Raw genomic sequence first — 72,089 nt, 5'->3', positions numbered from 1 at the left:
CTGAGTCCACCTGTACTATGTCCACATGGATGGATCCATCACTATTATTTGATTCCAACCAAATAACATTACAAAACTAATGTGACTGTTTTAATTGGGCCACAGAGCATTTGTTCCAACTTTATAAACCAAGCTCTAATTCAAGTATGGTATTGGATAGTGCTTTCATTGATTCCTCAAATGGATACCTTCCCTATGTTCATAAATGGATTTTACTTTATAAAAAGGTTTCCCACTGTGAATGCATCCGAAGTGGAATCTTAGAATTCTGAAGACAGAATTAAGCACCCTTAAGCTAAATTCCATAATTTAAAAAAAAGAAAAGCCAAAATTACCCATGCTCCTCTCCTGGGAATTCTTTTTAATACAGGGGGCCAGCTGCATTCAGAAACCTTCCCAGGCCATCACAAGTGTTAACTTTGTAGAATTTCATAGTCTATATTAGGAAGAAAATTATATAATTTCATTCTTTAAATCAGCATTTCTTTTATTACTTTAAATATTTTATTGAAACTTACTGGTTATTTGTAATTTTGTTTAATAAATTTTCTAATCATGTTTCCCCTGTGTTTCTATTGGCACTTGTTTTCTATTTTTTCTAGCTGTATAGTGCTTCAAAGTGTATGTCTATAAGTTGATCATAATTTATTTTGCCAGTCCACCACCGCTGATATTAAAATACTTCCCAATCATAATCAATGTTATGACAAGACTTATGTACATATTTGTTATTTCCTTAGATACATATTCTAAAATTTCACTTGGATCTAAGGATATCCAGATGCCTAAAATTGTATTTCAAACTACTTAAAGTTCCAACAGAAAGAATAGCTTCTTTTCTGCTCATCTTTTCTAGATTTTCATACTTGCAGAAAAAAGCATACTTAAAATGTCAGGTCTAGCATTTGTAAATTTCCTTTGTTAGTAGGTCTCCTCTGAGCCTTTTAATACTGTTAACAATAAAAAGGCAAATCAATATCATTCTTCATAGCTCTAGAAAATGCATTTGAAAAATATTTCCTATCTTTTCTTCTTTCTTTCTCCTGTCTCTGTCTCAATTTTCTTCTTTCTTTCTTTTATTTTTCTGTCTCTTTCCATTTCTTTTCCCTCCCACCTCTCTCCTTCCTTCTTTTCTTTTTTATGAGGAAGAGAAGAATTTCTGTATGTTTACACCTCCATGATAATCCAAGACTACAGTAGAATTAGAATCACCTTAAATTTTGTCACTTAAAGAATTCAAATTTAAGAGAAAATTGTATTATTACAAATAGTATCATTATGAACATCAGAACATGGGAAGTGACAGGCTTTGAGTTACTGAAGTTAGTTGATTTCTGAGAACTGACTTGTATAACATCCTTTAAGACTGAAGTTTCCTAAGTGAATAGAAGTATAAAGAAATACCTTATGCCTGGCACTGGTGGCTCACACCTGTAATCCTAGCTACTCAGGAGGCTGAAATCTGAGGATCACAGTTCAAAGGCAGCCCAGGCAGGAAAGTCTATGAGACTTTTATCTCCAATTAACTACCAGAAAACCAGAAGTGGTACTATGGCTCAAGTGGTAGAGCTCAGGAACAAGTACCCCAGGCTCAGAGTTCAGGCCCTATGACCAAAAGAACAAAAACAACAGCAAAACTACCTTGATTGTTAGAGTAAAATATACAAAATACCTAACCTTTTTTGACTCTCTCTCTAATTCTGGTCCTCATTCACCTTTTACATTCTTTAGCAGAGTTTCTATTCTGCTAGAATATATTCTCAGTTTTTATAATAGTGCATTGGCCCCAACTGCAAATTCAAAACAGCTCTTCATTGTTTCTACCTTTATTGCTTAACTCTTTTCTGAGCGTATTTTAATGTTTGTTAATCAATTGCCTTATTTCACATTTTAGCCACAATATACCTAAACCAACCAGTGTGTGGTCCAAATACATCATCTAAACAAGATGTGTAGAAAAGAGCCAAAGAAGGAGAATGTAAAATGTTTACTCACATCATATACATTGTTCCTAGAACATGCTCAGCAAATATTTCTATTCACAGTATTTCTAGTATGCAATGGAATCAAAGCATCACCTAAAAGCAAGTGCATCTCAGATCTCTTGTGTGAAAAACGTAGGATATGAATTTTCAGTCTCAGGTTCATATTTCTTTATAAATTCACCTTTCATAATATTATAACCATAGATAAAAATAGGTTTGGGGACCCAGAAAGAACATGAAATAAATTAAATATATTTGCTATTGTTTGGACTTTGACTGTCTTCCCAAAGTTTTGGTTCCCAGCTCATTGCACTAGAAGGCAGAAAACCCTAAGTAGTGGTTGGAGCCTAGTGGAAGGAAGGTCACTGAAGAAATGCTTTTGAAGTGGGTATTGGAACTCTGGCCTCTTCCTCTCTCTCTCTTTCCTTCTTGTTCACCATCAGAAGGTTAATAGGCCCATTTAAGTTCATATCCCTTCCCTTCCTTCTCTGCTGCCACTGCCCAAAGAAAAAGGTTCCAGTAACCATGGACTGACAATTTTGAAGTCATAAATCAAAGTAAATTTTCTCCTTATGAACTTATTTTTTTCAAATATTTATGAAGTATTACCTAACACCCAGGTACCTGGAAGTAAAATAAATAGATAAGGTTATTAGCTGTAACTTAACTCTCTGAAACTGATGAAGTCAACCTGATCTTTAAATACTAAACCTATGCTTACATTGTCAATCCTTACAATCTGCCATAGATTAAATAATCTAGCCTCCATCCAGCAAGGGCCACGGAACTAAATTCTACCCAGTTCCTGGTCAAGTCTTGATTGATAACACCAACATATTCGATCCTGTTTATCTCAGTCTCCAAACTGGCATTTACCAAAGCATTTTTTAATACATAAATTCCACAGTCCTCTTTCAGCCTCAAGTTATAAATTTTGCCATTCAGTTCAAGTGGCATTTATTAATGCCCGCTGGGTTACGTGTGTAATATCACAACTGGCTATGAAGGGGGAGGTCAGTGTATTTGATGAGAGGAGAGCACTTGTAGAAACCATAAGGCAAATATACCAAAAAGATACATAAGAAATAATAATAACAGCAATCACCTATTGAGGTCTGCTAGGTATCAGAAAACTCAAGTGGATTTACATGTCTATGTCAAATTTCCAGAAAAACCTAGCAAGGAAAATGATTCTATTTCCATTTGTAGTAACTGAATGAAGGGACAAAGAAGTTAAATGATGTCTTTAAGTTCAAGCATGTAGCAGATATCAGAGCCATGTAGTGATTTTTCAAGACTGAAGAGATCACATTTTGTTTCTGAAAAAAAATGACATGATAGCATACATTTAAAAATGCACTCACTTTTCATATTAAACATCTTTTTTGCCCTAAAAACAATAAAAGCTTTTTCAGGTTCGTTTTCAAAATTATTGACTAACAAACATTCTGCTCTTTTTATGATTGGCTGTGTTCTCTCAGAGATTGTTGAGCATACCTGAGAATTATTGCCCAGTTAAATTTCAAATAGCTTCTATGAATGTAAAACTTAGCTATTACCAACGTCGGCATAATTACAGTCTGTAGATACAGTATTGAATTTTTTATTATTTTGTGATTATAGTATGGGGTATATTTGTGAAGTTTTGAAGCTAATCTAAATAAAGGAATATATTATGATATATTGTTGGTTAAGTAATTCATCTGCAATACACTTTCATCTTGAATTACACAGATTTTAATTTGATATATCTTACCCTTCCACGAAGATCCTAAACAATAAGGAATCCATTCTACTTTGGCTGGCTCTTCTATAAATGTCAGTATGAGTTAGGCATATTACAAAAATTCACTCCATACAAAATGATAGATCTCTTAGTGAATCCAGAATTTTGAAGAAATATTGGCCAATAGCTGCATAAACACTAGTGAAATAAATGTACAAACAAAATTAATGTTCTCAGGGCATCAATCACACACACACACATTTTTATTATAAGATGGGTGAGTAGGTTACATTATAAAAGTAATTTCAAAATCAGCTTGAAAGATGCTAAATGAGTATGGCTTTCCTCTCAGGCATGGAGAAATCCTGGGCTCTTTCTCATGTCAACGTTTGCTTGCCTCTGTGCTAGCTTCTCTCTAGGAAGCTAGCTAATGTGCTAGTTCTCACTGTGGCAAACATGTTTCCATCTCAGAGCACTTACTCATCTGTTCGGCCTAAAATATTGTTCTCCCAGATAATTGCATGGGTGGCCCTTTAATTCATTCATGAGTACTCGAGTATTACTTCTTCCCAAAATAGGCAACTCAATAGCTAGCATATAAATATTAAAATAATGAAAAACCTGAGCAGGCTATCTAAACTAGCCCCATCTATCTCTGTTTTTTTTAACTTGGATTTTCTTTGCATATTATTTATAACACTTATAACTCAGACCTTTGTCTAAGATTAATTGAGTCAATATATGCAAAGTGCTTAAAGCAGCACCTGGTCTCTCATTTGTATCTAAGTGTCCATTGAATAAATAGTCCATCCACCTCACTTTGCTGCCACAAAATGGCATTTCAGGAAGTGAAGTGCCACATAAGAAGTTGGCTAACATCCACAGTTTTCTGTGACCCATAATTCCATATGAATTAGGGTAGTTGTTTTAGTCTGCTTTCTATTGCTATCATGAGATTCCTGATGCTGTGTGGAATGTAATGTAAAGAGGTTTGTTTGGCTCACAATATTTTAGAGGCTAATTTCCAACAGTCATGGTACTGGCTCAAGCAAAGTTGTGAATGTAAGACCAAGGGGGAGGGGGAGAGGAAAGAGAGAGGAGAGAATGAGAAAGGGAAAGGGAAGAGGAGAGAAGAAGGAAGAGGGGAGGGGAAAAATGACAAGGGGAGAGAGAGAGAGAGAGAAAAAGAGAGAGAGAGATCACTTTGTGAGAAAGGAAGCCAGATTAGGGAGAGGATGGTATGGCGTATTTTTTAAATTTTCATTGTAAAGGTTATGTACAGCGGGGTTACACTTATATAAGTAAAGTAATGAGTACAGTGTTTCCCCACCCCCATTTTTCTTGCATTTTCCCTCCCCCAGACTCCTCTTCCCCCAAGTTGTAAAGTTCATTTCCAACATAGTGTCATGTGGGTATCGCTGCTGCATTGGTTCGCTCTTTGTCCCTGGTCTCACCATTTTGTTGTTCCCCTTCCCTTCCCCAAATCAGATAAAATATACACAAGTCACAGGGTACCAAAATCAAAACACAGTGACAACAGGGGATAAACCAAAGTGGTGGGGGGGAATGAAAGGTAAAAGAAATAACTTCACAGAATGCATTTTAAACATCCTCTTGTGTTCATTTCTTGGAGTTCATTTCAATTAGCATCATTTTATATGGTCATACATACGTAGCTATTGAGCTCTTGTGAACCTCTGCTTGGACTATCCTAGATATGTACTAATTGCTACAAATGAGGGAAACCATAGAGCATATGTTTCTTGGGTCTTGTTATTTCACTTAATATGATTTTTTTCCCAAGTCTTTCCATTTGTTTATGAATGGGGCAATGTCATTCTTTCTAATGGAAGCATAGAATTCCATTGTATATACACTACAGTCTCCAGAGAACTAACTCCTCCAGACCAGCATTAATTCCATCCTTAAAGGGCAAGAACCCTAAGGACCTAATTATTTCCCCTTAGCCTCTGTCCTAGCTATTAAAAAAAAAAAAAAAGTTCCACATCTTCTCCCAACACTACACCCTGGCTTCCAGCTCGTGGAACTTTCAGGAAGAAGCTAGGTACAAACCACAGTAGTAGTTAACTAACTCAGTCCCTAACTTCCTCCTTCCCACTGGCCACTCTAATTTCCTACATTTTTAAGCACGCAAAGGATTAGACATATGTTAACAAAACACATTTCTGGCTTTCTGAAGTGTATCTAAGTAGTGAAGAAGAAAGTGCCAAATGTTGAGATATAATACTCCTAATTTACAAGAAAAAAATAAAAGCTGGCATGCTGAAACTTCTATAGCTACTAATAACAAAGCTTAGTAAGTATTTTATTTTATTTTTTTGCCAAAATACATCGCTAATGTGAAGGAATGTGAACTCACCCTGGGATACCTAGACTACAGCTTGAGGGAGGAACAGCAATTATAAAACTTATCTGAATGCTAATGTTTTATCTGAGGGACTTATGAAAACTCTTTGATTCAACACTATAATATCTAAGTGATGGTTTAGACATATAAATAATATTTTAACTGCTTAAAATGGATACATCGACACTGCAGGGCAAGTGCCATCTGTAGGGGATCCCTTGTCACATTTCCTTCCATCGAATGTACACTGAGGGGACCATGCTTTTCATTTGGAGCAGAGAGAGCCTGATTTTGTGGGTTTTTACAATGGAACTTCAGCTTTTTTTTTCTCCCACATCTTTCTTTTAGTTTCATGCTTGTCTTTTTTAAATATAATTTAAACCACCTTATCCATTTTCTTGGCAATGAATGTGTGTTCTTTTTTCTAAAAGGGAGAGAATGCCCATGGGCATTATCACAATAAATCAATCAATAAATAATAAATAAGATCACAAGAAATAAAGTAATATTTTTAACACACTTCTCATTGACTTTAATGGATGAGGATTTTCATCAATAAATTATTATTTGCACAGTTGACTCTTTTTTTTTAGGTCCTTTATTTCTCAGAATCACCTACTTGACTTGTTTTAAATAGAATTAAGAAGCTTCTTACTTGACTTTTTGAGAAGTGACCAGTTACCTGTTTTGATGGTGGCTGTGGCTAACTTTCTAAGAGACCCTTCTAAAGAACATGTTAATATTATTCTTTATACCAGTGATTCTGTTTTAATAAAATGAGGCTGTCTATATAGTTCTGATCTCAAGTGCCAAGACTGATGGTTATTTGAGCTCTGGCAATCGAATGAATGAGATAGCAATGGCCTTATGCCAAATGGGAGTTAAATACAAAAAGAAGCTGACTTTAGTTCTTCTACCTCCTAATGAAATTAATATGCTCTCCACTTGTGTTCCTTTCACAAAAGAAGGAAGTGACAAGGGGTTTCGGCTGGGAAGTCTGTTGTTAATTCTGTTCTCTCTGTGTGCTACACTGTTCTCATTTGGAAAATGAAAGGGATTATTTCCCTCACTGAGGACTTTCTTTTTTAATAAGAATGTAGGTGTATAGTATTGGGTAATAAAAATGAGATCTAGGTACAGCTCAACACTAATAATTTTTTTCTTACCTGACACCTCTACCTAACCCCATAAATCTTTGGGGGGATTTAGAAAACAAAAGACATCAAGGGAAGAAAGATTAATCAGCTATCTTGTATCTCCCTACCATCTTGAGAAATCTCTTCTCTCAAAAAAGCTCTGATTTAGTTATGATTATCTTGACTGTAAGAGGAGAGGAATGGGGAGAGAATATGAAGGAAGAAGGAAAAAGCAGAAGAGACAAAGTACTTTGCCAGTGAAGGCACTGGAGAAAGAGGAAGAGGAGTCATTCTTTACTCTGCTTGAGGTGTGTGACAGCATCTGACAAATGATTTTGTTTTAGTTATAATATATAATTATCCCAACCTAGCCTTCTGCTCATCTTAAAGGTGAAAATGTTTGGTTCTGCCTATCGTTCATTGCAGATACATTAATATGACTACACAATAAAATGTGAAGTTGCCATTGACATGGCAATTAGCAGATTGCCTGTAGTACCTTAAATCAGATAATGCAGTGCTCAGTCTTGGTGGTTTGGTTCAGTTTGTTAGTTCAGGATCCTCTTGTCAGCCTTAGTTTTTTATATATGAAATGGGAATCATGTGACCTCCCCTGGCTACTGTAAGAATTTAATGAGGTAATAGAAAGAATTTCTTTCAAAACATGATATCTTTTAATCCTCTATTATAAATTTTGATCCATCTGGGTAATGTTTAAGCTTTGATCTCTGCTGTCTCCTCAGACATTGAAGAGTTCTTTCCAAACACGGGAGTGAGATAGGCCTCATAAATGCTCATTAAAAGAAAGTAAACATGGGAGTTAAGTTGTCTTGGCTTAAATATTAGCTCAGCCTCACTTGGCTGTTTGGTTTCATGCAAAATTTTAAGCTAATTTCTAACCATTTCTTTTTTCTTAAATACAACTTTTTCTCAGAATATGTTCTCCCCAACACTGCTTACCTATTTCCTTTGCCATGGATATGAGCAAAAATAACTGGTTCAGGGCTGGGAAGGTGGCTCAGTGGTAGAGCGCTTGCCTTACATGCATGAGGCCCAGGGTTCGATTCCTCAGCACCACATAAGCAGAAAAAAACTGGAAGTGGCACTATGGCTCAAGTGGTAGAGCACTAGCCTTAAACTGAAGAGCTGAGGGACAGCACCCAGGCCCAGAGTTCAGGCCTCACGACCAACCAAAAAAACAAAAAAAAGAACTTGTTCAAATAAGATCATACAAATAAGTAATACTTTATATCTAGTCTTCATATCTAGTTCCTTCCGAACAGAACTCCTAAAATGTTTAGAGCTTCTTTAGCAACAAGGGCATCTTTTGTTATTTATAGCAAACCCTTTAGAGTATATATTTTTATACTCCTTAAGAGGACTTGTGTTGGCCATTACATAGCTTTAGAATGTGATCACGAGAAGGACCTATTGATAGAATAGGAGCTTTTGGCTCCACCACTGATATCCGTGAAAGGGGGACAAAACAAGATTTGAGATCATGTATGCCCCTGTGTTAGGGTATTTTACCTGCAGAGGGAATGAACCCCCACCTTTTCCAAAGCATCCATGTGAGGGTGAAATAAACATTATCTCTACACCACTAATATATAAATTACAGCAGGGATGTTTCAAAACTGATACGTGAGCTACCAGCCATTGACTAGCACCTAAAGAGCACTGGAGTCTCATGACTCTGAAGCCATTGTGAATATGCTGCATAGATAGGAGACTTTTCCCAACAGTCTTCATTCCCACTCTCTCTCACACATATTCACAGGCAGAGCCCAATTAAGAAAAACATAACTAAAAATGATACAAAGTAAAGTATTGTATAGGTATGCAATTATAGATTTAATATAAAGTAGAGTCTCCTCACTAAGATATTTTCACCCTTAAATTTGTCTACCATGCCACCAATCCCCCTAGAATAAGTATGTAGCACACTTGTATGAATGAATCGGTTATTTATTGTCAGTTTGGAAACACTTAACCAACTTCCCCAAGTAACCTGGAAATGTTAGATATTATTCAAGAACATATTGGCAAAAGGAAGATATAAAACATGATTCCTCCTTACTTCTGGCAAAAAGTTTCAAATGAAGAGGAGTTTAATACTAAATAAGCATGTATATACATATAAAATGTACACAAAGATGAATTATTATAAGAAGCATAAGGGAAAAAAGCAGGGTACAGCAATATATAATAGGGTATTTAGACAGGGGAGGGCTTTGGGGAAAATAGTAAGTCATAAGTAACAGAATCACAGATGACTCCCAACTGCCCTAACCCCATCTCTCCAGTGTGAAATCCAACCAAAAGAACTTTTTAGCTAAGCTATACCAACACCATGTACTTAAGTATAAGATATAATGTCTAGTGAGTTAAAAATGGACACCAAAGGAAAGTTTCTGATGAAATGAAAATATCCTAGTTTTTGACTAGCAGGGTGAATATTATTTGGACTTACAAATTTGCCTCAGCTAATTGAACTCTGTGCCTACCTATATGAGTTCTATTTTATATAATTTATCCTGAGACAAAGTTGATGTAAAAATACAACTAGATTTCATTTAGTGAGTCAATATACAAACAAACTAAAAATGAATTCTTTTTTTCTAGTAATTATCTGTGCCTATATGTTAGTGATTTCATATGTCTTGGAAACATATATTACTGGATCAAGACCTGCACACAGATTGCTTTCACATCTGTAACAATCACTCTTTCTGACTTGTCAAGTATAAAAGACATTTTCTTGAAACTAATGCTAATAAGAGACAAGAGTAAGAAGATAAAAGCTTTTTCAATGATATCCTGGGTTTATTTTTTAATATACTTTAGCTGCATTTGGGAGGCTTCATAGAACAACTGTGTAATATCAAGAGCATCACCATAATGTCTTTTGTTTGTAAAATTCTTAGCTCTGAAGAAACCAGATTGCTTGGCATCTGTGTCTTTATTAAACAGTTTCTACCTGAGAGAAGTTAAATGTGTATCATCTGCGTTTTACAGGGAGAAAAGGAGTATAGGAAGAGTTAGAAAGTGAATACATATATATGTGTGTGTGTGTGTGTGTGTGTGTGTGTGTGTGTATATGTCCACTAGGCCTGTGATTGTAAATACCACTATGAAGGGCTTTTTTTCCATTGTTGTTTGTTTGGCTCTCCATTATGTAACATTCAAAGCAACACTGATTCTAAAAGCAGGAGAGCAAAAAATTGTTCATAAATGCCAAAGCTAAAAATATCAGTATGGCATTTTTTTTATTCCCCACTTGATCAATTGATACATAAAGTGATTTAAGTAGATAATTATTAAATAATACAAGGCTTCAGGATAAACACCCATTATGTGTGGATGTGAATTAAAATTTTATAATGAAAGGCTCTTCCTTTGTTATTTGCCAAACAGTTCTAAACCTGCTTGTGCAGAAAGAAATAGTTTAATTTCACCATCCCCTGCTGGGATTTGAATAATGAGGATGCTATTTGCTCACTGTGTGTGGCAGTATTTCAGAGTGTAAGGCAGAAATTGTGGAAGCAGTGACCAGAGATAGAACACAGCTCACTTTGTTTACTATCCAGGCAAGTTGGGACATTGTGAAGAGTTGTCATGAGGAGAGAAAATGCATGCAAAACATGCATCTGATGTGGCAGACAGTACAGCCTGGAAAACCATTCGTAACTATTACTGGTATAATGGTTCTTCATTTATAAAAGCTGAGTTTGCTACCAATAAGGATATTATTTAGTGCATGACACATTTTTCCAGACCATAAAAAATTATTTCTCTATGTGAATTCGGGTATTAATTCAGGGAAATTTAGCCATAGTCCAAACACTGGCATCAAGTGCAGGGAAAGGAAATGATGTTGAATGGGGCATGATGTCAGGACTAGGTGAATATGTTATTTACTCTCAAGTCAGAAATGTATGCTATCTTCCTTATACAGTTTAGAATGAAAACTTTATCCCACTGTACCATAGAATGCTAGATATATGTGCACTGAAAATAATGTCCAAATTTTTTTGTCAAGATCTGTGTACACTACTTTGGTCATGTGGGAAGCTGAGATACTCTGCTTGCTGCCTTTCTAGAAGGTTGACTAGCCTTCCTACTGAGTGATGAGTACTGACAGGGGCTACTGTGGAGTCCCCCAGGAGGTCAGTAGAAAATTGGGGGTGCTGATGCTTAGAGTGTAGGTAACTCTGAATGGTGCCTCTGGGCATAGTTATCAAATCATCATGGAAATCATATTATCAAGCCTTTATAGAAGGCAAAGATCTATCCCAAGCAGGTCATGAGAATTAAGAATATCTAACAGGCAAAACTGATGTCTATCTAGAGTTTAGAAATCTCTGAAGACATAAAGAAGAAATATTTGGAGATTGAAAAAAATGAATATTGTCTTTATGATATGGTTCTTCTTAGATGTCAGTGAGAGGCATACATAAGTTCATAAACATAAAGAAAAGTTGTATTTTTTCAATTTCATATTTTTATCAGTGAAGTACATAACCACTTCAGATAAAATCCCCTTAGGCTGGTCTAAGATGAGAGTTTAAAGGACACATGCTCAGAAACCTGAGGCTACAAAGGGTCACATCTATGTTTATAAGATAAATTACAAATAAACTATCTACTCTTCAGGGAATAGCAAAAATAATTGCCTTCCTTGAACCTTGACATTGAGTGGATTAAAAAAAAAGTCCTCAAGAATTTTAGTAACCACAAAAAATAAGCAAGTGCTTATGTATGCTTTGCAGGCTTGAATTTATTCTACTTGAGGGATTCAAACAAAAGCCAAATGTTGCATCTTAGTAACTCTTCTAAATATACCATAGGACAAAGTGAATCGACTTTTTGCCCTGGCATCTTCAAATAATTCATGCAACTAACCTTCAAGAATGTAGAGTAAAAGAAAATCACAAAATACACAAGAAAATATTTGACCTAAGCATACCACAGAGGAGAAAATATGTTGATTAACCTATCTCATATACTAATTAAAATTAAAAGTGAAGTACAAAATGCACAATAATCAAAAATCTTATTATATCCATTTTTGGCAAAGATACAAGACAAACTTTAAAAAAATGGCTCAAACACAATTGGGAAACAAATGCACATGTCCTAGTGAAGTTGGACATAAACATTCCATATGGGTCAGCAATTCTGCTTCTAACTACACATATGTCTTGCTTATATGTTCTAGAACTCCTGAAGTGGGAGATACAGGTATAAGTGTGAACAGCAGCAGTGGTTATAGCAGTACAAAATGGAAACTTCCTAGCTGCAGCTCAATACAGTAAAGTATGGTATATTCACATACTGGGACACTATGCATCAATAAGAATGGAAAAACTGGTTGTATACATCAAGATGATTTTACCTAAAGGACACAGAGAAAAAGCAAGTCAAGTTACACAAACTTAAAAATATATATCAAGTAGGATATTCTATTTAGTTAGTAATTCACATTGAAAGCACAATAAAGAACAATGGAAGTGATAAAGCTCTAAATTTTTGTGTAGCTTTATGGGTATAGTAGCTGGTATCCATGATGTACTTGTGAGATCCTTAAGACTATGTATCTGCTCTAACTTTAAACAATAGTTTACAGTTACACACTGCTCATTATGTTATAATCCTTCAACCCTCACAATGTTTACATTCTTATGGTATAGTCTGTATTTAAGGTAAAAAAATGTAGGTACTCAGTAAACTCAAAACTTGCTTGATAGCCTTTTTGCCATATGATATATGTGTGTGTGTGTGTGTGTGTGTGTGTGCGCGCGTGTGTATATACATATATATATATATATATATATATCAACTACATCTTTCCCCTTATCTTTCTTAAAATCAAAGTAACTATTTTGTTAATGTTTACTTACATATTCACGCTCAGAAGTTATTTTAAGAAATTCCTACTTATCAAGATTTTATTTAGGATAGATTTTTTTAAGTTCTTAGACAAGTTCTTTCACTGTGGTCTGGCCTGGCTTTGACTCATTTTCCTCCTGCCTCAGTGTTCTGAGAGCTAGGATCACAAGAAAATACCACTATGCCTGCCAAGCATTCACTGTTTTAGAAGGCCCCAGGATAAAAAACAAACAACAGCAACTATAAAAAACCTGTGTGTGACCTGTGTCACAATATGGCTCTATTAATTGAGGTAAAAGGCCAAAATTGTTCTAAAGATTATTGAAATGTTTACTTTTCATTACTTGGAAGACAATTTTTAGATTTCTATATTCTTATTGGAATAATATAAAATGTCCTTCCTCCTTAGAGTATTTCATTGAATTGTATATTTCATGATGTTGTAAAGTATTTATTTTGAATAGCTATATAGGGACAAAGGATTTGAGCTGTTTCAGGGAAAGCTGAATCAAAGGAAAAAGGAGTAAACACAGGTAGGCACACAAAGGAACAGGTTCCTATCAGTTGGTATTTTAGTAACAAATGAAGGAACTTCCTAAAAACTAGCCTGTCAATGCACAAAATTTTCAAAGGCACAACCAAGTACATAAGGATTGATCCTTCCACAGCCCCTTTTCACTGCAAGAGCATCATGTGTCTTTTTTTCCTTTTAAAAGAAATACACTAAAATAAAATAAAATAAAGACAATATATACCCCATAAAAACATTTCTAATATGTGACCATCAGGCAGGCAGAAGGATGTAAGTCAATAATGTTGTGTTATAGGATGAGTATTCAATATTAAGGTCTAATTTAGTTGGTTAAAAACAGAAAGAAAATTGTTGATATTCCTTTCCAAAGCAATTATCTGCTAGCATCATGTCTGAGTTCCCAGAAGGCCAAGAACTATAGTATTTTATTAATTATGCTGTGTAACAAGAGATATATTGGATTATGTTATTTCATTAAAAGTAAAGTCCACACAGTTGCCAGGGATAGGCAGGTTCTCCTAATAAATACAAACTCTTGTTCCTTTTCTTCCTCTGTGAGTCCATTTTTTTCTTCTGTCTTCTCTGAATCACTGACTAAGCCTTGCTACAATTCTCGAAAAATGTATGGTAATGAAGCACATAGTCATATACTTGTATATGTTCATAGGCTGGAGGTTTTTGGGGGTTTTTTTGTTTGTTTTTTTAATAGAAACACAATTCATAGAGGATTTAGTACCTTTGAGACTTCCAGGGCAAGATTGTATTGTGAATAGATACCTTTTGTTCACCTCATTTCCTTTCGGTTCATAATTTCTCTGTTCTTCCCAGTCAGGAAGTTTAATTTTATTTGTCTAGAAGAGGAATGCAGTGCTATGAAGAAGAGCAGTATCTGTGCTCTCTGTATTTCTTAATTCAAAGTCAAGGTATGAAATTGCATACAGCAATCCCTTCTCCCTTCTGTGAGTTCTCCATAGGAATCCAACCTGCATTTGAATTCACCTTTAACATGCCTCTGAGAGAACTGAATCTAGGTAAGCCATGTAAACTTTAAATCACTTGAAATTAAAGTTAATTGCACAATAGAGGGAATTTGGATCTGGAATTAGGAAATCAGGTGAAGAGCAGGGTTAGGGAGTTTCAGTACTGACTCTTGAAGATTATGGAAAGAAGATAATGCCCTCCTTGAAGCCAGCCTTTGAAACCTATATCTGCATGTGCTAACTCTATTCCATTAGGGGGTACATCCAGGAATTTGGAGCTCTGCCTCTCTTAGGCACTTCTTTATTCTAGCACCTGATTACATCTTCGATGGCACTCATTTAGTTAACAATAATTTAATGAAAGAAGACTGAATAAGAGGAAAACAGGAATCAGACTAACATTAAATATTACTAAAATTAGATATTGAAACTCCAACCTTGTATTCAGAGAATCAATGGGGTCTTAATTTGGTGTATGAGAAAAATTTAGAACTTAAGTTTGAAACCTAGATAATGGTTATTTAATTGTGATGTTGGGACATTTCTTCTGTGGTACAAAGCCTCAGAAACTTTTCCAAAGATTCACACTAAGAGCAGGGGTAATATACAAAAAGTAATAAAATAATCTTAGGAGACATTGTAAGGAATGCATGGCATTTTTGGTAAAAAGTCTTGTTTTAATTTTTAAAGGAGAGGTTATTTCTTGTCAAAAAGTGTTGCTGATGCTATGTCGAGAAAGAAACTTTACAATTTAGGTGGGGGGAGGGAGGTGTAGCTGAGGAGGTGGGAGGGAAGGGATGGTAGGGGGAAAACAAAGGAGGGACTAACAATGCTGATAGGAGATGTACTCATCACCTTGCTCTTGTAACTGTACCCCCTTTGTACAGTATTTTCACAGTAAAAAATTTAATTAAGCTGGGCAAAAACGTGTTGTTTTAAAATATTCTATAATCAAGGAAAAGAGGGGAAAATACAGGTAAAAAAATCTATGTATATTCTAGAAAATTTGAGAAAAGTAAAAGAAGGGTGGGTTTGGAGGGTTAGATGAGAATACACATAAACTTCTTTGTCAAATAGCAAATGGATAAATAGATGATAGATAGATAGACAGACAGACAGACAGACCTATAGACAGACAGATAGCTAGCTAGCTAGCTAGTTAGATAGATAGATAGATAGATAGATAGATAGATAGATAGATAGATAGATAGATAGATAGATAGATAGATAGATAATTTTTTTTCCAGATCTTAGAACCAAACTTAGGGCCTTGCATTTGCCAGGCAGTATTCTTCACACTATATATTTAAAGTAAAAACAAAAAACAAAAAAACATACTGCCGGAGATCAGAAGCTCATGCCTATAATCCTAGCTACTGAGGAGGCTGAGTTCTGAGGAGAATCACAGTTTGAAGCCAGACTGGGCAGGAAAATCTGTGAGACTGTTATCTCCAATTAACTACTAAAAAGCCAGAAGTGCTCAAAGTAGTAGAACACTCGCCTTAAACACAAAAGCTCACGGATAGTGCCCAAGACCTGAGTTCAATTCCTAGGACTGGCACCAAGAAACAAACAAAAAACAAAAACAAAACAAAAACCCAAACAGACAAAAGCATATATCCATAGATACTTTCATATTGGAATGTTAAAGTTGCAAGAAAAATGTTCTATGTAAATAAAAGTAAAGAAAATGATAAATGTGCATTTGTTGTAGGAAGAGGTGAGCTGAGAGCAATTGTAGGCTTACTGTTGAAGAGAAGCACAATGTCAGTTTCCTAGGCTTTGTTTTGGATGGGTTTGTTTGTTACATTATTAAAAACACGATGTAAATACAATTTTAAAATAATTTAGGATAATGTAAATACTAAAATAGAAATCAATAATATAGAACTTTTCATCATTGATCTAATATTTGTAAATGTTTATAAGTATGCTTTATTTTAATAAAATATTAATGAACTGCCACCTTTTTGCTCATGGCAATAGAGCGTGTTTTTCATAGCTGAACTCCTGCCTTCAAGTCTTACAATTTGATTTTCTGCATTAGCATTCCATCAGTTTCTTTGTCCCCAATTTTTTTTAAACAGGAAAATTCCTGGCAAATCTAAACCCTGCAGGTGAAGTGGAAAAATAGTGTGTGTACCAAACAACTATATTTTCCAATACAGAGCTTCCTTATATTAAGTTTCTGTTTAATTAACTTCGCACAAAATTATCTGCTTGACTAACTCCCTTTGTCTGAGCACACCTGAGAATATGTGAAATATTTCACAGATGCTCCTAGAATTACGCAACCAACTGTCATTAGAAGTCAATATTCAGCATCAATTTAGTGGTTAAAACTTTAAGGTGGGAAATGCCTCTTTTGCACTCATCTCCAACTGTGTGTCTATATTATAATTTCATCTAGGAATATTGCTTTCTTCCCAACTGCGGTTGCATTGACCACTTTGAATTCTCATTCTCTGGAATCCACCAATAGGCCTCCCTCTATTGCCTCAATTTTTCTAGAAGGAACATGTTGAACTTTTGGAAGACTTTTTTACTTTCTTTTTAAAAAAAAATTGTATACAGCAATAGATTTTATTATGACAGTCTCATAAATGTATATATAATATTAAGCAAATGCATGGATTCCTTATAATCAATCTCCCTCCTCTTCCCAAGGTCTCTAATCGTCCTTCTGCTTTAGTACTGTTTTCTAGATTCCACAAATAAGAGAAGATGTGCATTTGTCTTGCTGAGTCTGGCTTATTTTGCCTGACATAATTATCTCCAGTCCATCCATTTTCTACCACATGACATGATTTCTTTTTTTTTATGGCCAAGTAATTCTGCATTGTATATTTATACCACATTCTCTTTATTGGTTCACTTCTTGAGGGGATGATTTCTTGCATTTTGTGGATAGTGCTGCAAAAACATATGACTGCCGAGGTTTCTCTGTCTCATGCCAACTCAGGTATGTACACAGAAGTGCAGGATCATCAGATAGTTTTATTTTTAGTCTTTTGAGGAACTTCCACACAGATTTCCATACTGGCCACACTAATTTCCATTCTTACCAACAGAGCATACAGCTTCCCCTTCCCATGAATCACTGCCAGCGTTTGTTGTGGTAGTTCCTTTTCTTGATGATAGCCAGTCTGTGGTAAGATGGAATCTCAAAGACCTTTTAACTCCTATATCTCTAGTGGCTGAAGAAGTCAAACATTTTCAATATATTTATTGGCTACTTGTACTTTACTTTCAGTGCATTTGCCCATTTATGGATTCGATTGCTGTCTCTTTTGATTTTTATAATTTTTGAGTTCTTTATGAGTTACTATATTCTTGGCATTAACGCTGTTAGATGAGGGCAGGGCCAATACATAAAGTCATGAAGCAGAGCCGAAATCTAGAATTTTATGTGCAAATAAATTATTGGAGAGCTGTCCTCTTTCATTTCTGGAAGTGAAAGCTGAATATTGACCACAAGGTAGTGAAGAGTCATCCATGAAGAGTCTTGAGAGTGATCCTTGTCCATGAGGTTGTAAGGGAAAAAAAATGAAGTTTAACTTGAGATCTTGTCTTTAGGTTGGGCTTAAGAAAGCTTAGGCCCATGGCAGAGTAGGTGACACCTCCACAACAACCATCTTTTTGCTCTAGGATTCCTGTTACTTTGTCCATTTTGGTTTTTGTTTTTGATGGTATCAAAGGCCCTATGCATACAAGAAAATGCTGTACTACAGAACTACATTCCCATTCCCTTATGGTCCCCATTATTATGGATTCATAGTTTGGCATACAACAAATTCTTTTTGCTTGAAGTGTGGGGAAAAATAATAACCATATCTCTTTAGTGATTCCCCTATACCTGCAGAATCTCATTAAATCCTCAAAATAGCCCACTAATATAGATTGTATGGGATACTATACTCATTCCATAGGTTAAGGAGACAAAGCAGGCTAGTAACTTGCCAAATATTATTGCACAGCAAGCTGAAGAATCATGTTAATTCTGCCTAAAAATAACCAACAAAGAAAACAGAGCCAGTGTCATTAACCACTATGCTTTAGAGCTTTTGGTTGAAATGTACCATGTGACCTGTAAAACCGAAATATAATATTCCTGTAAGTGGATTCCAGGTGTTAAAAGCTGCAGATTGCATGTGAATGAGTCCCCAGGAGACTCAAGGCCTTGCTCTAAGTATTGCTGATGTTCAACGTAGGAAACATAAAGTATGCTTAATTGGTGTTCAGCTAACTCTCCCAATGGATATTATTTCTGTCCTTAATATAAGTGAACACCTATTAATTGTCTATAATGTGTTGTAGATGGTTAGCTAAACTCATTTAATGCATAATTTATCAATGTGATTGTTTTGCAAAGACATAGTTAATGAGTTTTTTTCATGTGAATCATTCCATGTGAGAACATCTTTATTTAAATTCTAGGTGTTTAAGGCATTTTAATGATTTTTTCATCTTTATCAAATGTCACAGATGATAAATGCAACCTAACTCAGACAGCTTAATAATCAGACAGTATTAAATAAGAAAGTAGAGCTATGTATTTGTGTCTAATGTGCATTATTACATTAATTCTAAAACAAAACTTGAAGTAGGTAAAATCATCCCTGTTTGTTTCTTGTTGTTTTGTTTTGTTTTTGCCAGTCCCGGGGCTCGAACTCAGGGCCTGGGCACAGACCCTAAGCGTCTTTTTCTCAAAGCTAGTACTCTACCACTTGAGCCACAGCTCAACTTCTGGCCTTTTCCATTTCTTGAACCCAGAGCTTCAGGCATACTAGGCAAGCACTCTATCACTAAGCCACATTCTCAGCCCCTCATCCCTGTTTTATAGATATGAAACTGAGCCTAAGAATTTAAGAATCATGCTTTTTCATGTTTTGCCCTATCTACTATTCAATGATACTGCCCTTCATTTTCTGACTGCTCACTTTGACTTTTCTCTAGACCTAGAAGATCCCACCTCTCCATCTCTCCCCATTTAACAGTTTTCAAGACCTTTTGTTCCAGGGAACTCACTTTTTTTTTTCTTGCTGGTACTGGGTCATGAGCTCAGGACCTCATACTCTTTTAGCTAGTGTTTTATCACTTGAACCACACTTCTAGACTGTAAGCTTTCCCAAAGAATCTTATAGTTAGAAGAAACCTTTGAAATCATTTAGTTCAGTAATTATTTCATGATTTATTCCTCTTTTAATGGTCACCTAACATTCCCTCTCTGGTGTCAGGGACATTATTACTAAGTTTAAGGTAGTGACATGATCTTCTATGTTGCTAGTGTCAGTAATTTTTAGATACATTGTCAGTGCTTGAAATATGCTTGATAAATGACCAAACAAGTGAGTGAGTTGTTTACTAGCTATATCTCTTTATTTTGTTTGTTTTTTTCTGGTTTGTTTTGGGGGTTGTTTCTGTTTTAAGAATCAGGATCTTCCCATTAAACTCAAGTTAGCCTTAAACATGCTATACTCCTAAGTCTCCAAAGTGCTAAGATTATATATATGTATACTGTGGGTCCAGTTATCTGTTCTCCCTTATGGAAAATAATCTGATTGTAAATATATTTTATGGGCTATATCAATTCTATTTCAACAACTTAACTATGCTCATATAGATAGGCAATAGGTAAATAAAGAGAGTGATGTGGCTTTCGTTTTATAGTTTTCTAACCTTACATTCAGGAGTACAAGTTTATTAGATACTATTTGTCCCTCAGATCTCTTAAATCTCTTCAACTAAATTTCTATGACATGCATTCAGATATTCCAAGCCACCTTGCATATCTCCTATATATGTGTTCACTTATTTTTTATATTACTATGAGTTTCTTTACAAAGTTAGACTTTCACTGGAATTATGATCCATTTTTTATGGATCTCAAGAAATCTGGTATCCTAAACATGAAACTATTTCTTCTTGATGCAACAACTGAAAACACAGCAGGCTCATGTCCTACCTTTCTTAGCTGGAGCTATAATAATACTATAAGGTAGCATTAATGATTGTGTGAGGACCATTTCATTTCTTATTGGTAATAGGTCATGTTTTACCTCTACACTTTGTCTAAACCACTCCAACATAGGCAGTGTTATTTTGGGGATGAAACAGCAGAATGCTAGACACATAATTTGTAAATCAAATCAAGGGGAAAAACGTCACCAAGAAACAGATCATCAGAATAAACTTTGGCCTGTTGATAATTTAGTGAACTACATAACTTTTCTTCTCAAAAGTAGTATGAAAACCTGGTATAAAATGAGTTAATGGGCCAGCATTGGCTAGCTCTGTCGATCGAATTTTACCAAACAAACCTGCTCGCACATTCTGCAATTTGTGTAGAAATCCTCCTAAATGCCTATACCACTTCTCTGCATCAGAAGGATCCTATTGCCTTCAAAATTTGCCATGAAGCCAGCACCACTGGCTATCACCTGTAATCCTTGCTACTCAGGAGGCTGAGATCTGAGGATCACAGTTCAAAGCCAGCCCAGGCAGGAAAGTCTGTGAGACTGAGATCTCTAAAAACTATTCAGAAAAAGCTGGAAGTGGCACTGTGGCTCAAGTGATAGAGTGCTCATCTTAAGCAAAAAGAGGCTATGTGACAGTGCCTAGGCCCTAAATTTAAGCCCCAGTATGGATGGGGGAAGCCATGAAAAATATTATAATGTTGTTCCAACCACTCTCTGTTGTTTAACTGAAAATTAATTTTAATATTCTTTTAAAAGCATATCGAGCCAGATGCTGATGTATATCTATAACACTAGATATACAGGAGGCTGAGATCTGAGGATCTCAGTGCAAAATCAAACTGGGAAGGAAACTCCTTGAGATTCTTATGTCCAATTAACCACTAGAAAACCAGAAGTAGAATTGTGGCACAAAGTGGTAGAGTAATAGCCTTGAGCCTAAGAGTTTCGGGACAATGCTGAGGCTTTGAGTCAAGTCTCACAACCACCGCCAACAACAACATAAACCATATCAAAATGAAATATTCCAACACTTTATTTGCTGCAAAGTCTGTCCTGGAGAGACCTTTGTGTTACAAAATTAACCCTAATCTTTTATGTTGGTCTACTTTTTGTAATATAGCATTATAGTGTTAAATGTACAATCTGTACTGACAGCTGTTGCTGTCAGTTCTGGGTTTCTTGAGCATAAAATGTCTATCTTCCTTGAATCAGAATATTAACTCTGGGACCTGCAGCCCCATCTTTGTGAGGTCATACGTACTGGCTTAAATCTAAACGTGCTCCATTTGAGGAAGTCATGTACATCTTGGTATCTCCCGCAACCCCTGTTGCAGTGATGAATGAATTGATGTAAATCACCATTCCCATGCTTCTAAAATGTGTAGGTTTAATGGTTCATGACTCTGCTTGACAGTAATGAAGAATCCTAGAATAAATTTACAAAGTCCAATACGATACTATTCTACAGCCTTACTGGTCCTTCAGGAGACAGTGATCTAGTAAAAGTCCTTGGCTCACAGCTTACTGAGGAGTGAGGTGCAGTGCAAAACATGGTATTCTTTTCAGCAGAAGGTTCTCTACCAACAAGCTGCAGTAGAAGGGGATAGGTAGGACACTGAATGCACTGTCTAGGGAAAAGCTTCTCTGCTATTACCGTAGGTTGAAACCTCACAGGCCCCTCTGATAAATGAAAGTTTTTCTAACACACTCACTTATATTCTAATGGTGAAAAAGTCCTTTGTCCACTAATACAAGAGACAAAACTAAAGCTAATAGATACTTCCATAGAAGTAGCAACTATTTTCTTTTTTTTCTTTTTTTTTTTTTTTTGGTCAGTCGTGGGGCTTGAACTCTGGGCCTGGGCACTGTCCCTCAGCTCTTCAGCTCAAGGCTAGTGCTCTACCACTTGAGCCACAGCACCACCTCTTGTTTTCTGAGTGGTTTATTGGAGCTAACAGTCTCAAGAAATGCTGAAATAAGGATACAGGTTGACCCATTTTAACAATGAGATGTACAGGAAACTATGTTGAAAATGAACTTTACAACTAGGAGGGTGAGAGGGAAGGGATGGTAAGGGAAAAACAAAGGAGGAGGTAACACTGCTCGAAGGAAATGTGTTCATTACCTTACTCATGTAACTGTAACCCCTCGGTATAGTAGCTTTACAATAACAAACCTAATTCTTTTTTAAAGGGTCTCAAGGACTTTCCTACCCGGTCTGGCTTTGAACCCTGATCCTCAGATCTCAGCCTCCTGAGTAGCTAGGATTACAGGCATGAGCCACTGGCACCGGCCTATTTTCTCATTCTGTGCCAGTTAGATGTCATGACATTTTCCTGCCTTATTTTTTTTCTGAGAGATTTTTTTTGTTTAATGAATAAAATATATTTTTATATTGAAGCCCTGAATGCAGTATGGGGATAGGATAACACAAATAAAGAGAAAAGCATGAGGAAATCTAATCTAGAATTGAGAGTTGGTGACTGAAACAAAGAAATTGAGAATTGCTGGCAAAGCTTTGTTCACTGTTTAAAAATCCTAACCACCTCTTCTATAAATTGCATAGAATTAGGTAACTGCTTCATTGTGATTGTGAAGGCCACCTTGAATAATATTTTACTACAACATAATAGTTCTGACTACATTTCATACTTGGTAAGATTCTTACATTTATGGTAGAAAAATGTAAGCCTTTGTTGCATAACTAATCTTCAAAATTTTATGAAAAAAGGAACTCTTAAATTTTTCCCCTAGTAAATTACCAGAGTAACTTGAGTTATATGATAGATAGATAAATAGACATAGGGATATCAACAGAGATATGAAACATGTATATTATCTAAACATGTGATAGCTATATCACATGCATATTCATACATATATTTAAATAAACTATAAAATTAGTTTGTGTGTATATATATATATTTACTAATTTATCTCAGTAAATGTCTAGATATTAACTCTACTAGGTAAAAATCCAATAGTGGTATAAATGCTGATATTGCATAATACTGCATAATATCTTCGTATTGACAGGCTTAAGTATACCTTCATTGATTAAATCTACTGCATAGATTAAAATGTGCTGAAATTAATTAAAATTTTTCCTTTTTTCCCAGTCCTGGGGCTTGAACTCAGGGCCTGGATGCTGTTCCTGAGCTTCCTTTGCTCAAGGCTAACACTCTACCACTTGAGCCACAGCTCCACTTCTGGCTTTTTTTTCCCCTTCTGTTTATGTGGTACTAAGGAATGGAACCCAGGGCTTCATTCATGCTAGGCAAGCACTCTACCACTAAACGACATTCCCACCCCCTTAAAATTTTTCTTAATGTGAGGCAGGAAAATAAAATGGAAAGGGTATGGGCTTTCTAACATATCTATGTTTAACTACCACATCCCTGTCTTCTGAATTTTGTAATCTTGCTTTGGATAAATCTCAATTAAAACAAACTGTGAGAAAATGTATTCATGCAGGAAATTTACTGCAACATGTACTTGGGTCGGTATATGTATACATGTGGCAAATCAAAGAAATCAGACTTGGTGTTTGTTCCTTCATATGAATCAATGGTGAGGCGAGAGCTGCCTGTGGAATGGGCTTTTTCTGGTCACAGGAGGGTCATTCACAGAGGATTCAGCTGTGAATGACCAGCAGCCAATATTACCTCAGGAAGCTCAAGAAATGGGCCATGAATGCCTAATCACAGCAGCAGGGAGTAGAGTGATGACTTCAAGAATCTATATGGAGGAGGGAGAAGTGGGGGGAGGAAAGTAGGAGACAAATGAGGGAGGGGGTAAGAAGTTCGACAAGAAATGTACTTATTACCTTACTTATGTAACTGCATCCCCTCTGTACATCACCTTGACAAAAAAAATCTACTTGGTTCTTCTTGCGTCCTAAGTTTATCCCATCTGAGTTCTCAAAGTCCTGGGAGGGCCTTTCTTGAGGGAACCTTGAAGAGGAATGGTAGTGGCAAGCACAACCCCGCCTCTAATAGGGATCTCTGGCTGTCATTGTGGGATCCCCTCTTCCTTAGCCAGCAACTTTATTGACTTTGTGGCATGTTTCATGAGCAAACACAAGCCATTACTAAGCTGTCCAAAACCCTCCTCCCCATTCCCTACTTGCTGCTCTAACTTAACTACTTCCTATCAAAAGTGGGGAAATAGTAGTAAATGCTTACCCTTTCCTCAGCTTGAGAACTTCTGAAAGTTATTCTTTTTATCTCCTCTATTATATTTCTGATTCTCTTCAAGGAGTGTCACTGGCATATGCTCACATATGCATGTGCACATACATACATGCATGCACGGGCACACACACACACACACACACACACACTTTTTTCTCTAGCCTTTGAACAACCTCCTCTCCATTTCTTAGTCGCACCTGTCTGTTCCATGTTGGTCCCTCACATATGATTTCACTCACATGGAGAAGTACTATCCAGTTTGACAGCTACAGGCAACAGTGATAAGCCTCATTTTCAGCACTGTCCCTTTCAGAAACCAACTGGCCATGTTACTGATTATAACACTAAACTTGTTTTGCCTGAAGCGCAGTGATTCATTTTGACTGGACTCCAAACAAATTCCAAATCAAAGTTTGCCTTATGTATCTGAGAGGCCTTGTTCAATACTATGATCTGAGAAATTATTAAGGAATATATGCATATATAACATATATGTATATATAACTAAGAAATATATTATATATACATATTTTGTCATATTTAATACTTCATAAAATTAATATTTTGTAGTTAAAAGTTATGAGTTATTAGAATATATAAGGCCTGAAAACAATCTCCAAGGACACAGTAAAAGAAAAAAGAAAGAAAGAGGAAGGAAGGAAGGAGGGAGGGAAGGAGGAAGGGAAGGAAGGAGGGAGGGAAGGAGGGAGGGAAGGAGGGAAGGAGAAAGGAAGGAAGGAAGGAAGGAAGGAGAGCAGGAGAGAGGGAGGGAGGGAAAGGAAGGAGAGAAAGAGAAAGGGAAGGAAAATATAGGAAAAAGAAAAGGAGGGGAGGGGAGGCCAAAGTAGAGGAGGAGAAGGGAGAATGGAGACGAGAAGAGGGGAAGAGAGGGAAGGAAAGAAGATGGGAGGGAAGGAGAGAGAAGGTATCATATAGAAGGAAGGGGAAGAGAAAGGAGAAGAGGGGAAAGGAGGGGAGGGGAAGGGAGGGAAGAGGAGAGGAAGTATTTGAGGCACTGATTCTGGAGACTATCCTAAGGTTTACCTAATTAATATGTTTTAGTAGTTGGCCTTAGACTTTGTGTTTGATGTTTTCATTTTGAAATAGTACAATGTTTGTATTTCTTTTTACATGTTCTTTATACTTTCTATGTTTTAAGACTTATGAGGTTGTTGCACAAATTAAATGGGAACCCTAAGTAATAAACATATACCTCTATGAAACATTTGTGTATGTCATATACATGAAAGGCTGTTGGCATTCTGCCAGTCACATTGAATATAGCAGCTATTATTATCATTCTTTTTCTCAATACATACCAGAGGTTCCCTAAAGGATATTTTATTTCAATCTTCTCCTCTCACCTTCTCATTCCTCAAAGAGAACAATGACTGGAAAACATTGGTTGGGTAAATACTGCATTATCATAATTACAATTTCCCTGAGAAAAGTGGCTTGCAGTTTGAATATTCAGCATCATAATTACAATTTCCATAAGGAATGTCGAACAGTTATTGTAAACAGCACAATAATCACTTGGTCCATAAGGGAGACCAGATTATTAGGAGGTAAAAGGAGAGAAATGTAAAAGACTGCACCTCATCAGCATTCACAAAGAGAAACACAGAACCTGACACTAATGATAATACCTCTTAAAAATACTCTTGCCTGAAATTTATAGAAAAATCTTGTGACAGGCACCTTCCATGAGTTAACTAACTGCTGCCTGTATGCTATTTATTTCTTTTTCATAGCTTAATTTTATCATTTTTATTAAGTATTCATTCTGTTTTCCTACTCACTGTGCTTCCTAATTGCTGTGCCACAAAGAAGTTGCAAAAAGACAAACTATCAGAAAATATAATAATCACCAAATACTTTTAAACAAGTTTGTGGGGAAAAATTCAACAAGATGTTTATTGACAGTTGAATGTATTTATTCCCTTTATCCAAAACAAAATGATCAAATGTTTTTGTTTTGTTTTGCTTTTCACAGAGAGGAAAATACCCCCTATCACCACGTAGATTGCAGTAATTGGCTTTTACTTAAATTTCTTTTTTTCCCCTGTTTTTCTAGATGAAGTAAGAAAAACAGAATGCAGCTTTCAAGGTTGGTACTTCTTTATGATATCTTAATATGGTATATGTTAATATGAAACAGAATGTGAAAGTACCAGAGAGAAAAAAGAGAGAAAGAAATCATAACTTCGCTGAATGCCAGTGGCTCATGTTTGTAATTCTAACTACTCAGGAAGCTGAATTCCAAGGATTGTGTTTTAAAACCAACACCAGACAGGAAAAGTCCATAAGACTCTTACAAAGTAGAGCTGTGACTCAAAATGATACAGTGCTAGCCTTGCGCAGAAAAGCTCAGGAACAGAGCCCAGGCCTTGAGCTCAAGCCCCATGACCACCCCCCCCCAATAATAATAAATAAATAAAACAAAAATCTTAGCTTTCCCCAGATAGCTATTAGAGAACATTATATTTTATTTTCCTTACTCTTGCATAGAAAAATACAACACAGATTTTAAAGAATGAAATATAATAACCAACTATAACAGCTGATTCAATCCTTGGCAAAATTAAACAGTTGGAATAGTCAATATTTTTTCCTCATACCATCTGTATGTTCTTCATTCCAACTATCCACCATTTCCATATACTTTTTCAGCATATTTATTATGTACATTGTGTGTGCAAGATCTTGACATCTGATTTCCTTCTATTCATGATCTGTCTGAGCATCATTATATTGACAATCTCTCCCTCCAGTACTTCTTGGTAAAAATATATCTTCTGCTATTATTAAAATACTCATCATATCTGACTAATAGGCAGTTTCTCCAAAACTGCTTAGTTGGTTATGCTCAGATATATCTACTCCAAAGTAATTGAAAACCATCAGTGTGGTGCAAAGGTAATGGCTACATCTTTAGTCACGTAATAACAGACGATATGATATCTTCATTGCTGTGGTATGTGTATGTGTGTGTGTGTGTGTGTGTGTGTGTGTGTATGTACACACATGCATTGGGTACTATAATAATCTGTAATACCAGTTACCACTCAAAATTTTAATGTTTTTCCCTATACATTATAAGTAATTTCAAGATCTTTTTTGAACACAAAACAGGTGTGCTATTATTTGAAATTTTACAATAAGATAGACATTGTCCAGTCAGGTCATAAATGAAAACCTCTGTGCCCTACTTAAAGATATTTTTAAAAATAATTACATATATAACTACACATGTATGTAATATATTATATATAATAAAGTATATACATATATGTATATATGTACATATATATATATTACAGCAGTAGTAGACAGAGCAGCATTCACAGGAGGCAGACACTGAAAGTTTTCCACTATGCAAGCATTGCTAAATAGGAATTAATATGAGAGTATTCATTAAAGTAATTTATAATGGGTAAATAGATTGTTTTAATTTAGGGGATTAATTTTTTATTTAATGAACATTCATATACTTATAAAGGCTTTCTTAATTTCATTACTGACTTGATTCTATGCACATGTTTTTTAAATAAAGTCTTGAAATCCTCAACAGAAAATTTTACTATCAGAGGCATTTCCAGAAACATAACTGTCATAATTGAGAAGGGACTCCCATATCTGCCTGCCCTTCTAATGTGATCTGATCTAAAATAGTCTAAGTCACCTCAGCTATCAATATATTTAGTTGTAATATGAGAAGAGAGTAAGTAGTAGTCTAAGAGTTGTCTGGATTTGAATCCGATCTGCATGTCTTAGGCTAGCTTATTAGCTTTGAATGAATCTGATTTCCTCAGATGAAAAGTGAAAGAAATAAAAATACTTACCCTTTTATAAGATTGTTAGGAAATAAATGATGTGATATATTTACAAGTCTCTTTGTTCTGCTGTAAGAATGCAGTGAATATTGGTTTGTTATATTTTATTTACCATTAGCGTTTATTACTGAGGTCAAACAGTACTTTCCTTTTCCCAGAACCCTTGAAGCAATCATCTTGAATATTTCACCAACAGAAATGTATTCATTATACCTCAAAATTTAGTTCCATGTGAAATGTAAATCATCAGATAGTGCCCATCAAATTCTAAGTGCCTCATTTTGTTTTGCAATGCTGGGGAATCAATCCAAAGCCTCACACATTCTTGGCAACAACAACAAAAAAGCACTTGAACCATGCTTGTTGATTTGCATTTTCTTTTTTTCTCTTTCTTTTTTCTTTCTTTTGGTCTTTCTTTCTCTCTCTCTCTTTCTTTCTTTCTTTCTTACTCTCTCTCTTTCTTTCTTTCTTTCTTTTATTTTTATTGGTCATGGGACTTATACCTGGGGCTCTGCCACTTTGAGCCACAGTGCTACTTCTGTTTTTTTGGGTGGTTAATTGGAAATAAGAATCTCATGAACCTTCCAGCCTATGCTGGCCTTGAACCACTATTCTCAGTTCTCAGCTTCCTGAGTAGCTAGGATGACAGGCATGAGCCAGTGTCTGGCTGCATTTTCTTTTTGAAATCAGGTAGATCTAACTTTGCCAGGACTGGCTTCCACTCAAGTTCATCCTGCCTTCTACTCCTCTTACCTACCTAAGATTAGAAGTGTGCATCACCATGCCCAAACACCTCATCTTGTAAGATTTTGATCATTCTCACCAAAGTGAGAGAAATAAGTGGTCTACTTAGTAAAAGAAGAAGTAAGTTAGTAGCAAAGAGGGATGAACTAGAAGGAACAGAAGTTAGCACCTTCTATGCCCAGCTCTGTAAGGTGAACAGGTACCTAGAAGGGGGACGGAGCATGGTATGAGAAAGAAATACAAACACAAAGACAATCTTAGGGATCAAATCGGGAATCCATGGGGCATTTATCTCACAGGACAAAGGCCTGTAGTTCATCTCTCTGGAAGTTTTTATTATCCATCTAGAGTTGGTAGGAAAAACAGTAACATTTGTACATTACCAATGATGAAATAAAATTCTTTTCTAACACAAAGCAAACATCATTTTGGTGGAAAACTAACCCCTAAATGAATATTAACTCTTAAGCTAACATTCTTTTTTTTGGGGGGGGGTCCAGTCGTGGGGCCTGAACTCTGGGCCTGGGCACTGTCCCTCAGCTCTTCAGCTCAAGGCTAGTGCTCTACCACTTGAGCCACAGCGCCATTTCCGGCTTTTTTCATTTTGCTTCTGTGGTGCTGAGGAATCGAACCCAGGGCCTCAGGCTTGCAAGGCAAGCCCTCTACCACTGAGCCACCTTCCCAGCCCAAAACTAGCCATTTTCTTATCTTAGTTTGGGAGAAGGGTCAAGGATAAGGGCCAGGGCTACTGTTCTCCTGTACATGCCTCTAGACTCTACCTAAGTGAGCCTTGTCACTCAGGCATCCTTAGCATGGTGCCTTTGTACATAGCCAAAGGTGCTTTTGGCTTTGCTTAGTGAGATCTGGGCTCTCTGAAAAGTGCCATCTCTCAGATCGTACTTAGATAGAAACTGGCCTGACCTGTGATGGCTTTTGTGTACAGAATGTCCTTCATCTTTGGTGATGTGAAGACTGACAAATGAAAAGGAGGCTGAAGATTGATAGGAGAAAAGTGACCTGCAGTAGAGATTGGGAGTCATTCTTGCATTAAATGTAATAGGATATGAAATCAATGGATAGAGTAGGAGAGTGATAGATAAAAAATAACATTGAAGGTCAATTCCTCTTAGCTAGGTCTGTAGGGTTTTGTGTGCTGGTATTGGCCTTGTCTACCAATGAGGGTTAGGAAAGCAAGGATCTATGGGTGGAGAATGATTGAAGACCTCATATACTGAACTTCATATACAGATGTATAAAGGCCATGAGCCTCTGTGCTAGAGCTGGAGAGGAGCCTAAAAAGCAAGGTGCTTGGGTGAAAAGATCCCACACTATTCAGCTCACCTGAATGAGACAAAAGGTACTCAAGAGTCCATTGATGGAGAGCCTGGGGGAAGAGAGGCTTGCCAATGGGAAAGACATAAGATTTCGTTCCAGTGCTTATTATCATATATTCTATAAACACATCAAGCTGGAATTTCTATGGAGACAGAATTCTTCCTGATAATGGAGAAAAATGATACCTTTAACTTAAAACAGAACTTCCTAGGTATATGATAACTCAAATACAATGACATGGTACTAAAAGTTATTTAACTAGAAATTGAGATAGAAAAGTCAGAACTAAGTTTACATATAAACACACCTAGATAAAGTTGAGTTAGCTCTACAGTGACAAGGTGCTTGGGTCTGGATGTTTGTGCCTTCAAATTCATATAGTAAAGTCTTGATCTCCAAGCTAATAAGAGGAGATATAGACTTGGGGGAAGAGATTAATAATCATAAGGGTAGAAGCCCTGATGAATAGGATTTGAAAAAGAGCCCCAGAGAATCGCCTGTGTCTCCCACCAGTGAGGACACAGAAGATACCATTAACAAAACATAGGCCCTTACCATATATAGTCAGCCTGGACAAGGATATGGGGCTTCCCAGCCTCCATAACTCCAAAAACATCTGATTCCCACTTCCCTTCCTTTCCTTTCCCTTCCCTTTCCTTCCTCCTCCTTTCCTTTTTCTTCCCTTCCTTCCCTTCCTCCTTTCCTTTATCTTCCCTTCCCTTTCTTATCCATTCCTTTCCTTTCCTTCTTCCTTCTTTCCCCCCATTTTCCTTCTTTTCTTTTCCATTACCCTCTCCCCTCCCCTACTCTCCTCTCCTCTCCCCTCCCTTCCCTTCCCTTTCCCTCTCCTTCCCCCTTCTCTCCTCTCCCCTCTCCTCTTTTTCTTTTATTTTCCTTTCCTTCCATTCCTTCCTTTGCTTTGCTTTCTTTCAGATACTGTCTTACTTTGTAGCCCAGACTGACCTCAAATTCCCTATTCTTCTACCTTGGTTTCATAAGAGCTGTAATTACAAACATGAACTGCCATACCTGGCTCATATCCATTTTTATAAACTATCAAGTTGGTAATATTTCTTTTAGCAGCCCAATGGACTAAGACACAGTGGATTTTGTTGATAAAGATCTGAAACATCAGTGTGCTGAAATGGAACTGTGACCTACACACTGAACTTCATAGATAAATAGTAAAACTTCTCTCAGATGCTTGAAAGTGCAATGCCCTTATGGGGAATTTCAAAGGAGAAAAATATTTTAGATAACCCCTAACCCACCTTCAGGAAATAGTTTAATATTTGAAGAGGCCTCAAGTTTGAAGCTGCCAATGATACTCAGTCTATTTCTACAGTATTCCTTGGTCATTATCACATTTATCCACACATAAATCTCATTGATATCTTAATTATATCTGGGCTATATTCATGAAAGTTAAGCTCAGATTTTTAAATGCAAAAATACTTCAACTATTATTCAGTTTCATCTTTTTATTTATTTATGTGTTTTAATCAAATAACAAGATCCAGGCTTTCAGAAGCAAAGCAAATAATTCTAAGTCATGGAGTAAATATTGATCATGTAGACACCAGGATCACATTGCTCAGCTCCCTCCTTACTATGGAAGAGCCAGACGAGTTGAAATGGAAGTTGTTTCTGAAATACTCCATTCATTTCCATCCTGTGGCCTAGAATTGTCTCCTCTTATAAATATAAGCATTTTTCAAAATTATTTCCCCAACTCTTTTATGTCACCAGAAGCTAGACTTCTTCATATACAGTTTTACCATATTTATAAGGTTCTAGTAAATACTGATCATTTTGATTCTAAATTGTATCAAGAACATGCATATCTGCCTTTCAGTAAAGTCTATTGACATGCACTTAGAAGATGGGAGGGGTAGGTGATCAGGAAGCAAAAAGTGACTAGAATGGGTTGGGTTTGATCTTTTCCTGTGTGTATATTTTAGAACATGTGAGAAAAGGAGGTGGTCAAAAGGAATCTTTCACAAAAATGTCTTTTGCGATAAGTTTATAGCTCAGGGGTAGAGCACTTGCCTGGCATGATGATGCTGTGGGATTAATCCCCAGCAATATTCAAGAAATACATCGTTTGTCTGGGATTACATGGGTGTCACCATTGGTCATAGAACTACTAGATATCAAAACAGCATAGAGAATGCCTATTGAAAATGGAGTGTTTGTTTTGATAGAGGAAAAGTTTGAAAGAACAAACATTGTAAAATATTTAATCAATTTTTAAATATACAAGAAAAGCTAGTAAGAAAACTAATTTCCTTTTTATTGCACATTCTAAATCTAATTTCCTTGGTCCTTCCCATGCATTTGAAAAGAAGATGTGGTGACTTCATTTCTATGTCAGAGCTATTTAATATTTTTATACTGGCAGTGTAGTGCTTAGATTTGGGCATTGCGAATTTAGAAGGCCATGAATAATCCATTTTTACACTGAAAATATACAGAATGTCATTCAAGGAAGTATGTGTTATGCAATTATTAATTAAAGAGAAATCTCAGTATTTGCTTGACTGTTTCAAAGACAACTCAGAGCAACTCTTTCATAGATCTTTTTCTCTAACTTTTGAATTATCAACACTCAGAGATGCTTTAAATAACTGCCTACAAGCCTTAATTCTTGACATTTTACTCTCTCTCTCTCTCTCTCTCTGTTTCCTTCTGCCTTCCTTCTCTCCCTATTTTTCCCTTTCCCTCCAGTCTATCTGCCTAAAGCTTGATTTTCATTGCTGAGGATTACATCGCTCTACCACTGAGCAACATTCCCAAATCTTCCATCTCTGATTTTATCTTGACACATTCTCCAAGTTTTCTCACAATAAAGGAAGAGATAAAAACAGACAAAGCAGATTGTGGAATGCAAGTGGACTGAAATTTCAAGTCTTTTCTCAAGCATGTATATTCTATAGATAGAAATGAGAATGTGAAAGTCTCAGGACAAAAATTCTAGAGAAGGTGGTCACAGGCAGTAAGCATGGTGGGTAAGACAATGAGTTCATTTCTAGTTAAGCATGGTTTAGTTTTTACCTCTACTTTCTGCCAAAATCCAAAAAAAAATGAGAATAGAGGATATAGAAGGAGTAACTAAACAAAAAAATAATCAGAAAAGGCAGCAAAACAAGTAAAAAAATGGCAAGCATAATTAAAAAGTGGGAAGTAGACTAATAAAGGGTAATCATCTTAGGAAAGCAGAAGGTTGACACTGAAAAACAACTTGTTTAAACTGCTGAATCTGGAAAGGCCCAGAAATTTGCTGTGAAAGTTGAAGTTAAATAAGTAACTGAAAATAGAAAAAAAATGGAGACAGTTGTGTATAAATGGACCAATTGTATCCCCAAATCTCTCCCATCACAGGAAGCCAGGTAATCACTAAGTACCACATGGTCAAGGGGAGAGATATTTACCCTCTCAATAATTCAACTCAAGATTCACTGGTATTGGAAATGGCAGGCTTAGTTGTGGGAACAGACAAGACACTCCAGTATAAAATAGGGCACTTTCAAATGTTTACAAAAATCTATAACCAAATAATGGTATATTTAATATTAGAGAGACCCATAACACACACAGCTCTGAAAACTGGCTCTTAGAACATTGAAAATAACATTTTTAAATTCCAGTCAGGATCAGACTCAGTGGCTCAGACCTGTAACCCAGTGGGAGGCAGCAATGGGAAAGATCATGGTTTGAGTGAAGCCTGAGCAAAAAGTTAGCAAGACCTCCATCTGAACAACCAAATCAGGCACTGTAGTTCACACTTGTCATCCAGCTATGTCAGAGGCATAAATAGCAGTATTACAGTCCAGGCAGCCTGGGGAAAACCTATGGGAAAAAAAAAAAGAGTAAAAAGACCTGAGGGTGTGGCCCAAGTGTTAGAGTGTGTCTACCTAACAATTGCAAAACCTTGCACTCAAACTCCAATACCACTAAGAAGAAGTAAAGACAAGACAAACAGGGAAGGCAGGAAGGCAGGAAGGAAGGCAGGAAGGAAGGAAGGAAGGAAGGATGGAAGGAAGGAAGAAAGGAAGGAAGAAAAGAAGGAAGGAAGTGAGTTATCCCCACAAGTCTAAAAACAAAGATAGAATATAACCTCTCAGTATCAATCAACCCTGGAAATTAGAAATCAATAGAGCAAAGCTCTGAAAATTCATTAAGCTTCACTAAGAAAGACAAGTAAAAGGCACAAGAAATAGGTCACCAAAATAGAAAAGAGAAAAAAGTTTTCGAGATTTCTATAGAAAGGGATTCTGGGTATCAGTTTATGCAGAGTCCCTTAGATAACACTAGTAAAGCTGACTAACTATAGTAAAAGTACAGTAAAAAGGCTCCAGAAAGAGCATCTTAAACAAAACTGTACAAGTTCAACCTGAGTGCATGATTAATGCATCCGCACATAGTAAGAGAAGATTTTTAGTTTTATAGGAGAATATGGGAGTGAAGCACTAGCAAAATCACAGATTTCACACCAGCATGAAACAGATCAATTAACTCCAAGAAGCACAAAAATGGAAACAGATTTATAGGATATTACGCCATTCATCTGTTAATATTCATGGTATTGGTTTCACTAAAGTTGTAGTATATATTTCTCTGTATACAATTGTGTTGAAGGAATTTTTCTTTTTTTGTCAGTTGTGGGGCCTGAACTCTGGGCCTGGGCGCTGTCCCTCAGCTCTTCAGCTCAAGGCTGGTGCCCTACCACTTGAGCCACAGCACCACTTCCATCTTTTTTCTGCTTATGTGGCACTGAGGAATTGAACCCAGGGCCTCCTGCATATGAGGCAAGCACTCTACCACTGAGCCAACTTCTCAGCCCCAAAGGAATAATTTGAGTAGCTAAACCTTTATGTTCTGTTTGAGAAATATATTTTGAAGAAGACACTGAAGGGGGAAAAGAAAAAAAGGAAAAGGGGGAAAGGAGTTAGAGGAGGAGAGGGAGAGAAGGACAAAGAAAAAGCACTTTTGTGTACATCCAATAAATACAGATTATTATCAAAATAAACAGTCACAAGAAGTAAGAGTGGGGCTGATTGGAGTTTTGTTACTGAATACTTCATCACTGTAATAAATATCTAAGGGAGCTAGCATAAAGATAAAACTGATTTATCTGACTGTTCTTAGAGATTTCAGGTCCTAAATTCCATTTATGTGAGCCTTTGTTGAAGTGGCATATCGAATACACTGTGTGTATAGCTTACATTCCAAAACAGAAAGAGAAAGAGGCTGTAGCCCACATCTTCTTCTGTGGTACGTTCCCAAAGACCTAAGTGCCTCTTACTAGGCTCCACCCCCCACCAACACTACCCTGCAGACCATGAATCTTCAGGACACACTGAGACCATTACTGAAGCCATAGCAAGAAGAAGGAAGCGTTATTATTTCGTGTTTTTCTTATTAGTATATTGCTATTTCAGTATTATGGTATTGTCTGCATTTAAACTATATTACCTTATTAAAGCATATTAACTTAATAAAAATAAAGCTATATTTAGATATATCTACTATGGAGATCGTAATTTACCCTAGGTTTAAATTGACCACTTAGGAAAAGCACTTCCACATTATTTTTTATTAAACTGGTTTGTGTGCTTACTGAGATTCATTTTGCTTTTCTCTATAGAGGAGCTAATGCAGGTGAATGATTCTGTATTAACAGCTAACATAATGCAGTGAGTCTTCCAACAACCATTTTTATTTCCTTCTTGAAAGAAATGTGTTAGCTCTCACCAACTATTTCAAAGAATTTTATGGGAAAGAAATAAATTTGGTATACAGTTCTAAGTGAACCAAAAGATTCAAGGAAATACACATAGTTCAATATAAAGAGAAACAAGGTTGTTTTACAGCCCAGCTAATTGTTGAGTTCCCTATGGTAGGGCCCTTCTACTATAGGCTGAGGATCTTATGGCAGGGTGAAACACAGAGATAAGGCAAGCACTTAGTAGATAATGCATGGAGTGCTCCAAGTCCTTTTTTTTTTTTTTTTTTTTGGTCGGCTATGGGGCTTGAACTCTGGGCCTGGGCGCTGTCCCTCAGTTCTTCAGCTCAAGGCTAGCGCTCTACCACTTGAGCTACAGCGCCACTTCCGGTTTTCTGGTGGTTTATTGGAGATAGGAGTCTCACGGTCTCTCCTGCCCGGGCTGGCTTTGAACCGCGATCCTCAGATCTCAGCCTCCTGAGTAGCTAGGATTACAGGTGTGAGCCACCAGCGTCCAGCTCCAAGTCCTTTCTTCATGATGCTATGCCCCTCTCTCCTCCAGAAGAAAAGACCACCAGAAAAATATGTGATAGTTATCAACATGTTAGCCACAGACACACAAGAGAAAGAACCAGGTTCCCAGTTACTTTAACCCCTCAGGAAAGAATCAGAAAAGTTAGAACAATTTGAGCTAACGTCTTGACTTAACACCGTGCAAAAAGTTCACGAACCCAATAGGTAGTGAGAATGAAGTTCTAACATCTCATTTGAAAAGTACTGTAGCTCACACGCGTCGAGCCAGGGCCCCGTCTTACAGTGGAGAGTGTCCTTGCATACCACTTGCAGCCTGCGTGCATCCTGTGCCCTGTAGCACTCTTCTTTGCCCTCCTTCTGCACACACACATCCCCCAATGAAATGCAGTTTGCTTAAGAAGAAACGCTGGGGGAAAAAGGAAAATGATCCCCAAGTGGGAATATCCTTTGTATCTCCTAACTCTTGTCCTTAGTCTTTCATTCATTCATTCAAAAAAAAAAGTCATGGTAAACCTCCAAATAGATACAAACACCCACCCCAACTCACTTTGTTCCCTATGTAGTTGACATCTTTGCCCTGTCTCCTGTTTTGCTTTCTCCCAGGTCCTTCTGCGGCTCACCTCCTTCTCACAGGCTTCCTCTGCCAGCCTCCCTTCTTCTGGCCTGCAGGAGCCCCTTTCCAAGACAGCATGTGGCCCTGAGATCTTTTGTCAGATAGGGCAGCTTTGCCTTCTGGTGTTTTGCTACATAGCCTTTTTGAAGATAGGAGCTGCCTCTGTCACTCAGAGTCAGCTCTTGGCTTTTGATTGTAATTCACTTGGACACTCAATACCTAGGCAATCCAGTCTACACTTTTAACACCTTGAACTACCGTGTCAATGCCCAATTAGATCCAGGTGACATTTCCAACCTGTTTTCCTGATCTTTTCCTACTATACTCCCTTTTTTCTAACCATGATATGACACCATCTTCTGTCTACAATGTTTCCCTTGTCTCCTCTCTAACACACACTACCATTTGGCCAATTTAGGTATTTCCTTACCCTCTATGAAGCCGTCTGAATGCTCTTGTGTGAAAACATTTGGGCAGAAACATTTTGCGTTTCAAGACTGATTTCCTTCACATTTCTATCAAAGTACTTGAGTGCTTTGTGATTTTATCTCTTCTACTGTTCCTCAAATAAAGCCACCCAAATCTTTTTTAGTATTACAGGACCTATCTCATAGAAGTGAGTTTGTAGTAGGAGCCTCATACATATGATCTGAATGAATAGAATAAGTAAGTGAATGAAAATACGCAGTGTGGTGAATGGCTTTTAAAGCAATGTATGAAAAGGATTTCTTATTAAACAAAGAAAGCTTCCTGGGCATCCTGTACATCTGGACAATTGTAATGCAAAATATTTACTTATGTAGAAAGATAGTATCTTTTTCTGCTGGAATATAAAAATAGTTTTGTTGTTGTTTCATAGAAAATTACACTGGGAAAAAATAACTGTCTACAGAACAAGAGACTAAGTTTATATCTTCAGGGACAGTCTCTTGGCTTTTTATATTGGAGAGTGAACAAGATTTAAACCAAGCAGTCAGTGCAGTGATGTGCCCAGACAGCTAATAAAGAGGAAGATTAGAGAGCTGTATAAAATGGCAGGTCCCTCAGCAGATTCCACCTTAGACATTAAACACAGAACAAAGCGAGGCTGTTTGCTGAGGACCACCAAAAGTGTTTGATGTCAGTTTCAGCAGCAGGGTGCCATTTTGACTGTGGTGTTCATCTTACCTTGTATACCAGTTAGAAAACAACATAGAGGAAAACAATAAAACAAACAACACTAGAGTAGTACTCGGAAAAGAAACAACATCTGAAGCAAAACCAGACACTTACAAAACAGAACCAAGAATTATTTCCAGTCAATCATTTGCAGCCCATTTTTGGCACACCAGTAGAAAGTTCTATTTATGTCCAATCATATAAACCACCTCAAATAGTTATCTGTCAACAGAGTCTGCTTTCTGAGATTTTTGCACCACAGTTCTCAGGGAGCCTGGGTTTCAGTTTTAAAGCATGAGAGAACAAAAATGGTAATGTTTTTCTTCATAATTCACTTAACTCCAAGGGTCATAGCCAACTTTACCCAAAGAACAAACACAAAATAGTTCACATTCTTGTACCTAATGGGAATTGCAAAAAATATGTCCTCCTTAAGTTTTTATTTCCTGTTTCACCTCCTATTTTGAAACAAAAGATATGCTGAGAACAGAGTGCCAGAAGATAAGTAAAATGATATTTCCTGTAGAGAATGTCCTAAGTTTTCAAAGGAAGGAAGGAGAGAAACATTTCCTGGTAGTACTATGTGATACGCAAGTGTGCTTAGTGCATTGCGAATAATATTGTATTGTATTTATTGGTTTAGCATAAATAATAAAAAGTTAACAAAAATGTCAGTGTGTTCAGTATGAAACATTATTGTGGACAACATTCTTTGATATCTAAAGAGCACAGATTAATGCATTAATATCCATAAAAATATTACTAGGGTCATTGAACTTGAGTTCAGACTCAGAAGATAACTCCAGTAGTCAAAAATTCTTTCTAGAAAAGGAAACTGCTTACCAAAGTCAGCAGATACTCTTGAGCCATTAAAAATATAAAACATTGCTTCAGGTAAAGTGCTTCAGTTGTATTTTGTTAATTATTGTATAATATTTAAATATAGGTAAGAATAATTGTCAAACTCCAAGACATCTGGGGAACATAGATCAGAAATCTCAGAAATTTATCTAGAAGAAAATGGTAGGAGTTTTTAACTGAACAGTTTGTAATAGAGGAGCCTTTTTTTTCTTCGAATGAGTGTATGTATATAGTCTTGTATAACTAGCTACTGCTAGAATCTCCACTGATTGATGAAAATGTTTAATTTGTTAGCTTGTCAAGGTACTATTGACAGTGGCCTTATTTTCCACCATCTATAATTAGGTGCTATCTTAATTTTTTCATATGTCCAAAGAAGCCTAAGCTGTGGTTAATTAGTATGGGTGCCCACTGAAAGCTTATTATTGGTGGCCAAAGAGAAGTTAGAGATAAACATTGAACTGATTCAAATCAAATGACATACAGAGGGGTTATCTGCTAAAACTTAGAAGGAAACAATGCCTGTCTCAGAGGTGGTTCTGACTTTCTTATTGCTTTTTCTCCTCTTTATTTTCTTTTTTCCCCCAAAATGTTTTTATTGTAAAAATACTGTACAGAAGGGTTATAGTTACATGAGTAAGGTAATGAGTACATTTCCTATCAAGCATTGTTGCCTCCTCCTTTGTTTTTCCCCTACCTTCCTTTCCTTCCCACCTCCCCAACTACCCCCCACCATTGAAGTTGTAAAGTTGATTTTCAACATTGTATCTTGTATATCTCATTGTTACAATGGGTCAACCTGTATCCATATTTAAGCATTGTGTTTTTTCCCTTCCCCTCCCTAAGTTAGAGAAGTGTATATACAAGATCCAACATCAAATACAGTGAAAACAGAGGTTATACTGTGGGGGAGGAACCTACCAAAGGAAAAAAATCACATGGTACATTAAAAACAATAGCAAGAAAGAAAAAACTCACTTGTGTCCCTGTCTTGGGGTTCATTTCATTTAACATCATCTTATATGGTCATATGTACATAGCTATTGACCTTTTGTGCTTGTCCTAGACATATATTAGTTATTGCAAATAAGGGAAAGCATAGGACCTATGTTTCTTTGGGCCTGGCTTACTTCACTTAATATATTTTTTTCCAAGTCTTTCCATTTCCTAACAAATGGGATGATGTCATTCTTTCTGGTGGAGTTATAGAATTTCATTGTGTGTGTGTGTGTGTGTGTGTGTGTGTGTGTGTGTGTGTGTGTGTGTGTGTGTGTATCACATTTCCTTGATCCATTCATCTACTGAGGGGCATTGGGCTGGTTCCATATCTTAGCTATGGTAAATAATGCTGTGATAAACATAGTTGTGCTGGTAGCTTTAGTATATCCTTGTTTATCATTGTTTGAGTAAATGCCCAAAAGTGGGATTGCTACGTCATAGGGGAGCTCTATGTGGAGTCTTTTGAGGAACCTTTATACTGCTTTCCAAAGTGGTTGAGCACTCCCACCAACAATGCAATAGGATTTGCTCTTAATTTTCTTACCTTGGTTTAGTTGTTATTTTCAATAAAATTGCTGCTTATGTGGTATAGTTAGTTCACTTATTTTTTGTTATGTCAGAGGCAGTAGAGCATAGCCACTGAAAATGAATTATCTGGACTTGAATCCCAGTTTTGTGTCTGTATGTGCATGAGGGTGTGTGTTTGTGTGTGTGTGTGTGTGTGTGTGTGTTTGGACATACTAAACTTTAATTTCCTCATCCATAAAATGAGGGTTATATCCAAAGGGTTTAGTGAATATTAACTAGAATAATCTGTTTACCATGCTTGACCTGCAGTACAGACTCAATTGAAAATATTATCATAACTATTTAACAATGCTGGGATAAAACAAGACATATGAAATACTTTTTAATCTGTATACTTTGACTCTCATGTGTGTGTGTGTGTGTGTGTATGTGTGTGTGTATGTGTGTGTGTATGTGTATGTGTGGGTTTCCATTGAGCTCTTACACAGAAAATGCAAAGGGTATGTCTTCTTTTGCTCATACGCTGAGAGAGTTAGAAGGAAATTAAACTTGTCAAAATAAATCACTTTCCAAAATAAAACACCTAACTGCTAGCAGAACTCAAGTCCAGTTCTAACAAGCTAAGTTCTTTCTGTTCTGGTTTCTCCTGGTACTGAACCTTTGATTTTGGTGTACCTCTGATTTTATAATTTTCAATTGTGTTTGACTTCTATGTTCCCTCAAATCCTTTTGAAATAAAAAAAAATCCTTATTCAAGCATTCAGAAGTCCAAGAATGTCTGTCTTTCTCTATGTCTCAATCAGTATCTCTTTTTCACTGTCTCTTTCGCTCCTCTCTTTCTGTCTCTGTTTCTTCTCTGTGTCTCTCTGTTTCTCTTTCTCCCTTCTTCTCTTTCACCACCTTCCTCTCTTCTCTTTCATAGAATTTGAGCCCCTGTTTTGTTCTGTAGTGGGCTTTTCAAATTGGCATATTATTGTGCTGAGACAGATATTTGATTGTGAGAATCAGGCTAGAGCCTGGAATCTATCTTTTGTAGAGAGTTGTCCTAATCTAGGAAATTCAGATCCAGTCAGTCTTTACCACCCTTGGAGAACCAATGGCCTGTGCAGTGCAGTGGGGAAAGACAGGAATAAGTCTGACTCTGAAAGCAGAACCTATCGGAGGGATCTGAGAGAATCACTCAGCCTGAGATTCAATTTCTTCATCTTAAAAAGTTGGAGAAAGCTATAAATGTCTCTTCTATCTGTATCACACAGGAGGCTGAGACCTGAGGATAGCAAAATGAAAGGGGGAAAGGTCCAGTCTTTTCTAGAAGGTAAAGCAGGGCAGTGAGCAGACACAAGATGTAAGTAAGACAGGGTGAGAAAAGCAGGAAGATACAAGGAAACCTGGAGACTATATCCATCATTAGTGCTCTCAAAAATCTTGTGGTGAGCACATGACCTTTATTGGCCTTGTAGAAAGGCATTCTAGTGCAGTTTCAGTTGGAAAAATGAAAAATCAGTGACCTTAGAGAGCTAAAGGAGGAGAGTCAATTTGCATATACAATTGTGTAAGAGTCATAGGTCGCAGATATAAAGTTCATAGATATACAATACTGGATTTATTCATGGTTATTCTATTCCTCAACTAGTTCTGCCAAAAGTCCTGAGTGATAGAAGATAAATGCACTCCCTGCTTCCTTGATTGAGAAAATAATGATCTAATAGTGAATGTTTGAATTCTTTTTTTTTTTCCTTTTTGGCTAGTCACCAATGGCTCATTCCTATCATCTTAGCAGCTCAGGAGATTGAAATCTGAGAATCAGATCAAAGTTAGTCCAGGCAGAAAAATCTCTGAGAGTTATCTCCAATTAATCACCTAAAAGGGAAGCCAGAAGTGGAGCTTGGCTCAAGTGGCAGAATGCTAGCCTTGAGCAAAAACATCCAGACAGTACCTACATGCTGAGTTCATGCCCTAGGGCCAATATACACACAAAAAATTATTTTAACCAATTAGTTGTTCCATGTAGTAACTAACTACAATTTAAAGAATAGATTGTTGGCACAGTTTAGTAGCTGCATGGTCATCATTTTCTGAACTTATACTACGTGTAAGCACTTCACAACTGCTTACCAATTAAGTTGTAATACCCCAAGGGGAAATGCTGTATGTGTGTGCACATGTGTGTGTAGGGGGGTGTATGTGTGTGTTTATGTGTGTTTGTGTGTGTTTTATTGATGCTATTACTAAAACCCATAAAGAGTAAGTAACTAACCTCAGTTAGTTACAGCTAGGGAAGGAATCAAAATTCACTCTCAAGTCTCCAGAGCCATTCACTATTCCTCATTGGATCAGCTCCTCGGATCAACCAAGGCTTGAAGATTGCCTTTGGAAAGCCATGGCTGTATACAATTTTGCCATTAAGACAGGAACAATCAGATAATGGAAAACTGCTGTGCAATACTCAGCTTCTGCGGAAGTCTCTCAGAATCTCAGTATCTTCATTTTACACCTCTATAGATTTTATGCATGTTGTGCTTTCTCTATGGGTTCTAAAGAAAATGACTTGGAGGGAGAAGTAGCTCATAATTCTCTTGCCATTTAACTGTTAATTTTATTGCGTGGTCTATAAGTCTATTTTTATTTTGTCACACAAACGATAGTGACAGAGATGAAAAGAGCACAATGCTAAAAATGTATCTCTGATTATATAAGGAATATAGTTAGAAAATGAATTATTTAATGGATTCTTATGATTTCCAGGCCAAAGTTAAAGCAGGTGGTGGATGGAGGAGAGACGGTTACTCTGGGAACAATGGTCTGTTTGTTTCATGTTGAATTTTAAGGTTAGAGTTAATTTGATCAAGGAATTATGCTATTTGGAAGGAACTATCAGTGGATGCCTGTAATCCTAGCTATGAAAAAGGCAGAAATTCAGAGAATAGTGGTTGGACAATAAGCCAGACAAAAATCTGGCAAGATCCCATCTCAACCAATAGCTGGGCATGATGACATATGTTTTTCATCCCTAACTACTTGCAAGGCTAAGAAAAGGAGTGTCATGTTGATGTGTCACCCAGAGCAAAAATGTCCACAAGTTTCTATCTAGACACAAAAATTGTTAATGATGACATGTGGCTGTTATCCAAATAATGGCAGGAAAAAATAAAATAGGAGGACTGCAATCCAGATAAGTTAGTATAAAAAGTGAGACACTAGCCTAAAAATAACTACAGAAAATAGAAAATAGGATTGGAGACTTGGCTTAAGTAATAGTACATCTGCCTTGCAAATGTTAAGCCCTGGGTTCAAACTCCAGAACTTCAAAATATAGAGAAGAGAAAGAGACAGACAGACACACAGACACACAGACACAGACACAGAGACACAGAGACAGACAGACACAGAGACAGACAGAGACAGAGAGACAGAGACAGACAGAGAGAGGGAGACAGAGAGGGAAAAGAAAGAAAAAAGAAAGAAAAAAGAAAGAGAAAAGTAGGAAGGAAGGAAGGAAGGAGAAAAAAGAAAGAAGGAAGGAATGAGAAAAAAGAAAGAGAAAAGACAAGTAAAAAGAAAGAGATAAGGAGAAGGAAAGAAGGAAGGAAGGAAGGAAGGAAGGAAGGAAGGGAGGGAGAGAGGGAGGAAGGAAGGGAGGAAGGAAGGAAGGGAGGAAGGGAGGGAGGGAGGAAGGAAGGAAGGAAGGAAAGAAGGGAGGAAGGGAGGAAGAGAGGAAGGAAGGGAGGGAGGGAGGGAGGGAGGGAGGGAGGGGAGGGGAACTATCCATTGGAGAATGTTATACTCTTTTACAAGCTATATTCAGAAACAGTTTCCCCATTGTGGGGGCTGAGATCAAAGAATGAGACAGCTTTGATGAGCTCTCAGAATGACAGCAATCTTGCCCCAGTTCACCCCACATTTATTTGGCAAAGAGCCTTTCATTTGCCCCTTATTTAAAATACAGAAGATGCTAAAAGTCCTTGCTAGAGAATCCGCTGTAAGCAATTTTAGGTTAAGTAAAGGATACAGGAAGTGGAACTGCTGGATGTAAAGGGCATTTAGCACATGAAAATTTGTATTCTGTGATTCTCCTTAATCTCCCTGGTGTCTCAGAACAATCTGGAATTAGCAAGGCTTGACATCCAGCTAATGAGAATGAACAGGCTCACACCAATTCTCCTTTAGCAGCTATAGGATTTAACTTTTATAACACAAGCAGAGCAGCCTACATAACCTCTTTTCTGAAAGAATATAAAATATTTCCTACCCTTAAGGAGCTGTGTATTGAGAAAGGTGTCAGATAAAGAAGGTAAACTGTAATAATAAACTGAGACCTACAAAATGCTCACTATGAACAGACAATGACCTAGGCCTATGTGATCAACATAATCTCTACAAGACTGCTGCCACCACTGGTAGCATCACCTTTTATAAAATGGGAAATATTTGCATAAAAGAGGAAATGTGCACAGAAAGCTTGCATTTACTACCAATAGCCCATATGAATAGTTATAGAGTTTCTGGACAGATCTCCTTCCTCGGTCAGAGTTAAATAACTACAAGGTCTATCTTTGGTACTGAAGGTGTTGCTAAAGTGCTGTCATCCTAAGAGCCATGGCAAAGGACTTGGATATAGTTTATCTCATCCTGAGAACAGTGGACTCTTCTTTCTATCTGTGACTATCAGACTTAGACAATGAGTTAGATTGTGCTGAGTTGGGCCCTGTCATATATGATGGTGATACTGTTCAGTGATTGAACATGAACCCTGGTTCCAGGCTTCCTACATGAGAATCCACTTAGTAGGGGAAGAAATGTCATTTCATAGGCTCCAGTTTCTCATCTAAAATTGGAGATAAAAATATGCTGAAAGCCGGGCGCTGGTGACTCACACCTGTAATCCTAGCTACTGAGGAGGCTGAGATCTGAGGATCATGGTTCAAAACCAGCCCAGGCAGGAAAGTCCATGAGACTCTTATCTCCAATAAACCACTAGAAAACCGGAAGTGGCGCTGTGGCTCAAGCGGTAGAGCGCTTGCCTTGAGCTGAAGAGCTGAGGGACAGCGCCCAAACCCAGAGTTCAAGCCCCACGACCAACAACAACAAAAAAAGTTGATAAAATTGCTATGGGGATTAGATATGCTAATTCACACAGATTAATTACAATAGCACTGTAACATTTATTGTTTTTATTTGTGTTTGATTCTGTTTTGTCTGTAACTGTGGTTTTAATTCAGTGTCCCACACTCTTGCTTGTTTTTGTTTTGCTTTGTTTTGTTTTTTTTCAATCCAGTCTAGCCTCTGCCATCAAGCCATATCTCCATTTCTTCTGGCTTTTTTTTTTTTGGTTCATTGAAGATAAGAGTGTCATGAACTTTTCTGCTTTGGCTGGCTGCTACATACAATTCTCAGATCTCAGCCTCCTGCATAGCTAGGATTACAGGCATGAAGCCAATTTTATTGTTTATGGTAACCTGCTTCTCAAGTTATAAATATAACAGTCTGGAGGGAAAGGAAAATGAATTATTCTAGATCTGTACATTTTTATGAAATTTGTTCAGATTTTAAAATATTAATAAAGATAGTTATAATGTTTCAAGGCTTTAATTAAATTACTTCTTCAAGTAATAAATATTTACTTTAATATTTGTTTAATTTATTTGATTTTATTAGTTGTTTAGTTGATACTGGTTCTCTAGTAGAATCATTCATTAGAAACAGTGGATGAAAACCCAATGTACAAAATGTATAGAATCCTTGTCCCAAAAGAAACTCATTGCTACTTTCCCCTTTATGTAGATGTGTGTGTGTGTGTGTGTGTGTGTGTGTGTGTTGTGTGTGCTGGTCCTAGGGCTTGAACTCAAAGTCTCAGCACTGTCCTTGAACTTTTTTGCTCAAAACTAGTTCTCTACCATTTGAGCCACATTTCAACTTCCAGCTTTTAGGTAATTAATTGGAGGTAAGTGTTTCACAAACTTTCCTACCTAGATTGGCTTTGAACAACAACCCTAAGACTTCAGCCTCCTGAGTAGCTAGGATTATAGGTCTGAGCCACCAGTGTCTGGCCATTTATATACTTTTAAAACTATAATTATAATTAGTATTGAACCTGACAATAAATGATGCTGTTGAAATACAGGACAAATAATATTTTATAATTGAAATTTGACTACTCTTTATGATTCATTTGTTCAGTGCAAAACATTCTCATCTCATTGAAATTATTGCCACATGATCATCAATACTCCAATTCTTGCTTTGTAATATCATTCTATAATTATTTTCAGTCACAGAGATGTCTCAGTTTTAAAACAACACAAACTTAAGATTCTATTTTAGAGTATCTGTCATAGAAAAAATAGCATACTTATCATGAGCAGTTTACATAATGAGTCTAACACTGAACATTTGCTCTGCTTATAAATATGTACCCATAATGCAGTTTGTATACCTGGGAAGGTCAAGGAATGTCTGCCCATCATGCATAATAATTGTTTTTGCTTGTCTATATGAAAGATTGTCCAGATGTTTAGCCAGTAAAAGACTGTACTATTCCAATTGTGCCCATTTCATTGGTGTTTAATTTAAAAGCCACTCAGGGGGCAGAGGGTTTAGCTTAGCAGAAGGGCGCCTGCCCGGCGTGCACAAAGCCCTGGGTTTGGTCCTCATCCCTAGAAAAAGAAAAAAAAAAGCTAAAACCCACTCCGTAAGTATGCTTAACCCAACTGGAAAGTTTGAATCATATGTTAGAAAGCTTGCTGAACTTGACTTGTTTGAATCAATAATCATCCCACCTATCCACCAACATCCTTACTTCTGGGATGAATGACAACAAATGCCTTATTTTGTTCTGAAACACATTAGTGACCTATCTTTAAGGGAAATTGATTGCACAGGAGCTGAAATGGGCACATTTAAATAATCAATATGTATTTTTATTTTGAAGTTGGAGCACTTTTGAAATACAGTTTTAATTCTATTTACATAGAAATAATATAGCACCCAGTAGAAGAGAAAATTTGTCTAGTATTTCTCCACAGGTTAGAAGTAGGATACAATAGTAAGAAGATTTCCACTTAATAGAAGGATAAGCTTCTGGTTAATTTAAGTTGTACATCCATAGAAAAGTGACTGCCTGTAATCAGGTTTAGAGACTGTATGATAATTGAAGAAATGTGGTATAATCTGGGTACCAGTGGCTCATGCCTAGAATCCTAGCAACTCCAGAGGCTAAGATCTGAGATTCATGGCTTCAAGTCAGCCTGGGCAGACAAAACCAAGAGACTCATCACCAATGAACCAACAAAACCTGGAACTGGTGGTCTAGCTCAACTGGTAAAGCATCAGCCTTGAATGGAAAAGTCAGCTGAGAGTGTGAGGCTCTGAGTTTCCATCCCAGTTCTGCACGCCTCCCTTCCCCTGCCACACACATACACACAATATATATGGTAGAAGGAATAACTTCAGAGGTACAGTGCTGTTTGGGTACAGTGCTGTTTGTATGTCTGTTTTAGTAATAATGGGGCTTGAACTCAGGTGAGTACTCTACCATGTAAAGCATACTCTCCCCACCTAGTACTTTTGGCTTCAGTTTATTTTTTAGAATACATGTTGCCCATTTTTTCCAGGTCTACTTTGTACTGTGACCTCCCGATACTGCTCTCCCATAGTTGAAATTGTAGATGTGTGACACCATGCAGGATCTGATTATAGAACATTGGATTGATTCATTTTTAAATTTCTTTACAGCTTCACAATTTTAGTTTTAACTATGGGAGGTCTTGTCTAGCCTAAAATTCTGACTCACAAAGGACAGCAGCAATGCGTGGTGATTAGAAGCACTCATGTTATGAAAAGGACTAATAGATAGGGAGTTAAGATCTTGCTATCCCTGACCATCTGAATAACAATGGGACTTAGAAATGTTTTCTGTAGCCTTAAACAAAGTAACAAGTGTTCGGTAAGGCCTATGTTCACTCTTGTTAAGGTAGCTAAGGGTTCCTCTTGGGAATTGGATCTGTGTCTACAGACTGAGCAGGAAATATTTTATAAAGGACAGAGAGAATGTGCACTCTGATTGTAACTAGGAAGACAAATATAATATTTATATATATGTATATACCTGTAATATCATCTAAATACTTTGATATATACCTAGTTTCTAATCCACAGACACAACTATTTTTGTGACTAATGTATGGCAATTAAGACATTTTACCAACTGCATGGACGGAGAGCTGGGGACTGATTGCTTCCTTTTGAAGATGATTCCATAATTTATCACTAGATCAATAGTTCTTTAAAGATGCTGGAAATGACTATACACCCAACTAAATGCCATGCCTTCATTTTATCATCCTCTAAACTGAGAACCCCATAATCTCTCAGCCCCTGTTTATCACTCTCAGTCAGACTTATTCCACATGATCGATTTAAAATTTTTCCTTTGCACATTTGTGCAGCATAATGGTACTCAGGTTTGCAACAATTAATTATAGCGCCAGTGATAGGTGTTTCCTCTTCATGCATACATACACACACCTTACCACAAGCCACATTTCCCAAACAGCACAGTGTGAGTGTGACACACAGAAACTACACAATTATCTTTTCCCAGCCTGAGGTTTTTGATCTTTCCCTGTGAGCCTTCCTGGACTAGGCTGATCAGCATGCACAGCCAAGTTCCAGAGAAATGCATGGAGATCTCCAGAGACCACTGTCTGCCTGTAGGGGAGAAAGGCTTCATATGTGATTTTGTAGAACTAACCTCCCTTGTTCTCCTCAAGACCACTTCTATTGTTTCTTCCAAAGTGGAAGATGAGGGTTTCTGCTGGTATGTAACATATTGGAGCAAAGAACACAAGAATGTTCCACACTTTACTTCAGCAGTAGTCCCCAAATGCTAATTTTGGAAAAGGTAACTTTTCCGTAGCAGCACATGCACACAAGCAAAGACACATATATGCACACGTGCACACATGTGTGTGCATGTGCGTTCACATGCACACATACACACAAATCCCAATGGACAAAGTTAGATGGTTAAGCTAGGTAAGTTGAGTTACAGATGTCAATCAATAGAATGATGTATATAAAATATAATTCCTCCTGTTTAAAGTTAGAATGAGCATCTTGTTGTTGTTGTTGCTGTGTAAATCCAAGGCTTGAACTAAGGGTCTGGGTAATGTCTCTGAGCTTGTTTGCTAAAGGCTAGCACTCTACCACTTGAGCCACAACTCCATATGCTGGTTTTTGTTGTTTTGTTTTCTTTTTGGGATTTTTGGTTCTTAATTGGAGATAAGAGTCTCACAGATGTTCCTGCAGGGACTGGCTTTGAACCAGGATCATCAGATCTCAGCCTCCAGAGTAGCTAGGATTCCAGATGTGAGCCAGCTTTGAGCTTCTCATGTGCCTATAGGAAAAGAATTAAATAAGCCATGGCCTTCAAATGCATTTACATATAAAACAGGCTTAGCAGTACAAAATACGGAATTTCTCAAATCTCTATTTACATGGTATCATGAGATAGTATTTGACTACCTTTAGCTACCATAAGCAGCATTTCTTCTATTGGGTTTATTGTGAATTAGAAAATGATAGGTTCAGAATTGTATTCTGGTATGAATATATAAACGATATGACAAATTTTAAAAACTAAACATTCTCAAACATTTCTATTTGGGTGAACAAGGAGATAAAATTTGTGAAGGGTTGTTTTGTTATATTTTTGGAATTGGGTATAATTATGGTAAAAACATATGCCTTTCAAAATATTATTTTAAAAATCTTATTGTAGCTGGGCGCTGGTGGTGTACACCTGTAATCCAAGGTACTCAGATGGCTGAAAGCTGAGGATTGTTGTTCCCCCAGGGAGGAAAGTCCTTGAGATTCTCATCTTCAATTAAGTACTTGAGTTGTGGCTCAAGTATAGGGTGCTAGCCTTGAGCAGAAAACTACAGATTAGGGCCCAGGCCCTGAGTTCAAACCCCAGCACTCTCCTCTCTCTCTATTTCTCTTTCTCTCCCTCTCTCTCTCTCTCTTTCTCTCTCTCTCTCTCTCTCTCTCTCTCTATATATATATATATATATATATATGTATACACACACCAAAACAAAACAAAACAAAAAAATTGCATATTACTTGAAATTATTTTGAAATTGTACCTTAAATTTTAGTATGTGAAAAATTTGCATTTTTAACTTTAATGTATTGAGAAGCAGAACTGCATTTACATTTTTGAAGTTTTAGAACATCTTGAAGCCCTTATTTTCATTTTGGTGTGTGACAATATTGTGTGAAATTTTATGTGCCTATACTGTATTTGCTTTATATTTCTAAAGCAATAAGTTAAACTGGTTTGCATATTTACCCTAAGTAGAACAAAATTAATAAACATCAATCCGAACCATCCTTGTATTTCTCACATCATTACAAATGAATACAACCTTCCTGATACAAAAAATACAAAACTACCTACATTTTTATCCAAAGTCCTCAAGATTACAGGGGCATAGATAATATCCTTAAATAGTACATAGAAAGGGTATGGATTATTTTTTCTCCCATTATTTTGACCAAGTCATCATAATGAGAAACTGGATAGAGTTTAGGATACTCTGGTTGCAAAGATAAATTTAAATTCTCATGTCAACCCCAACACAATTTTTATCATGATGCCTATAAAAATTTTCACAGAAAGTCTATGTGACATGACCTTCTGTATGTACAGAACAAATCTAGGGCTTATCAGTTATTTTAATTAATTAATTATTTAATTTGCCAGAAACCCCAACAGTTTTGCCTTAAAATTCTTGTTTGTCTGACTTTTTCCATTACTTCTGTTATATAATAGGCACAACTAGAACTCTGTATTCCAAGAAATACAAAAATATGCATGATTTGATGTTTTTGTTTATCTGAAGTGTGTGTGTGTGTTTATCTGAAGTGTGTGTGTGTGTGTGTGTGTGTGTGTGTGTGTGTGTGTGTGTGTGTACGGTACTAATAGCACTGGCTGTTATAGGTGATCAGTGTCATAGCTATAAGAAAGTACTATACAACACATCTTTTTAGATTATATTCAAAGTTTTAATTTTCCTTGTTTTGTTCGCTGCTTTATGTGGAGTATATGTGTTTTCTTGATATTCTATTTTATTTTTCAGAAAGCACCACGATCACAGAATTGTATTTCACAGGACCACATCATTACAATAGAGCATTGATTTAAGTGAGCCTGAATTGCAAAATATAGCAGTAACATGTGAGAAAAACAATTGCTAACATACTACATAGAAATAAGCCAATGTCTGCTGAGTTTATTAGGTTAGCAAGCCACCTTTACTAGTTCCTCTGTTGTCAGCACATTTTAAAAATATTTACAAGATTCAGTTTTCAAGTATGTATGGTAAAAGATGGATTTAAAATGGTCCAACAAACCTGGGTACCAGTGGCTCATGCCTATAATCCCTGATACATAAGAGGCTGAGATCTCAGGATCAAGGTTTGAAACCAGTCCAAGTAGACAAATGCTCTAATTTCTTGGGATTTAAAACTCTTAATCTCCAATTTGTTAGGAAAAAAATCTGAAACTGGAGACCTGGATCAAGTGGCAGAACAGAACACTAGCTATGAGGGAAAAAGCTAAAAAGGAGTGTGAGGCCGTGAGTTCAAGTTCCAATACCAAAACTAAACTAATTAATAATTATGGAAGTAATTAATTATTAAAAATAATCACATTAACAGTGAAATGGTCTGATCATTTCTATTGTGCTGGCTAAAGACTTACCTACGTTGAAAATTTGCTTGTTCTACTTAGGTGAACTTTCTGTGTTTGTTGCACAATCTAGATAAGAGTAGGTAATGAGAAATTACTCATTGTTCTCCTTAATGTTTCGTTTTATGAAGCATATTTTGGAGATGTGTTAGCTAGTTTTACTGCTATGTATTTTATTTATCCTTTGTAGAGAAAGGAAAAGGCTTCACTGTTCTACAACTACATTGAAATACCCATAAAATTACTGTATCTATCATTGTGCTAAGTGCTGAACAACAATTTTCTTTCTGTTAAAACATTTACTATTTTGCACACTTTCAGTAATAAGCACCAGAACTTCATGACTCTTCTCCATATTCTGAGGAATAGATGTTACTCCAAAGAATACTTTTGTCCATGAATGTTATAGCTTCTAAGATATTTGCTGAACTTTTCTTAGTTAAACCCCCTATTTGAGTTTTGAATGTACCCAACAAAAGGAAAATTTAGATCAGGTCACTTTTGTGCACAAAATCTGGGAAGAGTAAAATAGAAAGTCATCTGTTGGTCATTTTTCCTCTCAATAGAACTTAAATTCATTGTTTATTTTTTTGAGTGACATTATGTTGGAATATTATTTTAGTACTTCAAATATAAATATACATGTTTACAAAAGCTTTTAATACTATAAAATATATTCATGTTTATTAAACATTTTATAAGAATTGGCTGATGAGATTATTTACTACTATAAGTAAAGGAACAATTACTACTATTGAAAGTTTATTATATATTACACAAGGTGCTCAAGACCTTTGTGTATATTATCTCATTTAATCCTCACACTCACCCCATGAAATAAGAGTTTTCTACTTGACAGACACAAGGAAATGGAGACCCAAATAAATTACATAGTTTTCCTAGAGTCACAGAATGCATGCCAAAGTTCAAATGTAGGTCCACCTGAGAGAGAAATTTGAGATTTTCATTTCCATTCTGTTCTGTCCAGTGATGCATCAACAATAGATCTACGTTATTCTTTCCACATTTTATTAGTGTATGTTAGTTTTACAGTGTGGGGGATTTTATTGTCAGATTTGCCTCCATGCCTATAATATATTTTGGTCCTATTCACAACTTTCTTATCTCCCCTCTTCTTGCTCCCATGTTTCTTTCTTGAAATTGAAGAAGGCACTAGATGATGGAAAGATCCTCTATGTTGATGGATTGGCAGAATTAATATTGTGAAACTGGCTATATTATCAAAAGCAATGTACAAATGGAATGTACATCCCATTAAAATTCCAATGTCATTCTTCATAGAATTCAGATGGAAGCACAAAGACTCTGAATAGTTACTGAATCCTGGACAAAATTAGAGAAAACAGTGCTGACATAATATAATCCTTGATTTCAAATTGTATTACAGAGCCAAAGTACAAAAACAGCATGGTACTGATATAGAAATAAATACACCTATCAAATAGAAGAGAAAAATAAGAAGAAGCATACTCATAGTTGCCATCTACATTTTACAACAGTGACACAAAAATATTTTGGAGAAAAGATAGCCTCTTCTATAAATGATATTAGGAAAACTAGCTATTGACATGTAGAAGACTGAAACTAGATTACTATCCCAAACCATGCACAAAATTCAATTTTAAATGAATTAAAAGCTTAGTGTAAGATGTGCAACTTTTAAACTACTGTAGAAAAACATAGAAAAACACTTGAAAGTAAAAATATAGATAATTATTTTATGAAAAGAACTCCAATAACTCAGAAAATAAGAATAAGAATTGACAAATGGAATTGTATGAAGTTAAAAATATGAAGATTCTTCTTCTTTTTCCTCCTTCTCCTCTTCCTCTTCCTCCTCCTCATCCTCTTCTTCCTCCCCACCCTCTTTCTCCTCCTCTTCCTCCTCCCTCTCCTCATCCATCTCTACCATCCTACAAAAATGAAGAGACAGCCCACAGAATGAGAGAAAATCTTTACTAGGCCACTATGGTATTTTCCTGTTTTACTGAGCTAAATAGATCTTTCTTGGAGCAGAATATTGGGAGAATAGAATACTAGACTATCATAGCCTAGAAACTAGAATAATAGAATATTAGAATTTCAGATAGGAAGCAGGCTGACCTAGGACAAGGAGCCAAGCTTTGTACACCAGGATGAAGTAAATCCTGTAGTTATTTGTAATTAAAAACACATAAAATGAGTCCAATTGATGGAGATTATCTATATCTTTTGCTACTTTGAATAAAAATCCAACTTCTGATTCTTTACAGAAAAAGTTTTTATAATAAATAGGCCCTCCTGTTGCATAAAATATTGGGGGTATCTGAATATTTGTTGCAATAATTAAAATACAAATTAATTTAAGATAATTACAAAACTTGGAGTTTTTCAATTGAAAACTCCTAACTTTGCCATTTAATGGGCATGTTTGAAACTAGAGGTCCAAAAGTCAGATTCACATTAAAATATTTCCTTATATCAAAAGTGTTTATTACAATATTACTGAGTATTTATAGCCCTAAGCATTAATAAGAGTTTTACTAGTCATTCAAATGAGTACTTTAAATTCACAATCTCACGATTTTTGTGGTGAATTCTATCATTATTCCATGTTTCAGATGTGGAAATGAAGCCTCAATTTTTTTTGTTGTTAAATGCCATTTTGTGGAGATTAATAAATATAAAACATCACATCCATGTCTAAAGCAATACATGTTCATAGTGGTAATTACCAATATTCTATTTAAGTCCCAACTCACTGGTTTTATTTATAAACTCTTATTCTAAATAGGGTTATGGAACTTAATACAAGACCATTATAGGAATGTTTTGCTATACTCTCATTTTAAAATAGTTTAGACTTAGGAAACCACAATATGTAAAAACCCCTAGCTATGTCATATTTTAAGATAAATCAAGATAATTCAGGGGAGCCTAAAAGATGCTTCCAATCTAACTGCAGTTTTGGGGAGATACCATTTAGATTGCTCTTTCTGGCATCACTTCAATGTTTTTTTTGTTTGTTTGTTTGTATGCTGGAGAACTAGAAGGATTAAGAACTGATAGTATAGAACAGAACTGTACTTAAGTTAAATAATTGATACTATATAATGGATCTGTAGCACATGGTAAAATGTTTATTAGATGGGCAACAATTAAAGTTTAATTATGAATTAGTACACCTTCAGAGGAGGAAGATATCATAGTTACTTGCTAATAGGAACACCAAGTATTTAAAGAGTTGTCATGAATAGAAGCTGAACAGAAAATAATATAGTTATGGAACTTCAGTATTTTAAAGTGATTCTGTAATAATCACACTTACCACTAATAGCTGTACACAGAACCTGAGTCCTCACTTGTTTCTTCATTGCTTTTCTTCCAATGTGGTTTAACTTTATAGGGATGTTGTTTTCCATGGATAAAAAGAGTCAAAGAAAAAAGTCACTCTAAATTTAAGTAAAGAGAATTTTAATTTTATGACTTTTCAAAAATATCAGATTTTTGTGTCATTTCTCTCAAACAATCCCGGAAAATGTTTTGATTATGATTCATTGTACAATAAACTAAGAGAAAATTCCACCCTCTGCTATACCAATTCAGCAATTAATAAAGCAAGTCATTTTACTATATTTTACTTTATAAAATATTTCAAATATATTGTTACTAGAACAAAATGAAGTTTTCAAGACATACTTTTCAATGGTGATCATTATTCCATTTATCACACCATGCTTCTGAAATGAGGTACACAAGGAAAGTTAAATCAGTTCTGTGCATCAGCCAGCGTACTATCACTATAATGAAATCACATGATAATTAGGAAGAGTAATGGTTGATTTTCATTCACAATTTTGGAGATTCTAGTGCAAGACTAGATGGACTAATTACTTTAAGCCTCTGGTACGGGTGCTGGATGGCAATAGCGGGATAAAGTGGTACACTTCATGGATCAGAACAAAAGAAAAAAGAAGGGCAAGGGTCCCAGTATCCCCTTGAAGGGGATATTGACCTATATGCCTTTCAAAAGCCACTATAGAACCTCCCATAACACCGCCCTGGAGACCAAGTCTTTGCTACATATTCTTTTGGAGGATGTTCAACATCCCAAGCATAGCAGTGTTGTACATTCATACCAATATCACTCAACCAATAAATAGGAATAGCCTATTAACACATTCAGCTCATTCATAAATGAATTGTTCTGAATAAAAATGGTTAATGCCAATACATTGCATGCTGTGATCCTTAAAATATACTCTAAGTAAGATCACATAAATGGTTTCCAAGGTGTGAGGAGAGGGAGGAAACAGTTATAAAGAGGTGGCACACCTGAGCTCCTTTACAGTCATGGAGAGAGCTCCATCTATTGGTTCTGAAGTGCTGATTATAGCAATCTATGCAGGTGAAAGATTTCATAAAACTCTACACGAAGGCATTTGCAAAAAGATGTCAACAGTGATTTTTCCCCAACTAAGACTGAGCTCTTTTATTTTTGTTACTTTAGATAGTTTTCATCTTGTTGACTATTGTTATTTCCATAACCTTAGAAAGAAATGTATTCAAATATTTTTATGAGACAATATAGGAACATGATTTTCAAACTGGGATAAGATTCTCTTTAAGAAACTCATAGCTATTTAAGTAAATCCACAGGATATATATTTCTTCCTGGCATTTTAGGTTGCCTTGAACATTTGGTTGGTATGTGCAGTGAAGCATGGCTGTTTTGTGTAGTGGAATGTAAAAATATTCCATATTTTTGGAACATAACAGAAGGTTATAAAGAGACGTTTTGCTCAAAGTAAGTGCCTTGGAGCTACATCCCTAGGTCTCTGTGGTTGTGTTTGCACTCCTGACCCTATTAATCTGACATTTTAAGCACTCTCTAATGCATATTTGCATGGAACAAAACCCCAACTGCTAGACTTCAGGAGTCTCCACCTTCTACCTTCGACAGGGAAAGTGACACCAGCACTCCCTTCTAGGAATCAGCATCAATATTCTTCCCCAGAAGACTTGAGGAGTATAGATAAAATTAACAGTTGGTGGAGGGTGGGGAGGATGGAGAGAATGAGCAGGAGGAATAATAATTTTAGTGAGTATAAAGTTCAATCCACCAACATGGACAGAATGAAAGATGACTTTAGATCTTGAAATGAATTTAACATCTATCTCTCTCTCTCTAACATCTATCTATCTCTATCTCACTGACTTGACAGCAAAATTTGACTCAGCCATTCTTGGGTTTTCTGTACCAGGCTCACATCAGCATTGCTTTTTCTTTTCGCATGAATTCTGGTGTTTTCAGTATTTCCAAGGCCTGAGCGATGCTCCCTTCTTAGGTATCTAGGTACTATGGCTGTCCTTGTTCTCAGAATCTTTCCAGATTCACATGCTTTTCTGGGGTTTGGGAAGGGCAAGGCCAGCTCCTTGAGTCTGGCCATCCCATTCCCGTTGAGGGTTGCTACAGATTTATGCTTTCAGGATACCATAACTAATTTTCATTCAGCCACTCTCCTATACTCTAAGCCCATTTGTTATAGAACTTGCTGATGTGCAATGTGCTACATACGGGACTTTGTTCTAAGTTCATTATCACAGTGAACTCCCCTCTTCTTCCCCTGTTAACTCATTATATTTAACAAAATCATTGACAGCAGTAGAGACCCCTATTAGGCTTTGACTAGATGAAAAAGTAGGACGAGTAGAGTTCAAATAGAAATTGTAGATGCATAATCATAGTATTTTACTGAACTAGGTGCTGGAGTTATTTTCCCAGTGGTCTTCATTAACTGCTACCCAGTAAAAAGATACATGTTTTAATTGACTGAATAGTGTTTCTTTTTAAATATAATTCCCCAATTTTCCATGAGAAGAAATAGAAATCTAGCTGTACAAATAGCATTGGTTCCCTTCAATTATCTTTTTGGGGGTAATATATGTTCCTTTCCTAATGAGATTGAAAGTTCTCAAGTATTCTCTCTCTTAAAGGCTCTACAAATTCTCTTATAGTACTTAGGTATTTGTTCAGTATACTCAGTCACCAGAGCAGCTACTCTGTTCAGGCCCAGTATCAGGACACACTCGGCTTCTAGTTTTGCAAAGAAGCAAATTGTGGGACTCAAGGGGAGGCCTATAATCATCTTTAGATCTGAAATAGGAATCATCATTAAATAATTTCTGCTAGTACTGCTGTTGTTACTGTGGCCTGGTATTACGGTTCCCTTTCCTTTATGAAACAGTAAGAAACAGTAAGCTTACAAAATTATAGCACGAAGACATTTGCAAGCAATATTATCATTGTTTCATTTCCTTTGCTCTTTTCCAATTCATGCGATGTTCGACTTAAGGTACTGAGAAGATTATCTACTCCTGAATGCTTTCAAAATCATTTGGCATGAGGAGTGTTGATACCACCCAGAAGTCCTGAATCCTTCTCTCCACTAAACAAAGAACTATGAGGCAGCTAACGTGGGACCTGAGGGAAAGTTTATTTGAAAGTGAGAGGAAGGCAAAAGCGAAATTGTAGATAGCCTCTTGGCTTCTGGTGGGTTGATAAGAGCCCCCAATTCGAACTCCCAGCTGGGAGGGACATCTTCTGCCATATGAGATCCTGTCCACCTTCCTCCCTGGCAAGAAAGAAGAGGACAAGATAGACTAATTGGGGCAGAAAACAAAACAAAAACAAAAACTAAACAACAACAATAAACCAAGAAGGGAACCTGAACATCAGTAGCCTGCTTTGGGGCAAGTTTCAGCTGCTCTGACATCTGGTTGGATGGCTGTTCCTGATTTCAAGGAAGAGGGCCCTTGTCTCAGGCATCCTGGGACTGTTCCAGGGTTGTCAGGGGCATTGTCTCCACCAGGTTCACTATATCTGTTTTCCTGGATCTTTAGGAAAAAGGGGCTTTGTCTCCACTATGCCATTATTTCACTTTAGTTTTCTCCTCCGACCTTCCCTCAGATGGTACCCTGTTAGAGTGCTTTGCATAATATTGGTGTGGATTTTAAAGAACTATGTATGCATAAATCAAAAGATCTGGCAAAGCCTGGACATGATTATATTTTAAAAGTTCACTAACAATATCCTTAGAGTACATTACAGCTCCTTAATATGCACACTTGAGAATTGGCTGCTTTTCAATTTAGTTTAATTTCCTGAATAGTTAAGTATATTTCTCATTTGATGTAGTTTGAAAATTAAGAGTGGGGGAGCACTGGATTTGGAGATGAAAAATGAAGCATGGTTTCTTCTTGGGTCAAATGACCATTATGTCTGGATTTTGCCACACCCATACAATGATCCTAAATGTCTTCGTATTTTACATCTGAATGGGCTTTTACCTTCTACCTAAATTAACTGGGCACAAATTTATCCTTTTAAGGACTCTGGTGTGTTGTAATAGACGTGCTCATTGGCCTAAATTATTACCCTTCCTTATACTCAAAGGTTTCTTTTACAGAAGATTCACTACAGCTATAGTTATTCTCTATTGAATCAAGGGTTCTTCCTGTTTTGTCAACTAATGTTCCAAAATTTAAGTATTTGCCTTCCATTGTTAAAACACAAAGACAAGGGTATGATGTTTGCCTAATGTAACAGCTCTTCTTTTTGGATGACTCATGACTTGTTAGGAAGTTTTCTTGTAATAATGTTTCCTGTTGATGTGCCTTGACTTTTCACTGACTGAATTTTTTTAAGAGACCAGCTGGATTTGGATCAGTAAAAACCACATAAATTAAAGATAAATGTCTCTGAATCATAACATTATCATTTTCTCCTTAAGATAGAAAGTGCTAAACTTCCGGAGGGTGAAGACATCTACCTGATATTTTCTCATTCTGATTACATTTGAGCAACAGCTCTGAGGTCTAGGAAACCAGTGGTGATCTTCTTTTAGCTCTCACTCATTGACCAATGTGGCCTCAACCATTTTTCTCCTGTGAACTTTGCCTGAGCCAGAATTTCACTGAATTACTTTAGGAACCCACGTAGGGATTTAAATATTTTTCCCCAAGTATAGCCCAACTCCTATGACTAAACAAGGTTCTTGCTTCAATCAAAATCTATTCATTTCATTTTGTTCTCTTTTGATGGAAAAATCAGAGTTTCGTAAGGACACATCTCTAGTTTGAGGCTGATTCTTAACCAAAATGTTTCCTCTTCTTTTCCTTATGGCACTTTGAAATGCTCTTACCCAAGGAGCCGATCTGGGGTGTAGTTGGTTATTAGCGAAACACTGGGCAAGCTCACCAGCAGCTGGGCCAGAGGACTGACTCCATCCATAGTCTGCACACTGTGAGCCAGAAGGCTCACAGACTAGATGGATGATCATACCCAGGGTTAACAAACCCCACTGTCTGGATTGATGGCAACCGAAAGACATTCCCTTAAGTTATGAGCCAACTCTGAGGTGTTGGATAGTGACTTGGCCATGTTGATGAGTCAACTTGAAGGCATTGAGGAGTGGCTTAGATATGCTAATGAACTAACCCCAATGTGGCTCTGATATGCTAATAGGTCAACACTAGGTTGACCAGACAAGTGAAAGAATGTGTTCACAGTAAGATGACCTGAGTAAGACCCTGTCAAAAGGCCATAAAAACTCAAGCTGAGCATGCTCAAATCAGACCTAAGTTCCTAGTAGGACTAACTCAAGCCTTTAATGAACTTTTCCTGGTTTGCCTAGCTGGTCTCTCCTGCCAGCCTCCCTTCTCAAAGAAACGTGCACACTTTGGTGAGTGCTAGTGAATTCTAGTCCTGTTGTTGCTAATTGCATAATTGCCTGCTTGGTGTTGAGCAGTTACTTTTTGTTGTTGCAATGTTATTGTGAATTGTTTTATTACTGAAAGGCACCTTGCGTTTAAGTCTTTATTACATATACCTTCACGGCCACCATCATCTCATGTTTCGACTAATACAGAAAGGCACACACTTGGATTTTTTTCTTACTTAACAAGATACAAAATCCGTCAATAGGAGCAATTGAGAAGTGCTCTTCTAAGCAAAATCCACCGTAGAAGGTAATGCTTAGAATGCAGACATGGCTAATTCCATGCATTAATGAATTAGCATGTTCTTTCTTCACTTCTACAGACACCTATGACATGTGTCTCATGGAGATGAGGTTTAATGAATCCCTGGAATTAAATACAGCAACCTCAAATTACTAGCTACTGGGTAATTTATAGTCAGATTCTTTAAAGTCTAAATCTGTGATTCTAAAATCTGTGTTTATAAAATAAATCACTGAATAATCATTAATGGTTTCAAATAATTGTTTATAAAATATTTATTTCATTACTGTTTAAATAATTTTATAATTATATTTGTAAGTACTTAGAAAATTAGAAAACTCCAACTCAAAGGTAAGAAGATTTTTTTTTAATTAAGAAAAGGAAGGAAATCAAGGATTGAATGGAGGAACCTTTTGGGTCCCAGAGTGGCCTAAACCCAATGACATAGAATGGTCAACATTTTGACTCAGCATTTGAGGGCTGAGCCAGACCAAGGTTGAGGCCAGTGACAGATATAGAGCACAAAAGTTAAGAAAGAACTTTCCTTAGTCCTAGCAGTATTTGGGGAAAATATAATAAAAAGCTCTGTGTGTGTGTGTGTGTGTGTGTGTGTGTGCTAGAATTCACAAGCACTCACCAAAGTGTGCACATTTCTTTGAGAAGGGAGGCTGGCACAGAGACCAGCTAGGCAAACCAGGAAAAGTTCATCAAAGGCTTGAGTTAGTCCTAATAGGAACTTAGCTCTGATTTGAGCATGCTCAAATGTTCAAAAACATTAATGTGGACAAACTATTACTAGAATGCCTACTAAGTTTCCTCTCAGATATATTAGTTTACCTTTTAAAAAAAGTTATCTTAGCCTGGAGCTGGTGGCTATTCAGGAGCTGAGATCTGAGGATTGTGGTTCGAAGCCAGCTCTGGCAAGAAAATTCATGAGACGTTTATTCCCAATTAACCAACAGGAAACTGGAAGTGGCCCTGTGACCGAAGCAATAGAGCACTAGCCTTGAGCTGATGAACTCAGAGACAGCCCCCCAGGCCCAGAATTCAAGCCCCACAACTGACCCCCAAAAATGTTATCTTTAGGTAGTTGTACAAAGGAGTTGCCATTTAACAAAGAAGTTTATGAATATAACCACAAGCTCCACAAGATTTACAATAACACAGTCAAGTTTAGTCATATTTACTCCAACAACATTTTACTCTCTCAATCTTTATATATAGATAGTGATAACTTACTAAAAGATTAAGAAAGAAATGGTGATTATGTTTCTCAATCCTGTATTACTTTACCATCAAACAAGAATCAGATTAAATCCATCATGGAGGACTTTTTAACCCATCCTAAGCTTCTCTACTCCCTTTTTAAATTCTAACATTCAAGAAAGGAGAACTGAGGAGAAGGACATCAGGTTTATTTACCATCTCATCCTAAGAAGATGGAGTGGGCTCCCACCCTGAGAGGAAGATCATCTTAGGAGAGAGCTCAGGGTAGGGGCAATAAGGTGGATGGCTGTGTGTTGAGCAAGGTCTTCCTCCTCCTGAACTTGAGTTTTCTTCTTTATTCTGACAATTTTTATCTTTGAGATAACAATTGGCCTTCCTCTCCTAAGCAAGTCTCTTTGACTCTTTATATAAACACATTATTCCCCTGCAAGTTAATCTTTAGCTTACACTTTGATATTATCTTTATACCAATCAAACATCTTGGGCTCTAAAAGTTCAAGATGATTGATTAGGGATTCTTGGGACCAGTGTTATCTAGTTTTTTTTCCTACAATAGTTGACGGCAGCAGTTAATGTCTCTGTCATTCAATGTCACTGTTTTAAAGATTTTTTAAACCTGGTGAAGAAAACCAGAGAATAACTTTAACAGGAGAGTCTTGTAAATTAGAGCTAATTTAATATAGGATGGTATAAGACACAATAGTATTACAAGTATTGCTGCTAAATTCATTTTTATTTCACAAATCTTTGCACGAATTTGTTAAAATGTTATTACTTCAATCATGTTTATGTGAATCCATGAGCCACAACACCACTACTGGTTTCTGGTGGCTAACTTCGAACTGCAATTTTCAGATCTCAGCTTTCTGCATAGCTAGGATTATAAATGAGAGTCACTGGAACCCCAGCTTATGTTCTGAAATTTTTTTTTGTCGGTCATAGGGCCTGAACTCTGGGCCTGAGCACTGCTCCTCAGCTCTTCAGCTCAAGGATAGTGCCCTACCACTAGAGCCACAGCACTACTCTGGCCTTTATTGTTTATGTGGTGCTGAATAATCAAACCCAGGGCCTCATGCATGCAAGGCAAGCACTCTACCACTGAGCCACCTTCCCAGCCCAATGTTCTGAATTTTTAAGAAATCTTTTCTGTATTTTATCTACATTAATGATATAATCCCTGTCTGCTGTAATTATTTTATATATTACTCCTCAAAAAAGTTCCTATGTGTCTCTTAATGTTTTACTTGAGTTATATTTCAGAGTGATCCAGAAAACTATTAGTGATTATTCAACAGTTGATTACTTTGATCAGGGCTCTGATTTTATCATATTACAAATGTGGAAGAAAATTCTCATTGCAGAGTTTTGAATGATTAAGAACATGTTCAAGAAGGTCTCCCAGAATTTTCCTTAACTGCACAGGGTAATGTATAATGCTTACCATCATAAATATTTTATTTAACATTTTCTATTTTCCTAATCAACAAACCAAATTATATGTGTTTATCCTATTCAGCATGATGTTTTGAAATATACACACACATCATGGAATAGCTGAATCAAGCTAATAGTGTATGCACTGCCTCTTAATATTATTTTTATGATGGAAACATTAAAATCTATTCTGTTAGCCACTTCTAAGAAGATAACACATTTTGGTTAATATACTCTTCATAGATTTTTTTGAACTTACTCCTTCTCTCTAAACTGTTTTCTGTCTTTTGACCAAACTCTTTGCCAATTGCATCACTACCCCCAGTTTGTACGCTCTGGTATCCACCACTTCATCTTCTGTTACTTTTTCCTCTTTTAAACTTTTAATGGTTAATTTAAAGGTGATATATAAAGGGGTTACAGTTATATAAGCCAGGCAATGAAAACATTTCTTTCTGGACAATTTCATGCCTTCCCTTACTCTGTTATTTTTCTGTTCAAAAGTGGGTCCGTAACAACAACAACAACAACAAAACAAAAACCCTGTACTTACTCCTGCATCCATGAAGTGCAGGGGAAATGTACTGGGAGCACAAGAAATGAATATAAACATCTTTAAAACAATAAAGTCTATGAAAAATTTAGCAAGTTCTCCTTAGGGGTTGGCCTAAATTGAATAACTATTTCTTTTAACTATTTAGGTATCAGGTATTAGGATAACATACTGTTAGAAACACTATGTTTTTCAATTGGTTAGACACTTTAAATAAAAGATTAACATAACTACTTGATTTGCATAACTATTTAGATGAATAAACTTTTTAAAGTCACAGAAAATAAGAAGAAACTACACTACTTTTTGTCTTCTTTGATGGTTAAAGTATGTTAGCTACATAGGGAAAATTCATACTTGAATTAGGAAGTATTCTGTTTGGGAGAAATTTGCTTTGTGTGGCTTGGATGCTAATTACTAGAAGCAATGAGAACAGACTTTTAGAATTCACAATTAATTTTAGGAGTGATTGTTTTAACATTGTAGTGATTTAGGCTATTTTGTTTTGATTCCTATAAGAATTATTTCCTTCTATATTTTGGCCATAAATTTTGTGCCTGAACTAATATTATTAACAATTACTTTAATAGCACTTAATACTTACTGAGAATATATTGAAATATATATGTATATAATATATACACATATATATTTATATATAATTGTGTGTATATGCATTTATGTACCTATATACATATATAGCTATATGTGTATGTAGACACACACACACACACACACACACACACATATATGTATATACATACACATACTTTAACAAAGAAGAGGTCTACCTAAAAATTGATAAACTTTTATAAATCTTTATTATTTACTTATTTTGTGCTGGTCCTGGGACTTGAACTCAGGGCCTGAGTGCTGTCTTGAGCTTTTGTGTTCAAAGCTATTATTCTTTCATTTGAGCCACAGCTCTGGCTTTTTTTTTTTTGGTGTTTAATTGGAGATAAGAATCTCATGGATTTTAGTGCCCAAGTTTTACAGTCTTTCCTGACTAGATTGGCTTTGAAGGGTAATCCTAAGACCTCAGCCTCCTGATTGGCTAGGCTTACATGGGTAAGCCACTGGACCTGGCTGATTTATTTATTCATTTCATAAAATTAACATGAAACTTCTAGCAGTAAATGAAATACTAAACAATTGTTTTAAAACAGTATTTAAAACAATGTCAACTATAAGAACTCAATGGAAATTTGGAATAGTTAAGGGAAACTTTTTTTTTTCAGGTAGAAACAGGAGCCAAACAAACCTGATTGTCATTTGAATATCTATCTCTTTTTTTTTCTTAATGAGGCAGAAAAAAGCTAATGATCTTTATGTTAAAGGCATTACTTAATATGAATTGACTTCTTACTACTCACTCTGCTGCAGACAGGAATAGAAGCAGCACACCAGTTATATTCAACTTGGACTACTATCAAAAAGTACTTTACACAGCATAATTTATAAACATCCGCAGTTGGTGTTCCCTATTCTGGAGGCTTGGAATTCCATGATTCAACCATCTGAACACTGCTTCTTCAGTGTCCAGTAAAGGGCTGCTCCTTATGGACGTGATGTTCCTGCTGTTTGATCCCAGCATGTGAGCAGGCTTTCCTTTGGCTTCCCTTACAGTGGCCTTGATCCTATACATGAGTTTGTAGCCGCCTCTTACAGACTCCACTTTTTAAGACCACAATAGATATCACATTATCATATACCCAGCCAGGTGAACATTCAGACCACAGCAAGTCTTTTGAGCCTTCCCCTAATGCTTATCTCAGTGATGACATCTGTGTACTTAGCATTGAACCAGGCAACATGTATGCCACAAGTACCAAACATGTTCCCTTGTGCCAATTCTCTCTTTACTGTGATCCTCAAGGAATATTGAATCTTTGGAATACTTGTAGATCATGGAGGCCGTAATTTGGGATTCAAACTTACTCATGTATTTGATTCAACTGAATATTTAAAAAGTTATCTGATACCTATTATGTGTTAGAGCACCATGCTTGGTCCTGAGCCTCAAAATAAATATGGCAGTGAACAATTCAAATATGGTCATTGATCTCTTTGTATAGAAAGTGTAATCGAGGGACCAGTCAGGAAAGAAGTAAGACTTACAAATAAAGTAACTTTGTTGATTATAGTTTATAAAAAACAAACTGAATCAACAAAATGGACTTGGTGATACAAAGTACCACATTTTTATTGGTAGGAATGTCAGAGAAAGTTAAGATTTAAGTGAACACACGAAGGAAGTGAGAAACTGGAATGTAATAGGACGATGCTAAAGACCTTGATGAAGAAGAAATGTATTCTGTATGCTGGAACTAAGTGTTTTATCTGAAGCATTATAAAGATAGTTTGAATGGATGGATTTTCAGAGAAAAATCATCCTGAAAGGGAAAGATGACTTTATTCAAGATTTTTCTTTTTCAGTAAGGGAAAGGTATTGAACTCAATTTTTCTGGAACAAAAGGTGCAAGACATTTTATTCCCTGGGGTGAGGTAGTGGAAAGGGAGGCCATTTGGTGGTACTTAGAGTAGAAGATAGGAACCTTATTATTCTAAATGGTGACATTTTACAGAGACTTTGCTGAGCTGTATGACTCAAAGAGGCTGGGGACAGATTTCAGTCTCAAAAGAGGCAGTGAGAGATGTTACAGTGGTGAGTTTTCTAATGAGTTATGAACACTCTAATTAAAGAGCAGTTAAGGGATCCTCCTACCCATGAAGAACCCTGTATAAAGGAAAGGATCAGGAAAGGAAGAAGGAGGGATGGAGGAGAAAGACTGAGAGAACACGTATGAAAGAGATTAAAGGGGACTGAAAGTGAGAGGTGTAAAAGATAGAGTATTGAGAGCGAGTGGGGGTATTGGTAGGAAGAGGGTGACACACTTGTAAATTCACTTCCCATTGTGATAGTCAGACCCAGTTCGGAGGCCTACACTGGGTTTTTAAACAGTTGAAAAGCCAGCACTGAAACCAAAGGTAGATGGGAATTTTGTGTTGCCTAAAGAGTACAAAATTTAAAGGAACATGGCTATTGAAAAGAAAAGGTATGACAACTTATCAATGTAAAATTTGGGGTCTTGTCCATGTCTTTGTAAGTAATAGGCTCAGATTTCTGATCTTTCTGCTTCACAGTTAATTCTATTCGGATCCTGTCAGCCTCATTGATCCAACATTTTGCTTTCATGCAAACATTGCTGCCAGTTTAACACACCAATCCTTTTGTTTATATAAAACCTGGCCATTTTGGCCTGGTGTTAGTCTCAGAACATTCATAATCCTAGTTACTCAGGACAATGAGATCTGATAATCCAAGTTCAAAGCCAGATAAGGCAGACAAAACTGAGAGATTCTTATCTCCAATTAATTAATCAGCAAAAAGCTGACAGTACAGCTGTAGCTCAAATGGTAAAGCAACAGCCTGAATAAAAAAAAAGCCAAGAGAGGGTTCAAGGCCTGAATTCAATCCCTAGTGAAGGCACCCCCCCATGCAAAGAATAAAATAATAAATAAATATTAAAAACTGTCAACTTTCTGTTGAATCTGGAAGATATGGAAAACAGCAATTGTATTGTGGAGTTTCTAGGCTTGCTTCCTTAAGTTATGTATCTGCTTTTATCACTTACTAGTATATTAAAGGTACCTTTTTTGCATTTTTTGATTATATTATGCATTATTTTTGTCAGATTCTTTACAAATTTTGTATCTGATTGTTTCTTCTGAACCTTGTATTCTGATCTCTGGTACAGTTAGCCTTTTACTTTTTAAAGCAGATAATAGGGATTAATTGTGACTTATTACTGTTTGGTGTGACCATTATCCTACCATTGTTCTCTGAAGGCATATTTACTTTCATGCTGTGATCATGAGTTATTTACAGCTTATTTCAAGACTGCTTTTGGATTTCTTCTGGCTTTCTTGTGTTCTTTCATCAAAGTAAAAGTAGGTATTTCAAAGATAAACACTTTGCTTATGGAATATGAGAATGCTTATTCCTGAATAATATTAGACTCATCTATTTAACATTATGAATTCCAGAAGGAGATCAGAGAGAGTGAATGGCCAAACTAGTTTATTTGTTGCTATGATAATAGAACAACAAAATCTGTTGAAATTGTTTTAGGAAGCTCTGGATAAGGGAGGAAGATGGAGTAAATTTGGGATAATCACCTATGTGTGTATAGACTCCCTTTATAAAACTACTGCATGCTGATACAAATAAATAAACTGTGTGTTCCTTGAGTACATTTTAGGAAATTTCATGATGCTACAAATTTTTCTTTACATATATCTCATGTAAGAATTAATTTTAAGGGTATAACAATAAATCGCTCTGAAACATCTGAAAAGTTCTATTATACACATTAGTGACCATCAATTCAAAAATATCTGTTTCCAGGCTAACTCCCATCTGGACAAAAAATTCAAATATAGCTTTTCCAGCTAGGTTCTGAGCAGTGAATATATTACAACTTCAAAGAGGTTAGTTTTAAAAAACCTCACTGTTTGCATATAAATACAGATTTTACAATGTATACATATAAATAGGATTTTCCCAACAAATGCAATCACAATAAAATTTTAAAATATTACCTGGGTGCCAGTGGCTCATGTCTGTAATCCTAGATATTCAAGAGACTAAGACCCAGAGGATTATGATTTGAAAGCCAGCCTAGACAGAGAAGTCCACTGGAATCCATCTCCAGCTAACTAGGAGGGAGGGAAAAGAGCAGAATAAAAATACTATCTGATTGAAAAATAATTTTAACTTGGATGATAAGGGAAAGTTCTCTGAAAAGTAGATATTGGATCTTACGTCTAAATGATAAAAAGGAATCATCTATAAAAAGAAAGGGAGAATGAAATTCCAGGAAAATGGAATCATGAAAACAGAGGCTGAAGACCAAAATGAACCTGGCATTTTGGAAGAAGAGGGGAAACCCCAGTGTGTCTCATGGTTAATGTGTAACAAGGAGAATTACTACAGGACAAAATTAAACAACTTAGTTAACTGAAATACAAAACTTGGATTATTCCAAGTAGTATGAAAAGCTAGTAGAGTTATGTTATTTAATTTTATTTAGAAAATAAGAAATCTCACTGGTAAATGTGTGAAAGATCAGACTTGTAAATATACAGTAATTGCTTTTCTTGCCACTAACAATCCATTCCCTGCTCAAACCTCTACTGGAATTCCTGTAGAGAAATCCTCTCTTCACTAGTACATGTAGTTGAATGAACAAAGATCTTTCTTCAGCCCAATGCTCTAAGATAAGCTAGCATGTGTTTCCAGTAAGCAATTGAAATATGAAGCAGAATATTGTATTTTCTATTTCCTGACCCTTCTCAGACTTATTTTTTTTTATTTTGAAATGTGCTTCTCCATCTTTTCCTTTGAATTATTAAGTACTTTCTAGTCTGTAGCAGCGTTGATTGCTTGCAATCAAGAACGCTTAACTAGTACAGAATATAAAATCACTGTCACATAGTAGGTTTTCAGTTAATTTCTATGATCAATGGAAAGAGGTGAACTAAAACTTTGATACCTTTCAGTTAGACTTGAACTAGGCATCTGGGCAATGTCCCTTAGATAGCACTCTACCTTTTTGAGCCACAGCTCCACTTTCAGTTTTCTGGTGGTTAATCGGAGAGAAGAGTCTCATAGACTTTTCTGCTGGGCTGGATCTCAACCATGAACCTCACAGTTCAGCCTTCTGAGTAGCGAGGATTACAGGCGTGAACCACTGGTGCCCAGCTTTCTGTGTGTCTTAAGGTAGATTCTACCTTCCTGTAGCATGCTATAACTTCTGGGTCAAATTATATTAGTAGATTATTGGGGCATGGTTGAAAATATTCCACTTGTTGGTTCTTAAATTGTCCTAGATAGTTTGTTTTGGGTCTCTTCTTAGGATAGTGATAAACACATGCAATAGTTTACATTCAGCCTTTTGTTCAACATTTCTTTAATCAAGGGAATGTTTCAGTTTGCTTGAGAGAAGGGTGTGACTGAATGAAATTGTACCAGTGTGTTAATATTAAAAATACCAAATAACCAAAATGAGAGCAACTTATACTTATTCATTCTAAGAAATGTGATTAAATGAGCTATCATTACATACCATGGGCTGGCAGCTGCAAGACAAAGTGCATTCAATTATTGATGCTGTCAATCAGACTATACTATAATTCTGAACTATAAGAAGCTGTTTGCGACAGCCAGCTAAAAGTGCTCACGGAGTTTCAACGTCCTGCCATGATGAAACAGGGCTTTTAACATCAAGAAAGGAACAGAAGGGGAACAGATGTGTGAGGGAATTGGCAGGTAAACAAATCCCTAGTCTCAGTCTGGATTGAGAGTCCTCTATTGAATTGCATCTTTGAGAAGAGATCTTTTGAAGGTAATGAAGCTGCCATTCATGGAGAGAGGAATCTGGCTCTCCTCATTAAACTGTGCAATATATTACTGGCTCTGCCTTTTCCATTCTGTGCCCTGAGCCTAAGGTTATATTCTCCAATCCATCCCTTGAACACCAATGGTAACACTGAAAGGTATCTCATTGTTTGTCCAGTTAGAATTACTCGTAAGTAAGTCACAACCTTTATAACTTTACTCCTCAGGGTCTAAGGGCAGGGCACACATCTGGAAAAGTAGATGTGACTGCTAAAATTGCCACCAATTATATATGCTAACTGCAGCACTATTCGTAATGTCTGTGGTTGCACAGGTGTCTGATTAATGCTTAAATATAGGGATTGGCAGAAACAATTATAGTTTCCCTTAGCTTCATAGGTAACCTTTAGTTCAGTGTTAGAATATTTGGCTAAAACTGGGAGACCTGAATTCTACTTCTGGCTCTTATGCAGATAGGTAATATCAACCAATTTTCTTAATTTCTCTAGCAGGAAAGATTAGTATGTTTTCAATGTAAAACTGACATATGGCAGATTGTTTTCTGAATGGAGAAAG

This window comes from Dipodomys ordii, unplaced genomic scaffold, assembly GCF_000151885.1.
Source record: "Dipodomys ordii isolate 6190 unplaced genomic scaffold, Dord_2.0 Scaffold53, whole genome shotgun sequence".
NCBI lineage: Eukaryota > Metazoa > Chordata > Mammalia > Rodentia > Heteromyidae > Dipodomys > Dipodomys ordii.
The sequence above is the reverse complement of the archived record's forward strand: the minus strand, read 5'-3'. Positions refer to the sequence as shown.